This window comes from Leptopilina boulardi, unplaced genomic scaffold, assembly GCF_019393585.1.
Source record: "Leptopilina boulardi isolate dan_hultmark-lab unplaced genomic scaffold, ZJU_Lbou_2.1 LbouV2_281, whole genome shotgun sequence".
Classification (NCBI taxonomy): Eukaryota; Metazoa; Arthropoda; class Insecta; order Hymenoptera; family Figitidae; genus Leptopilina; species Leptopilina boulardi.
In genome coordinates, this window is record NW_026137842.1 from 998,779 (window position 1) to 1,070,867 (window position 72,089).

Consider the following 72,089-nt stretch of genomic DNA (forward strand, 5'->3'; position numbering starts at 1 on the left):
TGGACTCATCAGTAAGGCTGCATGGTGGGAAACCTGCCTTATACGACCATGGGGAAGTGAGACTTGGATCGTGTATATATGCTACACGCCAAGCAACATCTACACTTGTGAGAGAGCACATGGGTATTGACCAATGGCAGAGACATCCATTGGCCAACCCCCACAATGTGTTTGTTCATTTGTGATAATTATTATCCAAATATACATTCACAACTCGACTGTCAATAAACCGGCTGTGTTCGGGAGAAGTTTTCTGCAGTTTTCCTCTCCCCTGGCCAAAAGTCCAGGCAAATGCGAGTGCTTCTAATAAAAGTCGGTCTACAGCCGCAATTTTAAGAGTTTGTTGAGTTCAAAGAGTTAAATAAAAGTTGTGAGCAAATTGTAAAGACCCCTAAGGGGTATACAATGAAATCAATTTTAACTTTAATTATTAATAATTGCGAAAATCTTTATTAAGTTATTTTTATGTATAAAGTTAAAAATCATTAATTAAATTATAAAATACATATACGGCATATAATACGCATCATGAGACAAACATGACCTACTTAGTTGAAGCTACGTGATCGAGCATAATCAAAATAGTGCGCGCATATTTAAATATAATTTGCGCTTTCGGTGAAACCACGGATCCCGATCTGGATAACTAAGTGGTGCTCATTCAGTTTATATTAAATATGATTTTTAAAGTTTCTATAGACTCTTGCAAGAATTGTAATAATACATCGAATATATAACAAAAAAGCGCTGTTAAGTTGAACTGTTGTATAAATTTGGAGTGAGTAACTCTTTGTGTTCATTATGAACACATTGCTTCCTCCTAGAGATTACGTAATTTCTATTTTCACTTTTTTCAGAAAATTTAATTTGGAATAAGGCAATAAATTCTGCATTTTATATCTTATCGAATTTTCAAATATATAATTAATCGATGCACTTTTAAATGCTCTACAAGCCAGTAATAATAACTTAGAAGTTATATGAAGATTTTTCAATAAAAAAGTCAAAAAAGTCATGTTTTTTCAAATTTCTTATTTTTGAAACATCAATAACTTTGTTATATTTTATGGAAAGAAGTTCAAAAATAGGTCAAATTTCATTATTTGTCCGCCAATGAGATCTCCAATTATTTAAAAAAATTCATTTCGATAGCTCTTAAGGGCTTTGAGATATTTATGAAAATGTAATGTTAACACACACACACGCGCGCGCGGACGTTTTCTAAAAACATCATTTTTGAACTCCTGGTGTCAAATTGTATCGAAATATGTGAAAAATATTATCCTCTACGGAGGAAGCAAAATATCGAAAAAATAAATAAATAAATTAGTTCAATTGTTCAAACACTAAATATTCAAAGCTTTAAGGGGTTGCTGATTATGATTATGAAGTTAAAATAAAAAAATTCAAAATGTCGGATCCAATATGACCAACGATTATTTTTAAATTCATGGAATTCACTTGAAACTTTTAACTCGGGGGTTTTCGGGGTCGCTGATTATTACGAATCCAAAGTTAGTTTTTCAATATTCAATATAGTGGATCCAATATGGCGGACAATTTTTTAAAACTCATGGAATTCACTCTTAACTTTTTACTTGGTAATTTTTAGGGTCGCTGATTACAAAACCAGAATCAGTTTTTCTGAAAACACGGAAAAACTTTGTGAATCATTTTTTGTTAAATTCGCTACTAAATTTTAATAAACTTGTGACTAAATTTAGAAAAATGTGAAAACTATTAATTAATACAAGTGTTTTTAATAAAAGATGATACACAAAGTCTTTCCGTGTATAAAATATTGGACCTAACATTGTTACCAAAATTATCAAAAATTGACCAGGCTCTCTTGAAAGTTGTGACTTAGGGGTTTTCGGGGACTCTGATTATGAATTATAACTGAAGTTTAAAAATTCAAAATATCAGGTCTAAGAAAACGCAAAAAAATTTAAAAAATTAATAGATTTTTATTAATCTTTTCATCTCGTTGTTTTTGTGTGGCCGATTACGAAACTGACATCAAATTTGTAATCAGTAACCTCAAAAATACCCGAGTCATAAGTGTCAATCAAATCTGTTAAATTGTTATAAAATTGGTTTGCATAATTTTAGAATCCGCCATTTGAAATTCTTAAATTCATTTTCGTAATCAGCGACTCCATAAATCTCAAAGTAAAAAGTTTCGTGATAAATCTGACAATTTTTAATTTTTGCATAAGCTATATTAGACCTGCCATTTTGTGTTTCGAAAAACCGTCCTCGAATTTGTGATCAGCAACCCTAAAAACCCACGAGTAAGGGGCCGTCCATATACCACGTGGACAGTTTTGGGGGAGGGGGGTTCGTCAAAAGTCCACGATTGTCCACGAGGGGGGGAGGGGGGGTCAAAGCAAATGTCCACGTGGACCCAGTAAAAATGAAATTTTATTTATTGTTTTTTATCCCGCTTTTAAATTTCGCGCCAGTGTATTATGCAGCGCTGCGCAAGTCATTCGATATTTTTATCGATTTCGTTCGAGTTTTATCGAATCAATATACGCCGGCTGGTGTGCTACACGTAAAAAATCATAACAAACCCGCCTAAACCCGAATTCTCATAAATTACAATTTCATTTTTAATGAATTTAAGACCTACTGTGAATGATTTACCTCAAAATTTTCTTTATGATTTGTACTGCCCTTCAGTACTACCTGTACTGCAAGGTAAGTGACCCCTTAAAAAGATTCCACAGATAGGACTCCGATAAAAATTTTGATACTCAGCGTAACAAATTTTGATTTGAAATGCATCTTGAATTTTGAAACTACTATTGACTCAAAATACTTCAATCAACTAACAGACTGTTTTTAAAATTTTAAAACGCATATGCAGTGAATGTGGCCTTTATTTTGCCGCAAAGTCGCACTTAACTACTCACGTTAAAATATTACATAAAAATCAACGTAAAAGAAATACAGAGGATTGGGATGAAGAAACGGAACTTGTTGAAGTGTCTTGTGTAGAGATGGAAAATAAAGTAACTTCAGAGAGCTCAATTGATTTTTTCACAACTGATAATCTTGCCGAATGGTTAACACAACCATGAATCAGCAATGATAATATAGATGACGATTAGTAGATTTGTGGTTTTTTCGATATTATTTTAAGATTTGTTACCATAAAAATTTACCTACTTTTATTTTATACGATAATTTTCAGATATTCCTGGCATAAATATTTTAATTCTACCATACATTGTAATTTTAGCTATAGTGATCGATAATTAAGATTTGTTGCCAAAAAGATTTATGTATTTTTAGTTTGTAGAGTAATTTGAAATATTTTTGCCAAAAATATCTTCACGATACCAAAAAATAATGGTATTTAGTTGGTAAACGTTATTCTAAGATGTGTTACGAAGGTGATTGTTATGTGATTCAACCAAAAATGTTATTTTGCTTAGCAAAATTTTAAGTTTACTAAACTTAAAACTTGAAAATTATTTTTATAATTAAAAGAAACAGTGACTAAATGTTTTCTAATAACTATTAAATATCTATTTATTTACCATTTTAAAATAAGAAACATACAAACAAAAAATTTCAACCAAAAAAAGTCCACGTGGACATTTAGGGGGGGGTGGGGGGGGGGGTTCGTCAAAAGTCCATAATTGTCCACGAGGGGGGGTCAAAAAGTGATGAAAAATTGTCCACGTGGTATCTGGACGGCCCCTAATAAATTTTAAGCGAATTAAGTAAGAGGGAATAATAATAATAATAATAATTTTTGAGTGAAAGTGAAAGTTGTAGTGAAAAATTTTTGAATGAGTGAGGGTGAGAGTGAGAGAGAAAATTTTTTGAGTGAGAGAGAAAAATTTTTGAGTGAGAGTGAGAGAGAAAAATTTTTGATTGAGAGTGAGAGCGAGAGTGAGAGTGAGAGAAAAATTTTTGAGTGAGAGTGAGGATGTGATTGAGGGTGAGATTGAGGGTGAGAGTTACGTGAACGCACCCCTGTGGACCTTTGTCACGAGATAGTTGCTATTTGCAACGAATGTTCAGTTGATTGAGGTATTCCTTGAACCATCTGTTCCAGAAGTATTACTTCACCCGTTGAATATTTTGCCAGTTTGACAGCCTATTTTCTGGGATTTCAGTCAGATCATGTTCAGGTACACTCATTAATGAATCACCAATTAGGAAATGGGATGGACATAATGATCGAAGGTCATTTGGATCTGATGATAAAGGAGTTATTGATCGGGAATTAAGGATTGCTTTAATTTCGGATGTTAATGTACTTAATTCTTCGTATGTAAATAATTTTTCGCCAATTCCTCGAATAAAAAGATATTTAAACGACTTAACAGCAGCCTCCCACAAACCACCAAAGTGTGGAGAATTTGGAGGTGAAAATGTCCAATTAATACCCTGATTTTCGAGAAATGTTGATACTTGTGTCTTGTGTTCATCGGAAATTAAAAGTTCATGCAAAGTTTTTGTTAATTCATTATTCGTACCAACGAAATTTGTGCCGTTATCAGAAAAAATGGTTGAACTTTTTCCTCAAGCCTTTGTTGCAAAACACACGAATATTGAAACATATGCCTTGACCTTGGTTCGATTTCTATTTTTCTTTTCTTTAATGTAAAAAGGACCACAATAATCCACGCCTGTAATTACAAAGGGTCGAGATTGCGTAACTCGTTCCTTTGGTAAATTGCCCATTAAATATGTTTCATTCGTGGGTTTTGCACGAAAGCATGTCATACACTTTTTTATAACAGTCTTTACCGTACTCATCCCGTTGATTGGCCAATAATTAGATCTGACTGCATTCAGTGTTGCTTGAGCACCACTGTGATAATTCGTTTCATGTTCAAATCTAATTATTAGAATCGCAATGTGATGGGATTTGGGCTAAATAATTGGGAATCGTTTATTATAGGATAGAGTTGAATTTTTTATCGTCCTCCGACGCGTAATAAACCATCTTTGTCTAGAAATGGATTTAAAGAAAACAAATTGCTTGAACGACGTAAATCTACTTTGCTTGTCAATGCCTTTATTTCGCGTTAAAAAAATTGATTTTGCACTATATTGGTAATTTTGTTCATTGCAATTTGTCTCTCTTTTATTGACAAATGTAGGTTTTTAACCGCCGAATTTAAATTTGATTTGACTGATGGAATTCCTTGTTTAATTTTATTGTAATTTATTTCTGACGTTTTCAATGAATTTAATGCAAAATGCCATAACACGTATGCTTGTTTTGATAGACGAAAACTTGTTTAAAATGACAAATGTATTACGTTCTTTAATTTCATTACTAGCAAGTAAAGATATGTTACCTTTTAACTCTAAATTAGTTATTCTATCGAAATGTTTACAGGGCCAGTATTTCTTATTTTCGCTGAGCCAGCCCGGTCCTACAATCCATATGGAATTTTGAACGAATTCGCTAGGCATCTGACCTCTAGATAAGAAATCCGCAGGATTTTGATTTGTTGGAACATGTTTCCAATTAACCGGTTCTGTAATATCGCGAATTTGAGAAACACAGTTCGCGACAAATGTTTTTAATAAATGTGGTTCTGTATTTATCCACTGTAATGTTATTGTTGAATCGGACCACAAATGTACTTTATCGATTTTTGAAAACAAAATTAATTTTACAGCTTTCAATAGTGTTGCTAATAAAAATGCTGCGCATAATTCTAATCGTGGTATTGTGGTTGATTTTAAAGGAGCAACTCGTGTTTTTGAACATAATAAATTTACATATGAGAGATTCTTTTTCAATCGCCCCAGCCCAAAAAGTCAATGTTCTGGGATTGGCTTCATACTTTGGTAAATTGTTCTCCTATATGATAGTAATAAATCCCTAAAATATAAACTCATTAAAAAAATATTTGTAGAAAGTAAAGGGGGTTGAAGTTTTGACGTTAAGGGTAACATTGTCATTTTCAAATCCGTATAACTATGACAAAAGTTAATTTTGTGAGAGTTAATTTTGTGAGAAACATAATATTAAATTAGGCGGTGCCTATCTAAATCCTCAAAGATGATCTCCAGGTACACCCCTTATCGGCACCGCCTACTTTAATATTCTGTTACTCACAAAATTATTGTTGTCCCATTTTCATATTTACATAGCTCATGGGAAAAAACCTCAGCTTTCCAATGAAAATAAAAAAAAAAAAAAATACCCGAAGGGGTGAAAATCGAAAAATAAGGGTTGATTTTGAAAAAAAAGGGGTTAAAAATTTTTTTTTTAAATTTCGTATACATTTTTGAAAAGTACGTGAAAAATGCAATAAAATTCACTATAGATAAATTAAAATCCATTAACTTTTGTCAAAGTTATACAGATTTGAAAATTACAATGTTACCCTTAACGGCACCCTTATCGGCACCGCCTACTTTAATATTCCGTTACTCACAAAATTATTGTTGTCCCATTTTCATATTTACATAGCTCATGGGAAAAAACCTCAGCTTTCCAATGAAAATAAAAAAAAAAAAAAATACCCGAAGGGGTGAAAATCGAAAAATAAGGGTTGATTTTGAAAAAAATGGGGTTAAAAATTTTTTTTTTAAATTTCGTAAACATTTTTGAAAAGTACGTGAAAAATGCAATAAAATTCATTATAGATAAATTAAAATCCATTAACTTTTGTCATAGTTATACGGATTTGAAAATGACAATGTTACCCTTAACGTCAAAACTTCAACCCCCTCTACTTTCTACAAATATTTTTTTAATGAGTTTATATTTTATGGATTTATTACTATCATATAGGAGAACAATTTACCAAAGTATGAAGCCAATCCCAGAACATTGACTTTTTGGGCTGGGGCGATTGAAAAAGAATCTCTCATATATTTCATTGTCTGAATTTTGTGATCTTACGTATATGCAAGCGCCGTAAGCAACTTCGCTTGCATCGCAAAACCCGTACAATTGAACATTTATGGCCTCACCAATCACGACTCGTCGTGGAAAGCAAAGTTCATTTATGTATTTTAAATCTTGTCTGTAATTTTGCCAATCAATGTGAATGTCGGGAGGAACTGTTTCGTCCCAATCACATTTGATTTGCCATAAACGTTGCATAAAAATTTTTGCTTTTATTATTATAGGACCTGACAAACCGATCAAATCATATAATAATTGTGCTGTTTGAGATAACATGGTACGTTTAGTAATTCTTGTGTTAGTTAAAAAAATTTTCAATAGTATATATTATTATTTGATCAGTTTGAGGATTCCATTGAATGCCCAGAGTTTTAATTGATAACGAGGGGTCAGAAAGTAATTTAATATTTATTAAATTCTTTGGCAAAGATGATATTAGTTCCAAATCGTTGGAACACCATTGACGTAAATTGAAACCACCAACTTTCAACAAATCGATTAATTCGTCGCGTAAAGAAATAGCATCACTTTGATTTTTAGCTCCCGTAAATGCATCCCTACTGAAAATCCCTGTATAAGATCTTGTACAAGTTCTGACCAGTTCCTGTACAGGAAAATGCATACGAATTTGGACCAAGTTCATGTGTGAGATCTTGTACAAGATCTGGTCCAAGATCTTGTCAAAGAAAGATACTTGTACAAGAAAATGTGCATGATCTTGTACAATTTCATGTATAAGTACTTGTACCTGAACATATACATGTTCTTGCACATGTATAGTTGTAAAATTTTTTTTTTAATAAAATTTGAGATTTTGATAATTTTTAACCACTAAGATTCGTAACTCATGCATGCTAAAAACTATTGCGCAGCTGTAAAGGTTAAAGTAAACTATTGTGCAGCCTTTGAATTTTTTTAAATTTTTAGTAAAGAAAAACATGAATTAACATGTGCAAGAACATGGACGTGTTCATGTACAAGTACTTATACATGAAATTGTACAAGATCATGTACATTTTCTTGTACAAGTATCTTTCTTGTACAAGATCTTGCACCAGATCTTGTACAAGATCTCACACATAAACTTGTTCCAAATTCGTATGCATTTTCCTGTACAGGAACTGGTCAGAACTTGTACAAGTTCAGTTGCTGATCCTGTACAGGAAATTGTACAAGATCTTGTACAGGGATTTTCAGTAAGGATCATCCACAAAAAAGTCTCGTTTGACAATTACTGAAGCGTTTGGAAATTTTTCGTTTCATTATCGGCTAATTCTTGAAGAACGCGTGTTGCTAAATATGGAGCAGATGCGGTTCCATAAGTGACAGTGTTTAATTCGTAAATACCGAGTTGCTTTGATGGGTCATCACGCCAAATTATTCGTTAAAATTTCATATCTAGTTTATCAATATTTATCATTCGATACATCTTTTCAATATCAGCGGATAAAAGAATTTGGTGTGTTCCAGAACGAATTAAAATATCAAGTAATGTTTGTTGAAGGGTTGGCCCGACCTTTAAAGCATCGTTAAGCGATATTCCCGTACTTGATTTCGCGGAACCGTCGAATACAATTCTTACTTTTGTAGTGGAACTTTTTAATTTTATAACCGGGTCTAATGGCAACGCATTACAAATTCGAGGAATAACTAAAAATTCTAGTTTCGCCGCAAAATCAGTTTGCTTGAATTTTATTTGCGCTGTAACTGAATGTTTAATTCGAGTTTCTAATTGATTTAAACCTTCTACAGGCATGTTTATATCTTCACGATCAAGCTTTAATAATTCCGCGAATTTTTCTGTTATAAAGTTACTTTGTGAACCGGAATCTAGAACAACGCGTGCTCGATACTGCAGGTCATTTTTTCAGTGAATATATATTATTGCAGTTGACAATAAAACTTGTGACCGTACACAAACTTGTAAGTTTTGGGTTGGTTGCACAGTGTTTATTTCGCTTTGGGATTGTGAGCAAATTTGCAAATTTTGTGAAGGCTGGTTTGATTTAGAGGGAACAAAATCTTCTGTGTGTAGAAGGGTATTATGTCTCTTGTTACACTTTCTACAAAGTGATAATCTACAGTCAGCACTTTGATGACCTGTTACATCGTAACAAATGATTTTATATTTTGTTCTGTTTATATAACATCTCAAATTTTAACTGCATTTAAAAATGTGTTTTCAATCAATACGCTTTTATATTACCAAGAAAGAAAATAATAAACTTAAAATTGTAAACGAAAATACACCGACAAGTTTACCACACTACAATAAATTTTGAGATTATCCTTTGCTTAAAAATACACATTACTCAAAAACCTTCAAAATATTTCAGAGATTGTATTGGAATAGTTTTATGAAACCGTAATTTCACTATTCAAAATTTTCAGATAGTAATTTAGAAATAGCTCTCATAAATATGTTATCTGATCGAGTACGGATCATTTGAAAATTTTGGATTAGGACCAATGTTCGACAAGGATAATAACTCGGCGTTGTAATTGTTCTGAGAACCATCCCACTAATTTCAGTAACTCCACCTTTTTGGGTTTTTCCTACAACGAACCAATCCGAGACAACCTTATCCCACCTTTACCAATGTTTTTTTTGGAACATCCTCCAAGTTCTCACTATTTCCGAACTTAAAATTTGCTAAGATAAAATAAAAATTTAGTACATCATAGGCATTAGACAAAATCAAATTACTTTTGCATTACACATTTTACACGACGCGAAGTTACACTCTACACATTAACAATTGTATCAAACGGCATAGAAAAACATAGTTATAAATTAAATGACATTTTTTACAAATTGTGTTGTTTTACTTAACTCTTTTCTGATAATTAACGTCCAAGTTTAATTATTTCAGAACCGTATGTTAAAATAAATGTGCGGAATTAACATGGTCCTTCGAGCCGGATATCACTAAAGTAAAGTGAATCCAAAATTGTTGTCGAAATATAGATACGTGTTAAGTGAAGTGTTTCGCGTTCGAACTTTTTGACTGTCACAATAAGTGAAACCAAATAGTTAAAGAATTCTCTTAGAAAATTACAAACATTCTCGTGCTTATAATAGTTACATTTGTGTCGATAGAGTCAGAAAAATTAATCAACCTTGCAAATCTCGCAAATTGTTCAACTTCAGCATAAGTGAACATTTGAATTTATCGTGTTGTTTTCATTACCTTGTTCGAAGAGTAGTGATTTTGAGACTGTTTACGCATGTAGTGATAATAAATATCGTCAAATTATCACTGGTCGTCAACTCTAAGCTGTCTAGTGAGGATTATTAATTCAACAACCTACCAACCAACGGCTGAACATCGGCAAGCAACAGGGACATCATCAAGGTTAGCAAAGTTAAGCCACCAATATCCCTTTATCCTTAAATTACGTTCGTTCCATTTATTTGTCGTATCTCTCATATCCTAAGATCAATTGCTCATAGTTACAAAAAAAGTCTCTGTAAAAATGGAACAGAGTCCGGAGGAAATAAAGGTTAATGTCGCGAATTTCCAACGTAAAATCACTAATTTTGCTAATTTTATTCAGAATTATAATGAAGATCGTGATCTGCCCATCCTAGAGAAAAGGAAAAATGATGTTGATAACCCCTTTGCCGAATTTAAAAAATGGCATACATTGTTAGAATTGTCCGTGGCAGATGCTAACCACACTACTGTACGAACAGAATATGAAGAAAAATATTATTCTGCATACTCTCAAGCTTTAGTCTATTTAAGTGCTGCAACAGCCACGCGTCAAAATTCAAATAATCTTTTGGCAAATTCACCAGGTAACGAGCGTGTAAATCAATTAAATACCAATCAAATTTCAAAAGCAAATTTACCGCGGTTAAACCTTCCTTCATTTGATGGATCCTATGACACGTGGATAGGATTCCACGACTTATTTAAAACTCTCGTTGATGAAGATCAAAATATTTCTTGTATCGAAAAATTATATTATTTGAAGGGATGTTTAACGGGTGAAGCTGCTCAAATTCTAGCATCAATTGAATTATCGGCACAAAACTACACGGTCGCTTGGGGATTATTAAAAGAGCGTTATGACAATCGTAAATATATTTGTCAAACACATGTAAAAGCAATTCTAAATCTGCCAAATCTCTCGAAAGAGTTTCCTGTTCGATCGTTACTCGATCAAATTCAAAAACAAATTAGGGCACTCGAAGCTTTAAAAGAACCCATAGACAAATGGGATACGTTACTCGTAGAAATTATTAAGCAAAAATTAAATACAAGTATGTGCGAAAAATGGGAAGAATTTATTTCTGATTCAGTAAATCCTACGTTCAAAGAATTGACTACTTTCTTACAGCGTCGCGCTCAGTTTGAGGATACAGCACAGCATTTAAATTCGAATAAGATTCAAACGTCATCCGAGAAAAAGCATTCTAATTTGCGTCCAAATAATAAATCTCAGCATTCTTTTGCCACTGCCACAACAAAAAATGCGTGTGGTCACTGCCAAGGTGAACATGCAATTTATTCGTGCGAAACCTTTAAAGGTTTAACCCCGTCAAAGCGTTTTGAAGCAGTAAAAAAGGCCAAATTATGCATAAATTGTTTACGATCAAACCACCGGGTCGCGGATTGTACCGGATCTTCTTGTCGTAAGTGCAATCAAAAGCACAATACCCTCTTACATTTTGACAAACCAATTCAGGAGACAATTATTGCAACACCTGCGATTTCAAATGACACTATGTCACCTTTGCACCCGTATGTTTCTTCGGAATGTTTATTAGCTACGGCCATCGTAGATATAGTAAATGCCAGAGGAGAATCAAAGACATGTAGAGCATTTCTCGACGCAGGTTCACAAGCCAATTTTATAACAGAAGCAGTTGCATCTCATTTAAAACTGCCAAGAAAAATCGTTGATATCTCAGTATCGGGAGTAGATAATATTTCTACAGAAATAAGAAATTCTGTTTCCGCTACGGTAAAGTCTCGTTTCAGCAATTTCGCAAAAAACTTAGAATTTCTCGTTCTCGATAACATAACAAAAAGCATGCCGTCGGTTCCTATCAATCACAATAATTTAGAAATACCAAAAAACATAACTTTGGCGGACCTAGAATTCTACAAACCCTCCAAAATTGATATTCTTATCGGCGCTAAATTCTTTTTCAAATTGCTTTCAATAGGTCAAATTTCATTAAAAAATCAACCAGACGCTGTGTTACAAAAAACTCAGCTCGGTTGGATCGTCGCAGGAGAAATAAAAGAATCCTTTTCGAAAAATCAAATTCAATGTAACTTAACAATACATTTGACCCCCCTCGATGTTAATCTCACACGATTTTGGGAGATCGAGGAATTACCTTCTTCAAAATTGCTCTCAAAGGAAGAGCAAGCTTGTGAATATCATTTCAGAGAAAATACACGTCGAAGGCCAAATGGTCAGTACGAAGTGAGGTTACCTTTTAATGAAAATAAAGAAAAATTAGGAACTTCTCCCCCTGCCGCTCTTCGTCGTTTTCATTTTTTAGAGAAACGGTTTGAAAAGGATCCAAAATTAAAGCGTGATTATTGCGAATTTATCGATGAGTATAAAACTCTTAACCATATGTCCGTTATAGAAAATAAAACCACCTCTGAGTCGGGACTGTACCTTCCTCATCATGCTGTGATAAAAGAAGACAGTACTACAACTAAAACGCGAGTCGTATTTGATGTACAAAAGCTGTACATTTAGAATTGGTGAGTGATCTCACCACGGAAGCATTTCTGGGATCATTAAAAAGACTTTTCTCTAGGAGAGGAATTTCAAAAACAATTAGTTCTGACAATGGGACAAATTTTGTAGGAGCTAGTCGCGAGTTAATCGAATTGTATAATTTATTTCAATCTAAAGAACATAACGAAACAGTGCAAGAATTTCTTGCTAATCAAAAAATTAAGTGGAATTTTAATCCTCCATGCTCTCCTCATTTTGGCGGCTTATGGGAGGCTGCAGTTAAATCTTGCAAGCACCACCTTGTTCGCACAGTAGGCGATACATTGTTAACTTATGAGCAATTAGAAACATGTCTTATTGAAATCGAAGCCATCCTCAACTCCCGCCCACTCACACCTGTGTCCTCAGATCCCACAGACTTGCAACCCTTAACTCCTGGACATTTTCTTATTGGTGGCCCACTAATTAGCTTTCCGCAAGAGGACTTCACCGATACACCTTCCAACCGTCTATCAGCTTGGCAGCATAGTCAAAAATTACGTCATCACTTCTGGAAAAGATGGCACCGCGAGTACCTACATCAACTTACGGTACGTAGCAAATGGCATTCTCTTGTGGGACATTCGGTGAAGGTTGGAACTATGGTTGTTATTAATGACGACAACCTCCCTCCCCTTCAATGGAAAATTGGTCGAATTATCAACGTTCATCCCGGGTCTGATGGTATCATCCGAGTAGCAACTGTGAAGACTAGTAACGGAGAATATAAACGTTGCTTAAAAAAGCTTTGTCCTCTTCCAATTGAGGACGATTTAGAAGATGATAAATAAGTGTATCATTCTTAAATTCACATTTGAAAAAAAAAAAAAATTTTCTTCTCTTTCTGCTAATAAGAATTATCATTTATGTATATTTAATGGATTATTTGTGAATTCTCTATGTTGAACTTGAGAGTTCAAGGCGGCCGGCATGTTACATCGTAACAAATGATTTTATATTTTGTTCTGTTTATATAACATCTCAAATTTTAACTGCATTTAAAAATGTGTTTTCAATCAATACGCTTTTATATTACCAAGAAAGAAAATAATAAACTTAAAATTGTAAACGAAAATACACCGACAAGTTTACCACACTACAATAAATTTTGAGATTATCCTTTGCTTAAAAATACACATTACTCAAAAACCTTCAAAATATTTCAGAGATTGTATTGGAATAGTTTTATGAAACCGTAATTTCACTATTCAAAATTTTCAGATAGTAATTTAGAAATAGCTCTCATAAATATGTTATCTGATCGAGTACGGATCATTTGAAAATTTTGGATTAGGACCAATGTTCGACAAGGATAATAACTCGGCGTTGTAATTGTTCTGAGAACCATCCCACTAATTTCAGTAACTCCACCTTTTTGGGTTTTTCCTACAACGAACCAATCCGAGACAACCTTATCCCACCTTTACCAATGTTTTTTTTGGAACATCCTCCAAGTTCTCACTATTTCCGAACTTAAAATTTGCTAAGATAAAATAAAAATTTAGTACATCATAGGCATTAGACAAAATCAAATTACTTTTGCATTACACATTTTACACGACGCGAAGTTACACTCTACACATTAACAATTGTATCAAACGGCATAGAAAAACATAGTTATAAATTAAATGACATTTTTTACAAATTGTGTTGTTTTACTTAACTCTTTTCTGATAATTAACGTCCAAGTTTAATTATTTCAGAACCGTATGTTAAAATAAATGTGCGGAATTAACATGACCCTTTCGCAGACAATTAAAACATAAACCTGCTGTTTGTACAGCATTTCGACGTTCAGAAACAGGCATTGCATGAAACTTTTTACATCCGTATACTTTGTGACCGCCTTTACAAATATTGCAAAAATTATTTGATTGTGTAACTGATAAACTCTGTTTTTTTGCTTATTCGCGGTTTGTGAGGGAGCCTGATTTTTTTGGGGTGTATCGAAGGTCGAAGTTTCGAGAATTTGATAACGATTTCGCAAGAATTCTAAAAGTGTTTCTAACTGCGGCATATTTTTCCCCCTTAAACTCTTTTCCCATTCCATGTGAGTGACTCTATCTATTTTAGACGTTAAAACATAAATTAGAATCGAATCCCAACTCGCGACCGTTTCGTTTAATGCTGCGAGAGCACGCAGATGCATTTGGAAATTGTCAACGAGTGTTCTAATATTTATCGCGGATTCCTTGTTAAAACTTGGTAATTCCATTAAGGTCTAATGTGATTTAGTATAATAATTCGATGGTTATCATATCTATCAGTCAGTAGTGTCCAAGCTACGTCATAATTTGCAAACGAAGTTTCTAACGAGCTTATAACCTTAGATGCCTCGTCGTTTAGACATGATCTTAAATATTGTAATTTTTGTACATCAATGATTTTAGTATTATCGTGAATTAAAGATTTAAAGGAGTCATAAAAATTTAACCAATCCTGATAAGAACCACTGAATGATGGCAAATCTAACTTCAGCAACCTTATTGAATCATGACCTTGAATTTGGGCGTAATTTAATTGACTAATTTGACCACCAGGCTGTGTAGTGGATGTTGCAGTTGCATTGGCTAATTCATTTGTATTTAACATTTCTCGAACTTTACTTATGGCAGGATAATAAACATTTTCAAATTCGACTTCAATATTATCTTCGTTGATAGACATGATTCAACATTATCATGCTAGTTGGATTGATAAACAGTCAAATTTGATCGAGTGTAAGTCCGCATAACAATAAGGTGAATATTACTAAATTAAAATTAAAAAGAAACATTTTTTAGTATTTAATTAAATCAAAATATCGCTGTAAAGTTTTGTTGCACTGTTCATTTAGAGTAACATTTTGTGTTCATTAGGAACATGAACACTTTCTACCGTCTAGAGATTGCTCATTTTCAAAATTTAGAATTTTCAATTTAATACGTTTTTAAATTCGCAAATAGATGCCGTTTAAAGACATCTAAAACTTTGTTAGAATATTCTATAATAATTCTGTTCTATTTGATAGAAAAAAGATCCAAAATAGGTCAATCGGAAACTGAAATTTATTTGGATAATTTATGAAAAATTCCCATGAAATTCATAAAAGTTCTCACGAAAATATTTTAACGTGGGATGCTCAATGAAATTAACTAGAATTAACCAGAACATCTCGTAGGAACTTGGTTTACTTTAGAAAACTTTATTCTGCTCAATTCCCAGGAATTTCTCGGGAATCAACTCCCGGGAATATTTTCACGTGGGATCACGATTATAAAATTAAAAATAATGGCCAGGTTTAAGTAAATAAATTTTATACCAATTTAAGTTTATACATCTATTTAAACAAATTGAAAAAATCAAGGGATTCACATAAATGATGGAATGCAAAGCGAAAGTACATGTTACAAATTTTAAAGATGAATTTTGAATGAAAATGATGACAAAATAGAAAAAATGACAAGATACAATAATTTGATTAGTGGGAGACAAAATTACATAGTGAGGGAATGTTGGAAACGTCCATTGAAAATTGCCTTACAAACGCCCCATAAGTTAAAGGGACTTAAAATCATAAAATTGAGCTAAGATAGATTTTACCTACTTTAATGACTTAATTGCTTCTATAAATGGCTAAAGGCTCGTTCAGCCCATCCTTGATTGTTGACAATAGCAATGGTTTTATAGTTTTGTCCGGAACGTGGGATATCTTATTTTTGGTCTGAGAATGCCCATAGGTGCTAGACGTGATAGGTTCGAAAAACAAACTCTCATTAACGAATACCAGGCTATACGGGAATGAAAGAAAATGAGAGAAAGGATGCAGAGTTCAGATCAGGGACCTAGACGGCAATGATAGGCCTACAACCGAATAGGATAGGAAGACAGGCGAAGGTTCATTTGCGACTAAAGCTCAATAAGTGCTTCGAAAATGATCTCCTTAAACTCTAAAGATAAATAATAAATATAAAATAACAAAAACAAATAAACCATATAAACATGAGAAAAAGTAATGTAAACAAGGTAATTCATAAACTATATAATATTTCAGAATAAAAGTATAATATTTCAGTGCTACAAATAATAAAGTAAACAATCTTTGGTTACAAAGAATGCATGATTCACTGATAAGTGGGTTCTTCTGCAAACCATAAATAGTCTATTCTAACATAAATAGTTTTTCTTTGTTTAACAATATTGTTTAAAAGCATATTTTTAAAATAAAAATGTTTTACCTAATTGGTGTAATGACTAAAGAAAGTTATCTTTAATTGGCAAAGAATACGAGATCAACTGAAATGGGTTCTTCTAATCGGTACTTATAAAGTATTGCTTTAATCAATTCAATAGTTTCTAAATAAGCAATAAAAATAAATAAAAAACCAAAAACAAATAAACCATATAAACATGAGAAAAAGTAATGTAAACAAGGTAATTCATAAACAATATAATATTTCAGAATAAAAGTATAATATTTCAGTGCTACAAATAGTAAAGTAAACAATTTTTGGTTACAAAGAATGCATGATTCACTGATAAGTAGGTTCTTCTGCAGACCATAAATAGTCTATTCTAACATAAATAGTTTTTCTTTGTTTAACAATATTGTTTAAAAGCCGAAGCACGTGTTACGTATTGAAATTAATATTTATTTTCAGTAACAGTAAAGTCTACAACATAGAAAGTTTATATTTGAAAAATAATCCCTTTTTTGTGTTATCGTAATCGTCTTGTTTTCAAGTTTGTCACGTTTTTTAAATCTGTAGTCATAAAATTTATTACTAAATATGAAAATAGTAAGCTTTAAGAATTTATGTTGAAGGTAACAATTATAGTAAAAGCAAATTGCTTTTGGAAAAAGTATTTATAAAACTTTATGGCAAAATGTCTAAGCACTAAATTGACCATTGTTAATCTTTACCGATGAGTTACCTGAACCTTTGGGACCCTTAATTAGTCTCCATCCCTACCAGAATTTCATCAACCTCCCACCCAAAAATTTGTACCTACCTATTTTTCTAATTATAACCAATTAACACCTGAATTTTCCCTCCTTTTTCAATTTTCCACCACTCTTTTCTCGACACCCTTGTCGCGTTCTTTTTGAAATTTACAAACTAGCAGAAATCCACGAACTCTTGATCTGGAATGTTCGATTCCTTAAACAAGTCATATTGTTCACGGTCGTGATTCATTTTTTTGTATCTAAATTGTTAATAAACACTTAATATTGTGTTAAATAAAATTTACAGTCCACAAATTATTTTAAACTCCTTCCTTGGTAATGCTCAATTATTATTATCAAAGGAACCTCATGTTAAATCAAACTTGAGGAATTAACATGGTCCTTCGAGCCGGATACAAAAGAAAATTGAACTATCACAAAACAAGTTGAGTGCGCGAACCGTGAAAAGAACAAATTAAAGTGTCGAATTGTATTATCGTATATTGTTTCGAATCATTGTGTCGTGTGACAACATCTCTTGTGTCTTGACAAGAAAGTGTCGAATAATATTATCATATATTGTTTCGAATCATTGTGTCGTGTGACAACATCTCTTGTGTCTTGACAAGAAAGTGTCGAATAATATTATCATATATTGTTTCGAATCGTTTTGTCGTGTGACAATATATATCGTGTCATTCAGACAATTTATCGTGTCTTTGTGACATTTCTCGTGTCTTCACAAAAATTCTCGTCTCGTATCGACAAAGTTTAGTGTTCTTGTGACAATTTATCAACAACGAAAATTGTTTTTATGAAAATTTAACGTGGTATTTCCAATAATTCTCGTTTCGTGTAATACGTAACTATACTAGCTTGACATTTTATTGTGTTAGTTGATGATTAAAATATATGTGTCACGTCAGATACAATATCAAGTTTAAATAATTTGAAGAAGTAAAGTGTACTTGGCTAGTTATTGGTCAATTTCGAATTACGTGGTTTGTTGAAAATCAAAAACAACAAAACATAACATCGCGGAAGAGGAGTAAGCTGAAACAAACAATACATAACCTAACCATTGGGACGCTAGATTATCAAACATCACGGAGGAAATTAAGGTAAACTTGTTATCTGTATCACCAATTATTCCTTAATTAAATACCTTTAATTTGATAGTATTCGTTAATTTCACATTTTAATTTAATGGTTTCAAAATTTCGTGAGTTAAAATTGTGAGAAATAATAAAAAATATTTCTAACAAAAATGTCGGAAGAAATAGCTAAATTAAAATATAAAGTCGCAAATGCGAAAAGAAAGATAAAAAACTTTGCAAATTTTATTGAAAATTATAATGCGGAACGTGATTTTCTAAGTCTGGAAAAAAGAAAACAGGATGCAGACAATGCATTCTCAGAATTTGAACTTGGTTTTTCGGAATTAGAATTACTTGCGGAAGATCCCTCATATTCAGATATTCGCACTGAATATGAGGAGAAATATTATGCTGCCTATGGTAAGGCAGTTTCATTATTAAATGAAACTACTCCTTCAATTAGAAATTCTCAGGAATCTTTCTCCTGTATGTCAATGCAAGGCACTATTCGCGAAACTCACCCAAATCAAATAATAAATATTAAACAGAATTTACCTCGAGTTAATTTACCATCTTTTAACGGTGCATATCAGTCATGGTTAAATTTTCACGATATTTTCAAATCACTCGTTCATGATAATGATAGCATACCGAATATTGAAAAATTGTATCATTTAAAAGGTTGCTTAAAGGATGAAGCTTTAGATGTTCTCACTTCAATTGAATTGTCCGCTGATAATTACAAGGTTGCGTGGGCTTTATTAAAAGAGCGTTACGATAATCGAAAATTAATTCGTCAAACTCATGCTAGAGCATTAGTAAATATAAAAAGCATGTCTCGGGAATTTCCTGTTCGATCGGTCCTCGATCATTTACAAAAACATTTAAGAGCCCTTGAAGCCTTGAAAGAGCCAGTCGAAAAATGGGATACGTTATTAATTGAAATAATTAGCCAAATGTTAAATTCTTATACTCTAGAAAGGTGGGAAGATCATAGTTGTGAAATTGACAATCCAACCACAAAGGATTTGATTACCTTTTTACAACGCCGAGCACATTTTGAAGACAATAAAACGTCTCAACCAAATTCAAAGTCTCAAAATTCTTCTGAGAAAAAATCTAAATCAAATTTTCGTTCCCAACAATCCTTTGCTACAGCTGTCTCAAAAAACAATTGTTCACACTGCCAAGGTGAACACCGAATTTACCATTGCGAAATATTCAAAAAATTATTGCCTCCTGATCGTTTTGAAGCTGTTAAAAAAGCTAATCTTTGCATAAATTGTTTACGCCCAAATCATCGTGTCGCTGATTGTAAAGGGTCACCATGTCGTCGATGTAATCAAAAACATAATTCGTTGTTACATTTCGAAAAACAAGTACCCGCAGAGACATCAGGTAAATCGGAAAATGGTTTCGATTCGAAAACTGTAGTGAGCGCTCACGTATTAAGTTCAAATGAAGGGTTAATTGCTACAGCTATTGTCGAATTGATTAATTCTCGGGGCGAATCCAAACCTTGTCGCGTATTTCTTGATGCCGGATCGCAAGTAAATTTTATTACAGAAAATGCTGCGTCGTTTCTAAAATTACCTCGAAAGTTTATTGATATTTCAATCTCGGGAGTCGAAAATATTTCGACAAAAATAAGGCACTCCGTATCGGCTACAATTAAATCCCGAGTTAGTGAATATTCAAAGAAACTTGAATTTCTCGTTTTTAAGGAAATTACGCAACCAATGCCTTCAATTTCAATTAATCGTACAAATTTAGAAATTCCAAACAATATAGCGTTAGCAGACCCCGAATTTCATAAATCATCGGGTGTCGATATACTTATTGGTATTCAATTATTTTTCAAATTAATGTGTGTTGGTCAAATCGCTTTAAAAAATCATCCTAATGCAGTATTACAAAAAACACAACTAGGTTGGATAGTAGCGGGGGAATTAAAAGGTAATTCTTCAAGCAATCATTTTCAATCACATTTGGTAAGACACACAACTCCCGTTGATTCAAATGTCACAAAATTTTTGGAGATTGAGGAAATATCACAGAAAAAATTTATTTCTAAAGAAGAGCAGGCTTGTGAGATGCATTATCAAAATAACACCCGACGTACTTCAAGCGGTACATATATGGTTAGATTACCTTTTAAAGAGAACAAAGAAAACTTAGGTGAATCGTATGACATAGCACTTCGTCGTTTTTATTTTCTAGAGAAGCGTTTTGAGAAAAATCCAGAATTAAAATTAAGTTATTGTAACTTTTTAAAAGAATACGAAAATTTGGCACATCTATCGTTGTTAAAAAATAAAAATCTTGCATCTTCTAGTTTGTTTCTCCCACATCATCCGGTCCTGAAAAAGGATAGTCTTACTACCAAATTGCGAGTTGTTTTCGACGGATCCGCAAGGACCTCGACCGGTATCTCTCTGAATGATACATTGATGGTAGGGCCTACAATTCAAGATGATTTGTTTACCCTTCTTGTCCGGTTTCGATCTCATTTATATTCAATTAGAAAATCAAAAATGTGATCATATGTCGCTCAATCCAAATGCCACGATCAAAACGTTAGGTATACACTGGAATTCTCAAAAAGATACAATTTTTTACAAAATCGATATTTCAAGCTTTTCCAACTCTCTGACAAAAAGATCTATTCTGTCGATGATAGCAAAATTATTTGATCCTCTCGGTATATTAGGGCCGGTTATAGTGAAGGCCAAATTACTAATTCAGTTATTATGGAAAGCTGGTATTTCTTGGGACGAATCCGTGCCACAAAACATACACACTCTTTGGACTGAATTTAAGGGTCAATTACCTCTTTTAAATAACATGGAGTTTGAAAGACCCATAGTTACCTTCAATTCTATTGAATTGCAACTTCACGGCTTTTTGCGATGCAAGTGAAAAGGCATATGGCGCGTGTGTTTATTTGCGTTCTTCTGATGCTCATGGAAAGCATCATGTCTCGTTAATTTGTGCAAAATCTCGAGTGGCTCCCGTAAATCCATTAACGTTACCTCGCTTAAAATTGTGTGCAGCTCTGTTGCTGTGTCGTTTATACACAACAACCAAACAAGCATTTCGATTAAATATTAGAAAAACAGTTTTATGGTCTGACTCAACCATAACGTTCCATTGGATTAAAACAGAACCTCATTTGCTCAAAACGTTTGTTTCCAATCGAGTGGCAGAAATTCAAAATCTTTCAGAAAACTGTGAGTGGAGGCATGTGCCGACGCACGACAATCCAGCAGATTATATTTCTCGAGGTCAAACCCCCAAGGAATTTTTGAATAATACCATATGGAGGCACGGACCTGAATGGCTCTCTCGAACTGAGCAATGTTGGCCTACAGAATAGCCTCACCTTTGTGATATTCCCGAAAAGAAAATCTCTGCGATTTCATCTGCATGTATAAGAGAAACTCATTTCGAAAATCAAATTTTTGAAAAGCACAGTTCTCTCGCGAAAATTAAAAGGATCATCGCTTATTTATTACGATTCATTAATAACGTAAAACATAAAGCATCTAAACAAATTGGCCCTATTGACGCCACCGAAATTGAACTTGCTACACAGACAATGATTTTATTAATCCAAAAATCAGTATTTTCAAAGGAAATTATCTCTTTGTGCGAAGGAAAATTTATCGATTACAAAACTAGTTTAATTCCATTAAAACCATTTTTAGATAAAAACGGAATTCTCCGAGTAGGCGGTAGATTAGCAAATTCAGACTTGACATATGACAAAAAACACCAAATTATATTGCCACCCAAACATCATATTACTACGCTTATTATTCGCGAGGAACACGAAAGACTCAAGCATGCAGGTACACAAGCAACCTTGTATTCTGTCAGGGAACAATTTTGGCCGATCGACGGCAGAAATCGCACGCGACTAATAATTCATAAATGCGTACGGTGCTTTCGCGCTAAACCACGAGGTGTTGAATATGTCATGGGGAATCTTCCGCAAGAGCGTGTATCTTTCTCTCGACCTTTTAGTGAAGTAGGAGTTGACTACTGCGGTCCATTGTTTATAAAAGGAAAACGTTTTCGTAATCGAAATAAACTGAAGGTTTATATTGCAGTATTTATTTGTATGAGTACAAAGGCAGTGCATCTTGAATTGGTTAGCGATCTAACCTCAGAAGCATTTATAGCTTGCTTAAAACGATTTTTTTCTAGACGAGGAATATCACAAACCATTCACTCAGACAACGCAACAAATTTTGTTGGTGCCAGTCGTGAACTTGTAGAATTATATAATTTCTTGCAATCTTCCGAATACCAACACGGAAAAAAAGAAAAAGTAACTTTTACTACTTTAAAAGTAAAATTGGACCTGTCCGAAGTTTCTGCGCATCTCTGGCAACTTTTACTCCAAAAATAGTAAAATTTACTTCAGAAATAGTAAAAATTACTACGGAAACAGTAAAATTTACTACAGAAATAGTCAATTTTACTATTTTTCGAGTAAAAGTTGCCAGAGATGCGCAGACACTTCGGACAGGTCCAATTTTACTTTTAAAGTAGTAAAAGTTACTTTATTCGTTTTTCCATTTTTCTCCGTGAAGAAAATATAAATAATTTTCTCACTCAGCAAAGAGTGACTTGGAATTTTATCCCTCCCAGAGCGCCTCATTTTGGAGGGCTGTGGGAGGCCGCGGTAAAATCACTTAAACACCACCTGACTCGCAGGGTGGGGAACACATTATTAACTCATGAACAATTGGAAACATTTGTTATCGAAATTGAAGCTATCTTGAATTCCAGACCTATTTCACCTATGTCTTACCAATCGACTATCTTGCTTGGCAGCACGCGCAACAACTTCGTCAACATTTTTGGAACAGGTGGTATAAGGAATACCTGCACCAGCTTACCATACGTCACAAATGGCAATCCAAAGGCAACCAAGAAATTGAAATTGGAACAATGGTTATCATCAAGGAAGACAATCTTCCCCCCTTGCAGTGGAAATTAGGGCGTATCATCGCCACACATTGTGGTTCTGACAATGTTATCAGAGTAGTGACTCTAAAAACCGATACGGGCGAATATAAACGCTGTGTCAAAAAACTTTGCCCTTTACCTATCGATAATTGTGCTAGTGCAGAAAAAATCAAAAATTAAAGACAATAAGTTTTTTACGTCACTTTTGATCATATGTTTAAATATATTTGAATAAGCATATAATTATGTAGATATAATTTAAGAACGGCTATTTCATTAATGTTGTTGAACATGTTCGTTCAAGGGGGCCGGCATGTTACGTATTGAAATTAATATTTATTTTCAGTAACAGTAAAGTCTACAACATAGAAAGTTTATATTTGAAAAATAATCCCTTTTTTGTGTTATCGTAATCTTCTTGTTTTCAAGTTTGTCACGTTTTTTAAATCTGTAGTCATAAAATTTATTACTAAATATGAAAATAGTAAGCTTTAAGAATTTATGTTGAAGGTAACAATTATAGTAAAAGCAAATTGCTTTTGGAAAAAGTATTTATAAAACTTTATGGCAAAATGTCTAAGCACTAAATTGACCATTGTTAATCTTTACCGATGAGTTACCTGAACCTTTGGGACCCTTAATTAGTCTCCATCCCTACCAGAATTTCATCAACCTCCCACCCAAAAATTTGTACCTACCTATTTTTCTAATTATAACCAATTAGCACTTGAATTTTCCCTCCTTATTCAATTTTCCACCACTCTTTTCTCGACACCCTTGTAGCGTTCTTTTTGAAATTTACAAACTAGCAGAAATCCACGACTCTTGATCTGGAATGTTCGATTCCTTAAACAAGTCATATTGTTCACGGTCGTGATTCATTTTTTTGTATCTAAATTGTTAATAAACACTTAATATTGTGTTAAATAAAATTTACAGTCCACAAATTATTTTAAACTCCTTCCTTGGTAATGCTCAATTATTATTATCAAAGGAACCTCATGTTAAATCAAACTTGAGGAATTAACAGCACGCTTTAAAATAAAAATGTTTTACCTAATTGGTGTAATGACTAAAGAAAGTTATCTTTAATTGGCAAAGAATACGAGATCAACTGGAATGGGTTTTATTTAAATCTTTTGTTTAAAAATAAAACTGGTTTGATTGGATCAGAGCTACTAGTTTTTAGACTGGTCTGTTGTGTGCATCATTAACCGTTTCAAGTAGTCTTGATGATGGATATCGAACATTATCGAAGTGTCTTGCGTGTCCAAGGTACCAAAGAACACTTGCAATGTGTGCACATGTGCCAATGGTACGTGCTTTGCTTCTACATGTACAATAATACCCCTCAATTGGATTGTAGTCATCATTATCAGCATTATCTCTAATTTTTTCTGCTCCTACTTCCGCTGCTGCTCCTACATCTGCTTCGGCTTCAGCTGCATCATCGACTGCGGCCTCGACCTCTGCTTCTGATTCTTCTTCTGTTTCCATCTCTTCGTCTCTTTCCACAATTGGTCGATAACGAACCCACAGTTGGTACCTTGTGCGGTTTCTAAACCTCGAATATACTCGAACTCTTATTAAATCAGGAGTGGGAATTCGCTGCTCGTTTCGCAACATTTCAACTTCTAATTCTTCTTCATTGTTTAGAGACAGCGTGTGTTGAATGTATGAAGGAGACAGTTTGATCTGGTACGTGCTAATTGTGAGATCTCTCAAATAATCAAGGGTGAGACGAGGAAAATCATCCAATTGTGCTGCATCGAAGTGAACCCACCGTTGAGCATTTCGAGTGTGCAGATTTTCTTCTTCTACGAGTGCTTGAAGAACATTTAAATCATTCACTCGTGCACGCATTTGTCGAGCAAGACCGACAAAATATTGTTTGTAAGGAACACGCTTGCTCTGCAATCTGTGGATAATCGTTGCAAATGTACTACGGCATTACAAATGAGACATGAACCATTCCAGGTCTGTCTTAAAACATTAAATCTTGCACTATCAGGATCTTCTTCAATAGCTCTTATTTCCTCAAGTATTAAACGATTGCAATTAATACATAATCGTGATTGATCGTCAGCTTCTAAAGGTGGTAAATTCAAATTATTTCGACGATTAATTGCTATTTCCATTTCTCCAGCATTCTCATCTCTATCAATACGTGCCATCGTCCGAGTGCGGAATCTGCCGTTACATGAGTAACATCTTAAATAATTCCTATTTTCCATTTTGTGTTTAAAGTTAAAAAAAACGCGTAATATCTTTGTTAAGTATAAGTAACGACGAAGAATATACATATAATCAAAGAATCTAATAAGACTGATTGACAATGTAATTAAAAGCATTGGGTACATACCTTGATAAACAGTCTGACAATCTAAAAATGAGAAAATAAAAAAAATCTGAAGCAAAACATAGACTTATTAAGAATTCCGAATGGATGCTTAAAAAGTGTATTCTACATTCTTTTAGTCAAAAATGGAAAATGTAAGATAAAATAAAGATTAAAATGTATGCCGTTAGAAATAATAGTGAAATAAACGTCAGTCTCGGTCAATGTTGGAATAAGAAGTGAAGAGGCCAAAACACTTCCTCCAGACAGTCTGACCTCCACGGTGCGGTATGGCGGGGGAATGTTGCGCAAGAAACACGTTATTTTACTCTTCTGACTACTGCGTTTCTCCATGCCTCACCCGTTCCATATACAGACGAAATAGTAGAGTACTTGCGAGGGCTAGTCATTTCTCAGTTATATAAGTTTTATTATATATGAGGATAGCCGGAAGAATGAATTAAAAGATAGTTAGGTAGACAGATAAATCAGATCTGGAGCTAGAGAGATCAGATAGGCCATTAGACAAATAGGCAATAGAGTGATAGATAAGTAGTTTATCAGACAAAATAGAAACCAAAGCATATAGCCAAATGGATAAATAGATTCGCAGGCAGGAAGATAATCAGTTAAAAAATAAACAGAAAAACCGATTATCCATCCATCCTTCCATCTATTCATTCCGTGATTCACTCATTAATTAAATGAATAATTTATTCATTCATTTATTCATCCATCCATCTTTTCATTCATTCCGTGATTCACTCATTAATTAAGTGAATAATTAATTGATTAATTCATTCATTCATTTATTCATTCATTTATTCATTTATTCATTTATTCATTTATTTATTCATTTATTCATTTATTCATTCATTTATTCATTCATTTATTCATTCATTTATTCATTTATTCATTTATTCATTTATTCATTTATTCATTCATTCATTCATCCATCCATCCAACGATAATAACAAAAAGAACTTGTATCTGTTTTTTTCGTTCTTGTTGTATATTTTTATATGAACCATACAGCACGAGTTTTCAACCTTTTATGGCTGATAACATTAAAAGTTATGATTTTTTTGTATTTTTATAGAGGAAACATTTATTCAGAATGACTAAAACTACAACATATCCAAAAACCAGCCATTTTGACCGAGAACCAAAATCAATGCATTTTGTGCGTGGTCCTTTAACTACTCATTCTTGAAATATGTCCATGATATTTTAAAACTAGTTGATCCGTAATTTTTAGCGAATTTTTTTCATATCCACCGTTCTTGATCGAATTCAGGGATATTTCCTGAATAAATTTTTTCCGTGTATGGAACGAATTCAATTTTTCTTCTTTCATTTTACTTTTGAAGAGTGATACTATCATGTACATAACAAAAATAATAGGATTTTTATTATTTAATTGCATAATTATCGATAAATAAATAAATAAAAAAGGATACTTTTTTAGTTATAAACAATTGCAATTACTCGGCAAAAGTAAAATTGTCCGTTCAAATTTACAAAAGTTGTTGGAAATCGGTTAATTATTAACCTCCTGTTTTTAAAAATGACCTTAAATTTTTAATAAAATTTTTTTTAACCATATTTAAACTATTTTTTTTTTAATAACAAAATATGTTCATTAATTTAAACATTTACACTGCCGAGTTCCCCCACCCCGACGTCGGGTGCAAGGAAAAATAAACTCCCTTTGTCACTTTGTATAAATAAGAAAAAAATTTCCTACAATGTTTACAATTTTTTATCTTATAGTACGTAAATTAAGCTTGAAGTACTGTAAAATTTTTTGAATTTTTTGAAAATATAAAATTATCTCCTCCTCCCTTTTAAGCTACATCGTTTTTTTTTTGAAAGTTTTGTGAAGAAAAAAGAAATTCAATGGCGTTTATTACAACTCGACAGAGTAAAAAATGGCCGAGTAATTGCAATTGTTTATAACTAAAAAAGTACCCTTTTTTCTTTATCGATAATTATGAAATTAAATAATGAAATTCGATTATTTTTTTTATGTACATGATAGTATCACTCTTCAAGAGTAAAATGAAAAAAGAAAAATTGAATTCGCTCCATATCGTTCTGTAAAAATTAAGTTGAAAAACAACATGTTTTTAACTAACAAATGGAATAATTTATAAACTATTCATCCGTTTGGTTTCGAAGTTTTTTCATTTTGTTCAGTATCGCGAGGGACACATTTTCAGAAAGTTTCACTTCAATCGGATTATTATTAACAAAGTTATTAAACAATTAAAAGAGAGCCATTTTTTATGGTTTAAATTCAATAACTATTAAACAAATAATTCGATTTTAACTTTCGACCCACCATTTTGTAGGTATTTTTTATACCTTACTTTTTTAATAACTTTTTTTTCTAAAATGTAGAGAAAAGTAACGAGCATCAAAAAACCACCTTACGCCAACTTTGATGTTTATTTATAACATTTTCCGCAACCGGATATCGAAAGCAAACTATGGGGCCTTCATACTATCCCCCCAAACTACCAAAATCCGTTTTTGTATACATTTAAGAAGGGTGGTTGTTGTCTTTTAGGGGCAGGCGGTAAATGGGGGGACTATATATGCTTTAATATGGGCATATTCATTCCCTAAAACTGAAATATTTAACGTCTCAGACAAAAAAAAATTATTTTTTGTCATCCCTAGTTTATTTTTCCGATAAATATGTTTAGAAATAATTATTTAATTGTCTAAAAAATATTTTTGAAAAATTTATTTGTGAGCATGGAGATCGTGGCAACAGCGCATACTTCTTGAGTAATGTTGGTGACACTGCAGTTATTTGTGCGATGTTCATTCTGTTTGATACTGTTATGACAGCTGTTATAAGTTCAATTCAAATATGTTAAAAAATCAAACAGAATTTAGATGGAAGGGAAAACTAATGGCAGTAATCAGTACAAAAGACGTTTGAAGCAAGTTGAGTGTGGTAAAAAGCGCAGAAAAATCGAATAAGACGATAATTATCAGACGATAATGAATCAAAGTTCATTGTAGAAGGGCGTCGAATCGTTGAGTTGTAGGTTATGGCAAAGCATATGTATTGCACTAACTGCAAACAATTTTTGTCTCTCGACAACATTGAAAAGGAATTGTGACGTTGATGAGCCGTCTTGGATCCTGCCAAGGAGTCATCTTGGATCCTGTCAATGAGTTACTTCTTGTCTTTCCGAGCCATCATCAGCCGAGTAGAGTCAATTTAAATCGAGGAAGTTTCCCAGTTCCCATAGTAATGCCAAAAGCGCGTTAGAGCGCCTGTGCTACCCCGTCGCTTCCGTTCCCCTATTTGGAGGGAAAACCAATATGTTCGCCAAAATGATATAAGTCCCCCTTTTGAGAAATCTTTAGATTCTACCTTCGTAAGAGTTAACTTAAATAGGAGCTCCTTAATTGATAAAAATTTTGAATAAATTCTTATCCTCAGAAACCTTAAGGATACTTTTATTTTATAGATTAACAATTAAGGAAAAATTCCCTCGTCATTTCTCCAGATTAGTGGAGACATCTTTGCCCAGGCCCGAGTTCTACATCGCTAGAATCTCGGAAGTTGTCGTCGAGAAATTGAGAATCCAAAGGCGAATAAATAAGGAAGCATGAATCTGCGAATGGGGATTAGGGGGGGGGGAGGGCCGAAGGAAAAGCCGGCAAGAACCCTGTGAAAACGACGCTCGATCTCTTCTCGATCAGCAATCATCGGCGACGGTAGTCTTTGAAAAATTGTTCGATAGTGACTCTTTTAAAATCTTACTCAAAAATCAAAAATTAAGTTATCCTGAATTAGATCCGATTCAATTCGACTAAAAGTAAGTGCTATCGTTAAGTTTCCCAATGTTGTGTCGCACACAATTTTATTATATTTCAATATTTTTCAAAATTGCTTGTAATAATAAAGTATACTTAAGCTACAGAATAAAAACATTTACAATCACCTAGACTAAAATAACCATTTCGAAAATTAAAACGAACACAACACCTCATTTACAATACTAAGATAAACTAGGATTATCCATTATTTTCTGATGGAGTAAGGATCGCCTTAATCCTCAGGATTAGGATCATTGTTTGAAAACAATGAGAGTCCGTCGATACTCGCTCTCATATTTATCACGGCAACGCTTACGTCACAGGCAAATGTAACAACTCCACCTTTTTGGGTTTTTCTTAATTTTAACCAATCCTAGATGTCTATCCCTTCTTAATAATTTTAGCCCATCCCTCTCCTTCTCAACGCAAAACTTCAAATTTGAAAATTCACCAGAAATCTGTCGAACGTCGAAACCGAAGCACGAAATTAAAAATTTATTGTTAGTTCTACATGAATCACAATATTACACCTAACGCTTGTACGTTTTTTAATATGAAATTATACATATATATTTAAAGTAAAATGTCAACTTGGTTTTTTACTAATTATACATTCTGTTAATTAAGAATAAACAATTAATTAATTCAGAACGGCGTGTTAAAATAAATGTGCGGACAAAACACCCAAATAAAATGTAATTTAAAATTTTGTGTAATGTGAGTGGTTCAGCCGGTCTCGTGGTCGAACAGGAATTAGATTTTTTTTATATAAGATTTTGGTGTATGATAGTAAAATAATCCTAGTGTTTTGTGTTTAAATTGTAGTGTTTCTTAATGATAAATTTTAATAAATTATCTCTTATTTCGTAAACTTTCTTTGATTAATTGAAGAAACGTTCGAAATTCCCCGTCCGACCACGCCGCCAGAAATTTCTCAATGAAAAGTTGTAAGTAAAATTTTATTAAAACCTTGTTCCTCATCTATTTCCTTCATGTTATTGTTTGGAAATTTATTCTCCTAACCTTGAGAGAAATATTACTATTACTCGATTCATGATTTGACCATGATGGGTTTCCCATAAAATTATAGAGGTTATCATGAGAATGTCCATGGTAACTTTCCCAATATTGGCAAAAATCACATTACCCTAATAAACAAATAAAAAACCTTTTCGCCCCAATAATGAAATATAATTCTATATATTCTCTTCCCAATACTGTTTGTCATTATTAATTTTGAAATAATAACATTTTTGTAGCGTTAATATTGTTACGAAATTATAATGTAGAATAATCCTGAAAATTCCCTTAGAGTACATCTAAAATCGTCGCTTATCTTTTATCAAACAAATTTTGTATATTTCTTTTGTGAAATTTCCTTCCTTTTTCTTTCTGAATAAATTATAAATTATTTCATTTTTAAATTTGTTAATGTGAATTTCTCGAAACCCGACCATTCTCCCTAAGCTGCCGGCAAAATATTAGAGAAATATTGTGATTATCTTTTCTTGTTTGATTTTCTTAAAAGAGATTTGATTAATTTTGAGATTTAGTCTCATTTTGTTAAGATTAGTATAATTTTGAATTGTTCTATCGCTTTGAGATTCAGTCTCGTTTGATTGGAAAATTGGATTATATCTAATTCTCATATGGATTTCTTTTACATTTTTTTATTTATATAATTTAGTTCTATTTTATTTTAGTCATCGTTCGAACTTGATTAATTTGGTTAATTTTGAGATTTAGTGACATTCCCTTTTTCGTTATTATAGAATTTAATTATTATTCATTTTAATCGTTCGAATCAGACTAATTTTTTTAGTATCTCTGTCCCAAGAAAGGACTGGCGCCCGGTTTTCTAGTATTTTATCTCTTTCTTAATTCATTCAAAAGCTGAGATATCACAACATTTCGTTTCCCTTAATTGTTCCGGACTATAAGACTTTGGCAAAATAATTATTAATTAGGAATTTTTGGATTGTTATTGTTTTTATTTTGACTTTATTTATAAGTTGTTTCTTGGTTTCCCATAAGTCTCATTTTGTTTATTGTTTTGATAATTTTTGTTTATTTATAAATTTTAATTTTCTTCTTATTTTTATTTTGATAATATTTGAATTTTTTTTTTAAAGTCCGTTACAGAATATAAAAAAGGATTAGGTTCAATTTTTAGTATTCATTGTCGAGATTGTATTTTGAATAATCTTGTTCCTTCTGGCAAACAACATCCTAGTTATTCAAAGGAAAATAAACTACTATTTGATGTAAATAGTAAAGCAGCTCTAGGTAAGTATAAATGTAATATTCATTATTATCAACACACATTCAACTTATCGACTTTTTAAAATCATTAATTTATATATTAATTTATTATATTTTAATAATAACAATAATATATAATACTTTAAGTTAATATATTACCAATTTTTATAATTTTTTCATTATTTTGTAGGTACTTTACATTCTGGATTAGGGTTTACATCTGTGAATAATCTGTTTCATACAATGAATATTCCAAATATGAACCCTGTGGGCAGAAAACCATGTGCGTTCTAAAAACGTTTTTAGAACGTTTCATGTCTACCAAATAATGTTCTGGAACATTATTTTAACATCCATGTTCTTAAAATGTTCCAGAACATTATTTGGCGGACATGAAACGTTCTAATAAAGTCCTTAAAACGTTTTTAGAATGAACATGGTTTTTTGCCCACAGGGAAAGCTGCAAAATTTAAAAGGTACGAGAGAGAAGTAGGGCCCGTTGTTGAGTTAATAGCAAATGAAAGCTGTCAGGCAGCTACTAAACTTGAACGATCTTTAACTTTTCAAAACTACAGAGAATTGGAGAAAAAATTGAAAGTCAATTGTTTAAATCCAACGAATTGTACATAACATGAAATTAAAATTAAGGTATAAAAATCTGTATTAATAAAATTAGACTTTTGTCTGTAAATTGCTTAGAACTTAAAAATTCATGTACAATTCTTTTTTTAGTATGTGCTTTTTAGATTTAAAATTTTTGACAATTTTAAAATTTAACAAATTTGTGAAATTATTAGTTCAGTTCCCCCACAGCAGCCAATCTTTACTAAAAATTTCGTAAAGATTTCCTTGAAATCTTGGGAATATTTAATTGCAAGGTTTAATGAAAATTGCATAAAGATTTAAATGTCCCTCCAAAATAAATATTTGGCGTAAAAGTTGACTAAAAATTTAAATGAAATTTTCAGGAAATGTTGGACGGAAATATCTGTAAAAAATACAAAAATAATATTTAAGAAGTATTAATATTATTATTATTATTAATAATAATATTAATAATAATAATAATAATAATAATAATAATAATAATAATAGATAGATAAATCTTTATTATTATTATTAATAAAAAAAATTTACTATCTGGGAATAAAAATAAAATAAATAATATACAAACATTGTTGCTCTGCTTTGATGCTTTGTTTCACATTGAATCAAGCACTGCATGCTTGTTGAGCAAGAACTTTTGAAAATAAATTGCGGGGTGCTAGGGATTGAACCTACGTTCGCCGCGCGCTAGCTAAAGACGTACCCTAACCACTACACTACAGATACACGGAGGAATAGTAAGGAGACCGATCTTGCTGTAGTAGCGCTTCTGAAAATGTCAGAAAAACATGTACGATAAATGCCAGTTTCACTGCATTTTACTCAACCACTAAAGTAGCTGAGCATGCGCATTATTGTGCTGTCTCTTTCTCTCGCAAAAACTGTGCGAGTGAGATCTGGCTGACGTATATTTCTCAAGTCTTCCATGCGTGTTGTGACGAAGGGGTTATGTGTTATTATTGTTATTATTTTAATAATTATTATTAATGTTTATTTTAAAATGTCGTGCTGTGTGCCAGGATGTAAGAAAAATCTTTTTCATGACATACACAATAAATAATATGTTTGTAATTACTATGGCTCCATTATTCTTTTAATAATTACATCAATTTATTGACACTTTAAATATTCCAATAGCATACATTATTATATACTTACACATGATTTTGGAGATACAATATCGCAATGGTATATAAAATTTCTGAAATAAATACTGAACACTAAGATTTTTTTTGTGACATATATGTATATCGCATAACCACACTTTTCATCTGTCAAAATTGAGGTCCAATGCGCATGCTCACCTACTTCGGCCAGTTGAGTACAATGCACTGAACCTGGCACTTATCGTACATGTTTTTCTGACATTTTCAAACGCAGAGATCGGTCTCCTTACTATTCCTCTGTGTACAGATATCTGGCTGAGAAAAAAAAAATCTTCCACAGGCTCTACAACTTGCTGATAGAAAAGTAATCTTACTTATCGACCTAAAAGGGCGGGCTCATTTAAAAAGGTTTTCACGGAGATATTTGAATATTCTGAATATTCACATTGCAGGTGAATATAAAAATTAAAAGTGAATCGAAATAATACTGTAAAATCATGACTGAAGGTCATGTGAAAAGGTTATTATAAAATTAATTATTTTTTTAAATATTATCTATTAATTAAAAATTCACAAATTTGCGAAAATTAATTTTAAAATTTTTTATTTATTAATAAACAATTATATTAGTATTGTTAAAGACAAGAAAAAGCGTTTTAAAAATAATTAAGAAAATAATTTCAATATATTAAAATAAGAAATGAAAGTGAACACAAAAATTCTATTTTTTAAACATTTAAATCAAAATTATTATTCAAAAATTATTTATTATAATTAAAAATGTATTAATTAATGAATTATTAATTTTTAAATATTTTATTTTTTGTAAAAGATTGTGGCCTTTACAAAATGGTTTTTAAAGTTGAAATAAAATTTTTTAAAAAATAATAATTCGATTCGAAATAAAATTGACTAAATAGGCAGAAAAAAATGCTTGTAATATATTTATTTGTGACAATTTGTAAAATTTAATTATTTTCAAAATGTTGAATTACATATCTTTAAAAATTCGTTTTTTTAAATTTTACTAAAATTAATTAAAAATTAATTATTTTTGAAAATTCAATTATTTTGAAAAAAATTGAATTAAAATATTTTTTAAAATCTAATTTTTTTAAATACCTACTTTAAATAAAAAAATTTTAAATACATAAAAAACATAAACATAAAACTTCTTAAATAATGTTTTTTTTAAGAAACAAAGAATCTAAAAATAAAAAAAGGTAATAGAATAATGATGCTGTTTGAAAAATTTGGTTCGAGAATTATCAAAACAAGGCTTAAACGAAATCAAATTTATCAGGGTAATCTGTTACAGATTCAAAACATTTGAAATCATTAATTACGAAGTTAATAAAGAAAAATAAAGGGTTAGTATATTTTTAGTATGTGTTTTTTAGATTTAAAATTTTAAACAATTTTAAAATTTAACAAATTTATGAAATTATTAGTTCAAGTTTTTAATAACAATCAACTATCTATACAAAAAATTATTTGCACGAAAATACTGTTGGGCGCATACCACTAGATTCCGCTCTCGCCGAAGGCGGGTATGAAAGCTAGTAGATTATAATAAATAAAGATGGTTAAACAGCGACAATTTTAAAATGACAAGTGATTTTAATGATATTTAAAATAACAGTTAAAAGTTTTTTCAAAAAGTTTTGAAAAATACTTAAAACAAGTTGTAAATTCAGATGTTCATTACATGTACATTTTGCTTCCTCTTTACGATCAGCAAAAAAATTTGCTTCCTCGTAGAGAAAGCAAAATTTTATTGCCAAAATGTGAATTTTTTATTTTTTAACTTTCATTAATTCTTTAAATTTACCTCAAATGTATACTTTATATATATCGATCGATTCGTCTTGATGTAAGGAATACAATTATTTCATATATAAATTTCAATTTAAAAAATCACAAAATTTTGTAGCCAAAATGTGAAAAGACGATAAAATTTTTTTTTTGTATTTTTTAAAATCCTTTGGTCAGATTTGAGATATTAATATGATAAATGAACCTACCAAATTTTGTCTAAATCCATTAAAACCTGTTAAAGTTATTTTTTAAACAAAAAAGTGATCCACACACACATACATACACACACATATGTATCCGGACAATTGATCAGGATCTCATATAACATGTTTCTATAAAGAAAAAAATTTGTTTCCGCCACTTTGAAAAGTTTCATAAACGAAAGGCCTACAAAGCTTCCTCCACGAGGAAGCAAAATATACATTTTACAATTTTAAGCGTGTTCGTAGATTTTTATTAATTATTTAAGTTTAACGCTAATTGACGAAAAAATATGTTACAATTTAGTAAGATGCATTACCGTTATATATTATGTGAAAATATATTTTAATTAATTGATTAAATTGTCTTTAATTTTAAAACAAATATTTCTTGAAATTTATTTTGAACTATCTATATTCTGAAAAAAATGACTACAGGATAATGCCTTTTCGTCATTTTTTAAAGCACATACTGTAAGACAAAATCGTAATATTATGTAAAACCTATAAATAATTATTACCTTAATTTTACTTTTTAATTTTATATTTTAATTCCATGTAGGCCTGAAGAATGACAAAAGGGATTTTTGATTCCTAAATTTCCATTGCAACCGGACAGTACTAAAATATTCTCGACAAATTCTCTCAATGCTGAAGTTCATCAGAATTTGGCAAAAACTGCGTCATTTTCAACTCCTGCAGCGATTGAAGTAAATTCTACGTTACGTGGAATCACAAATAATCAATCAATATCAGCTATTGAATGTGGAATTGAATCAGTATCACAAACAGCTGTAACAACTGAAACACCTAATATTGATAATAATAATAATATTGATACTGCAATTCTGACTGCAGATGAAACAAATGTAGAGTTTGATGATGTTGTTCGTCTGTTCATGTATTATGATATGGGATACAGCATGAGAGCCAATGGGCGAAATTACGACAGCTTAAATGGGTACGGAGCATCCATTGGATCTCAATCTGGACTTGTTCTCGATTACCGAACAAGTAATCGCAAATGTTAATTTTGCGGTTCAGGTCATCCAAAAAATGACCATGATTGCCGCTTGAACTTTCATGGAAGCGCAAAAGCCATGGAAGCTGATGCGGCTGCTGAGATGTGCAGTATCAGTTCAATATTCAAAGAAAATAATGTCGAGGTTGGTGTTTTAGATTTAGATAATGATGCTTCTACAATATGTGCCTTAAAGAAGAAGAATGACCATTTAATACTTAATCGAGCAGATAAAAATCAAATGACTAAAGGAGTAAAACATTTATTATACAAAACTGCTAATTCCCAAGGAACCAAAGGTCTAACTGGTGAAGCCATTCCATACCTCCATCGGTGTTTCACTTACGCGATTGCTCAAAATGAAGGTGATACTGAAAAAATGGCTGCTGCAATACGAAATATTCCTTACCACGCTTACGACGAACATGACAATTGTGCGGACTAGTGTGAATTCTCGAAAGATCCTGAAAAATATAAACACACAAGTGCTTTACCTAAAAAAATTTATAATGATAATCTCCATCAAGAATTAATCGAGATTTTTGGTAAATTGTCAGATAATGCACAAAAATTTTCAACGCTTGCTTCTACTCAGGGAAATGAAAGTTTAAATGGAATAATGTCCCGCAAAGCTCCGAAAGCAATATGTTACAGCCTTTCAGAATCCGCAGACTTTAGATTTAGTTGTGCAGTAACTCAAAAAAATACAAGACATCAATATGTGCAAAACACACTACAAAAATTGGAGCTTAGTCCTGGTGCTCACTTATCCACCCTGTGGGCAAAAAACCATGTTCGTTTTAAAAACGTTTTAAGGACGTTCTTAGAGCGTTTCATGTCCGCCAAATAATGTTTTGGAACATTTTAAGAACATGGATGTTCAAATAATGTTCCAGAACATTATTTAGTGGACATGAAACGTTCTAAAAACGTTCTTAAAACGTTTTTAGAACGAACATGGTTTTTTGCCCACAGGGCAAACATATTGAACGTACCAAAAGATCTCATTTACTTCGAACTAGGATAGCAAATCAACCAGAGTTCAAAAAGAGACGTCAGCAGCTAAAGAAACTTTGTTCGCAATTAAGAAAATCGAAAGAGCTTGTCGATGAAGATACATACGAAAGTAATGTAAGCTTGTTGACTATACCTACTGAAAAAAATTTTGATCTTAAAGTAACAGTAGACGTCAATGCTGAGAATTTGCCACAGTTATCAACGAATGTTAATTTTGATGTTTCTAAGGCGCTAGTTTTTTTGATTTAGAGACATCAAGATTGAAGGGAAACTGTGAAATATTACAAACTTCCGCGCGATATGATAGTCATTCATTCAATAAGTATATTCATCCAAAGTATCCAATACCTTCATCAGCATCGAATGTAAATGGTCTTACAAAAGATGGGCGAGATTTGTTGTTACACGGGAAGAAAGTCCCGTCGCATTCATTGCGAATTGTACTAGGAGAATTTCTCAAATTTCTGATTGACTGTGATAAGAAATGTATTTTATTAGCACATAATTGCAGCTTCGATGCTCCTCGTCTAGTCAAAGTAATTAATGAAGTATCTCTCCAAGAATGTTTTTCTTATACTAATTTTATGGGAAAAAGATATAGTCTTGACATAACTATAGATAAACGTGGTAAATTTGTCACGGAATGTTTTGAAGAGCTTGGTTTATTTGTATTAAATGGTAGATCGGTCGGAGATTACTTAAAGAATGTAAACATTCGGGTTTCAATGAGGATAATGCAGTTAAATATAGTGAAGCTAAAAAAACTTATAATAACATAATAGTAACAAAAAAGAAAAGTTATAATAAAACTCTGATTGATTCTCTTCATAGTGTGTGAAGCTCAAAACATTTTTGGTATATAGTTAATAGATGCGAGTTTCTAAAAAAACCTACCTGCCAATCTTCTTTTATATCTTAACTCACTTTTTAATAGAAAATTGAGAGATGAAAAAAATGCCAAATTGTTGGTCTGATACCTTGATAAAAATGTTGCATAAAAAAGAGGATCGAAATGATCCAGAAAATTATCGACCCATTTATTTGGTGAACAATATCACTAATGTATTTACTCAAATACTCGCAAACAGATTGACACTTTGGGCAGAGGAACCACAAATTATTCCAGAGTGGCAGGCGGGTTTTAGGAGAAAGAGGGGATGTATTGATCATATATTTACGTTAAATGCTTTAATTCAAAATAGAATAAACATGGGCGGCAGGAAATTATTTGTTCTTTTTATAGATTTTAAATCGGCTTTCCCATCATTAAATCATAATATGTTGTTAAATAAATTATATTCTTTGGGATGTGGATCAAAGTTCGTAAACATCATAAAAGATTTTTATAGCAAGGCTCTATTATCCTTTTGGCATATGCGGACGATATAGCTGTCCCTGCTGACTCCTTGGTGGACATGAGAAAAATCCTTTTATACTTGGAAGAATACTGCATTTTGAATAAACTTGAAGTTAACTCAAAAAAAAAAATAAAAATAGTAGTGTTTAGAAAAGAAGGTCACTGTCATAACAAAAAATTACCATCTTTTGAGTATGGAAAAAGCGAGATAGAAATTGTTAAAAATTATGAGTATTTGGGAGTGGTATTTTCACAATCCTCGCTTTTTTTAAATGCAAAAGATGAAATTGTGAAGAAATCAAATCTGGCGGTAAATTATACAGTATCATTAATTTCAAAAATGAAACTGGATTTTTTTGATCCAGTGTCACATCTTTATAAGAGTCTTGTTTCCAATGTTTCTTTGTATGCAGCACTAATTTGGAGCTTAAGATATCTTAATTCAATCGAGAAAATCTAGACTAATTTTTTTAAAAGAATTTTGAATGTTCCGTTTAATACGCCCGGCTATGCGGTTAGATTAGAGACCGGAAGTAATCATCTGTCATGTGAAGTATTTAGGTTAATTATAAACTGGATTAAAAATGTTTTGAGCATGACAGATGAAAGATACCCAAAAAAGTGTCTTGCCAGGCTGAGAAGCATGGACAGGTTAAGAGGGAGGGATGTAAAAATAAAAAAGTTTAATTGGGCACAGCAAGTCAGGGTTTCTTTGTGGAGATAGGAGAGGAAGAAGAATGGGAGTACCTTACAGTGCAGTCTATACAAAAAAAATAAAAAAATGGATAAATAATTATAAAATTAGAATGAGAGAAATTGATTTAAAAATGGCCCATGACTCTTCCTCACTCCCCCTTTATCCGCAATTGACTTCTGATCTTATAGAAGGACCCTAGAAATACCTCTCATTAAGGGACATTCCTCTCAGACATGGTAGACTGATTGCACAGCTATGATTATTTAATATATATCATCCCATAATTAAAATGGAAGGAAGCTCCTTTAACTTTAGTCATAATGATTACTGTGATTTTTGCTGCCAGAGATTATATGAGTTTGATAATTTACTATATCACGTTTTGGTAAAATGTTCAAGGTTTTTGTTGATTAGACAGAGTATAAGTGAAAAATCACAAACATGTGATATAAGAAATGACTGGATGGATGCATTGAATATCTTAGATAAAATCTTTGTGAAAAAGGTAGTGGTTTTCGTTAATGAAGTGTTAAGCACAGAGGTAACTCCTCGATAATGATTATAAGTTATGTAATATAATTCTATTCCTATTGTAATATACATAAAACGTAATGCTAAACTCCTTTGTATAAATCTGAAGATTTGAAACAAATATATAAATATTATTAACTCGACAGCTTTTTCAAAAGCTTTTCAAAATTCTAAGTTGATTATAATATTATGAGTGAAAAAAAATAAAAATAAATGTTTCGAACTTGAAGTTAAAAGGAAGATTGATTCCTGGGCAATCTTCATAATACGAATAGACATTCGCTGACGGAATTACAAATGATAGAATCTTGCGACGTTGCCACATCTCAGTGTTATGACACCAAAGAGGTTAGAACATCTATAATTTAACGTCAGTTTTTATTATATTCCTCAAAATTGAAACAGTCAACTTATTTAATTTTTCTTCCTAAAAATTCTAGAAATTTCAAACTTCACGACAGTAGGTTTCTTAAAAAAAGTTAAGCACTTTCTCTAAAGTTATAATCAAAATAGTGTGCTTTTTCAGTGTACTCCCCATAAGAGACCATGTAAAAATATGCAACTTTATTAATTAAATTCTTAAAAACGGGACTGTAAAAAATTTTGAAAAAAATTGTTTTTGAATCCAAAGATTCTCAAAAACGTATTTTATTATAGTTTAGAATAATCTTAACATTTTCAGATAGCTTGCGACTCTCCATAATGACACTTTCTGTCTTTATTGACTGGCCTAATATGAAATGCCTCATATACATTGAGAGATTATAGTTGACTTACTCATTGTACAATTGAACTTAATTTGATTACTTTAAATTATAATAAACTTTTACTTTTAAATATTTTTCATAACCACGTGTTTCTATATTTTTTTGTGTTGTTTTATTCAAATTGTATTAGAAATAAATGTTTGTTACATCATGATTTAAATTTTTTATTATTTATATTAAATTTCCTTTTTTGTATTTTTGGATACATACCACAGATGCAACACAAAAATACAAACAAATTATTATGTAAAAATTTATAAAAATAATAGAATTCTGAAAGAATTACAGTTAATTTACTTAATCAACGGAGAAAAATAAGACTGATAAAGAGATGTATAAATAATAATAAATCATGAAAGATATATAAAATAGTTAGGGTAAGTCCGGGGGAGTTGGCCATAGTTTTTTTAAAGGCCTGTAAAAATAAGAAGAAAGTGATTTATGTATTAACTTTTATTGCTACTTAAACATTGAACATTTAACTTACAAAAAATAATAGAAATGAGAAATTTTTTAAATGCAAACAATCTTAAAATTAATATTTTCTAAAAAACGCGTTTGGCCATATCTCCCGGAATGTACGGGGGAGATGGCCAATACTTTAAAATCATTCTTTGGCTTTCCGCTTTATCAGAATTCTTAATTTAAAGTGATTAATGTCTTCTTTTCTTCTTCTGACCACATTTCGAACATTTATCATTAAATTCAGTGCAATTTTCATGAAGTCAAAGGTGACAATCATTGCACTGAATTCAGTCTTCGATAAGCGCTCTCTGTTTGTCTGTCTCACCAACACAAGTCTACAAGGTATTTTTTTGAGATATCAGAGTGGTTTCCAATTTATTTTTGTGTCCTGAAAACTATCCCGGGTTACAAAATTGCGTATCACGTCAGGATTTTGAGTAAAGTGGGGGTAAAGACTCCAAAACCCGTGTTTTTGAGGGTTTTCAGTATTTTTTTTTTCTCCTTAACCTGACGTGATAGAGACTTCTATATAGGTTTAAATTAAAGCTTATATCTTACACTTTAAGACTCATATGCGCAAGGAAAAAAAATTTTAAATTTAAAAAAAAAAATTAGGTTGAAGTCACCTAAAAAGATTTTTGGGATATTTACCCCCATTTTTTTCAAAATTTCGAATTTTTTTTTAATCCTGCGTAAATGAGTCTTAAGGGGGGAACACCAGTTGTAACTTTCGACAAATCAATTTTTTTTGTGAATTTTCTTAAAGTATACATATTTAGAAATGTGTCTGTAAATTTCAAAGTTGATCCGGTGAAAAATAAATGAGATATACAGAACACTGCAGCGGTGAGTCCCGTGGCTTCATACAAGGTGGCCAGCCATACCTGACCCTAACGACAGATGGCAGCAGATTGGCATTTTAGAATCGGCAACCACTGCGAAAGAGTTATTATGTGGTCCAGGAATCGATGACTCTTTGTAACTTGGAAACAAAATTTCTTCTGAACAACAAAAAGTAAGTTGAAACTTTGAATGCGTTTTTCTCAAAATGACATTTTCCAAGTCGGTGACCACGATTACTCGAATACCATTAAACCGATTTATTTAAAATTTAGTGTTCTTCATTTACACATATAAGTCTAGTTCGTGATCGAAGGATTTTTTTTATGCAAAACTTTTTTTTATATAGCTGAAAATCGACCGTATTTTTTAACGAAAATCATACTCTTGACTTTGACAGGTCGCCATTTTGTCAAATTTTTTTTTTTAAATCCTTCGATCACGAACTAGATAATCTTATAATAAATGTAAATTAATTTCATTTTTGTATTTCAGACGAAGTATACTTGCAGAATGCTGGTCACCGCAATTCGCCTTTTTTCTTAAGGCGCCACTTCAATGGCTCATATCTCCAAAAGTTTTTGTTAAAAAAATTTTTTTTTCTTTTAAATTACAGCTTTTTACATGTACTTTTAACTAATAAATAGTATTCTTTAAAAAGATTCATTGTTCTTTTGGAAAATATTCTTGTAAAAATCATTATTTGTTGAGTTACAACTGGTGTTCCCCCTTTAAAGTGTACGATCTAAGCTTTAATTTAAGCATATATAGAAGTGTCTAGCACGTCTGGTTAAGGAATAAAAAAATAATGAAAACCCTCAAAAACACTGTTTTTGGAGACTTTACCTCCACTTTATTCAAAATCCTGATGTGATACGCAATTTTGGAACCCGGAATCCGGTTCAGCACACAAAAATACATTGAAAACCACTCCCCTGTATATAAAAAAGTCTTACTTTGTAGACCTGTCTTATGATTGTTTATAAACGTTTTTAAGATTTAATTACACAATAGTGATTATTTTATCTGATCATAGTTAAATTTGAAAATCTTTTTTGGAGTGTCTTGTTGTAATATATGTCATAAAAAATGTCATTTGCCACAGAATTAATGTTTTTTTAGCGAACACACGAATCTCAAGGGTGCCAATAACTTAAACAGTATGGCCATGTCACCTCGAAAAAACATGGCCATCTCTCCTAATGTCAGGAGACAAATTGATACAACTAAAATTTAAATAAATAAATAAATTTTTTGAATAAATATAAATTTATGACAAAGCTTGGGTCATGTACTTTACAAAAAAACATGAAATTCAAAATTATTCTATAAAATAACATAATACCAGTGGGAAACGTAAACTCATTACTTTTTTTCCGAACTAGTCAAAATAACAAATCAGATTTTTACATACTTTTTCAATATTTTTCGTGAAGTTTTTTCTTTTAATTGTGTTTTGCCACAAAACAAAGCGAACTAATCTTTAATAAGCGATACCTAGCATCAAATTCTATAAAATATTTGAATTGGCCATCTCTCCCGCATGGCCAACTCCCCCGGACTTACCCTATTTATGATACAAGTGCGTAAAGTGAGTGATTATACGAGTGTGACGTTTGCAGCACGAGGCGAAGCCGAGTGATGCAAATCACACGAGTATAATCAGATTTACGCACGTGTATCATACAACATTTTTTGCAACACCCACCTCTAAAGTTAAGTACCTATTATGAAGAATTCCAACTCTTTATTAGAATAATTTTGACTGTATAGAATTAAAAAAAGCAATCAAAAATCAGGAAAAATATCATTAAGCAGAAGTGTATAAATTTAAAAGTAAAGTTCGTTTTTTAATTTTGTGGTTTACTATGGTCTAAAACAATGCTTATATTATGTGAGAGAAATTTCGGTGCGTAAAGTAAAACACTTTACACACCGTTTAAAAAAGAGCTTCTTTACACACACTTTTCAGTGTGTAAAATTTAACTTCAGAGGTTAATGTTGCAAAAAAATTATTATTTATTAATGGTAATTTAATATTACTTATTTGTTTTAACGATAAAAATTTCATATACCAGTAATAGCTGGTGTAGGTAATACCAGCCCGATGATTGGTATATGGAATTTGAATAATTCCATATACCAATCATCGGGCTTAGTGATGCATATCAAACCAAGAAACGATTGATATCGCGTGAATATGCTCGATTATTGATCAAATTGTCAATCGATAGGTTTGAATTTTCAGTTATTTATCATTGGCTTGAATTAGTTGAACGTTCCAGCATTTCTTGTCAAACAAATTTAAACGTCAGTTTAGAATTGCATAATAATAAATTAAATTTACAACTAAAATGTCTGAAGAAAATCCCCTGGCGGATTGGGTAAACCGAGATGTAACCGAATTGGGTTACGTTTCGGTTCCTTGTAAAATATTGTCTTATTTATACAATAATAACAATAAATTAAGATATAATTACTCAATAATAAGTGTTTTAAGTGTACAATGCATACAGTTGTTGAGTTACCATATATGTATATTACCATCAGCGGGAGCTGTGATACGGGCTTTAAACAGTAGATGGCGTTGAAAATTACTTTGTGAATGAATTTCTAAAATTAAACTTTAGAGTGACAAATGTGTAAGTGAATATAAGTTTTAAAAAAATAGATCGATTAATTAAAACAACTTTTTTCATTTCTACAAATATAAAAAAAAATTTTCTCAATAAAAATTTTTTTTCTCAATGACATGAGAAAAATTAATTGTGACACAAAGAAATCTATTTTTCCATAAAAAAATTTGTTTTCTTAATAATAATTCTTTTTTCACTATTGAACACAGGAACTAAAAATGGCGGGAAAGGGGGGATAGTTGATAATTAGTTAGAATAAGTTTAAAATTTGTGTTTAGAAATTTCTACTTGTGTTATTATAGTTGTTGAAAAATGGTTAAAGTTAGTTCTTATCGCGTTTAATTATTGCTAGTTCGGTAGTGGGTTTGTGTTTTTATTGACTTTCAGACTGTTACCTGAGAAGAGGCTATCAAAGGAGACAGACAGTTTTCCTACCTGAACGGAGGGACGAGGCTTCCCTTCGGAAAAGGATACGGAAAATTCGGCTTTCCCAGCAAGGGACAACAACATAAAAAGGGGCCTGACGTGAAGAAGTGGGGTTCCCAGCTCGGGACGCTTCAAAGAAAACGTCATTTTAACGGCTTATTACTGATTTGGCAGTGCTGGAGTGGAGTTCTCGTTGTGAGACGCTCCTTCTAAAACACTACGAAGTTAATAATTTAATACCTTTGTAAAGTGATTGTGATTTTGTGTTGTAATTCCTTGATTAAAAACTCATTCTATTTGTTACTAATTGTGTGTTCTTTTTTAATTTACTTTTTTCCTGTCCGACATGGGGACCAGTCCCGGCTATTAATAACAAATGGTGGAGGCGCCGGGTAACACCAATGGTCTACCTATTCGCCAGACAAAAGTAAAATAAGTGCGTGTCGCGATAAATTGTTAAAGTGAAATAATAATACGTAAAATGGAGAAGAATCACGAGATGCCGAGACTTTCTAGTCAGGTGCTTGGGGACACAAGACATGTGCAACTTGGTAGCCGATCAAATGCAGAAGGTGAGAGAGAGATAATACCGAGCGTGGAAAATCGAGGTGAGTCTACTCCATTACCTAATACCAATTCTCGCGGAAGTTCTGGTACTGTCAGTATGCTTGGTGAGGGTTCGATAAACAACTTTGATGATGGGAGTTTGGTCATTCCTATCACTAGGGATTCTTTAAACAGAAAGCGAGATCTAAGATTAGAAGCTGCAAAAAAGAAATTTCTTTTTGAATCGAAGATTCTAGAAGAAAGGAGAAAATTAGAAATGCGATTAATTGAAGAAGAGTTTAACGCGAATCTCGATAGTCTAGAAGAGGAGGAAGGTTTGCGGGGGGGTTCTATAGATCGGCAATTCGATCATGAGACCGGTAGTGTGGGTGAATGGGTGGATCGCGGACGGCACGGAAATGCAGGTCCTTCGTATCGAGATGAAGACAATCGATCGGAATCGGGTCATTCAAGAATTCATGACAATACAATGCTTAGTAATAGCTTAAGAGAGTTTGCCCAAGAAATATCTCGTTCCATAAGAGAATCGCGTGGGGGGGGGATATGTTAGAAAAAACGAATCAAGGGATTATTAAAAAGATGTCAGTAGGAAAGGCCCTGCCCTCCTTCGATGTTGACGTCTTAGAATGGCCGATGTTTAAACGAGCATTTGAGGAGAGCACATCAAAGGTGGGTTACACTGAACAAGAAAATTTAATTCGACTAAATGAAAGTTTAAAAGGCGATGCAAAAGAAGCCGTAGCTTCGCTTATGGTAACAACTAACGATACTAAGCAAATTATGCAATTATTACAACTTCGTTTTGGCAACGCGAATGCGGTCGGAACTCGTATAATAAAGGATTTAAAAAATTTGCCAAAAATCCAAGGAATAAATGACAATTTTATAAACTTTGCTACTAAAGTCAAGAACAGCGTAGCAGCCTTAGAAGCGACCAAACACCTTGGATATTTGCATAGTCTAGAGTTGGTCCGTGAGATTATGGGCAAAATGCCATCTTCCATGGTTTCCAATTTTAATCGTTATCTGCACAGTAGTAATGAACCTGACATTCCCATGCTTGTATCTTTGTCAAACTTCCTTTTCTTTGAAGCCGAGATCGCGTGCAAAGTCGGCATATTTGAGACTGTAGAAAAATCTGAAACTTTTAAACGCCCTCATAACTCTGACAATAAAAATCATAACCCGAAACGATCGCGAGGAAATTTTTTTGAGTCGCAACAGTCTGGTAATCGTGCTACCGAGAGAGTACATACTACGGCTGAAGAAAAGAACAAAAAAGAAAATTGCGGCTACTGTCAAGGTAAAGATCATGCAGTCGTAGTATGTCCTGAATTTGATAAATTGTCCACCTCTAAACGATGGGACTGGGCCAGCAAAAAGAAAATTTGTTTTCGTTGTTTGTCGAGCACTGAGCATCGACAAAACAAATGTCGCGAAGGTAGTTGTACCGTCTTTGGTTGTAAGAGTACCCATCATACGTTACTTCATCGAATGGATAGATCTAACGATGATGAAGAAATTGCTATTATAAGAAACGAGGCTCTAAGATCCGTCAAAAATAAAGAAACAGAGAAATGACTAGCCCTCGATAGACGTATTCTATTAAAGATCATTCAAGTCAAACTATATGGACCTAAAGAAACAATTCTTACATTTGCCCTAATGGATGAAGGGTCGACAGTTACCCTTTTAGATGATACCTTAGCTAAAATCATTGGGGTGAGAGGACAACGAGATCCATTACAAATTACTGGCGTAGGGAATTCAGGGACTTCTGACCCCTCTAGCGAACGAGTCGATTTTGAAATCAGTGCCCTCGACAGTAATGTAAAACATTCAATACGAAACGCTCGCACCATACAAAGTTTAGTTCTACCTAGTCAATCGCTTTCGGCAAACGATATACAAAATTATTCCCATACGTCACACCTATCTGTCGAGCCTTATAACAATGTTGTACCGAAACTGTTAATCGGTCAGGACCATTGGGATCTCGTTACATCAATAAGAACAATGTCAGTTTCTCGATTTCAGCCAGTAGCTTCCTTGACCAAGTTGGGATGGGTTATTCACGGTCAAATACCTACGCGTTTAGAAACAAATAATTATGTAACAGTTTTATCAATAGATTGTTCACAAGAAAATTCCGAAGACTCTTCGGATCTACATAAATTAGTCAAGTCATATTTTAGCACAGAATGTATAGGTATCACTAATAATAGTCGAAGGAACAAATTGGAAAAAAGGGCTGAGAACATATTATCTAACACTGCGAAACGCTTAGGCTCACGTTGGCAGGTAGGTTTGTTGTGGAAGAGTGAAGGTTTCCAATTACCGAATAATTACCAAAATCCCCTTACACGCCTTTATTCACTTGAAAGAAAAATGGATAAAAATGCTACATTCGGTAAACGATACTGTCAACAGGTAGAATATTTAATTAAGTCTGGGTACGCAAAAAGAGCAGACTTACCTCCCCTTAAAAACCCTCGTGTTTGGTACCTACCTCATTTCGGGGTAATTAACCATAACAAACCAGACAAAATTCGTCTCGTTTTGGATGCGTCTTCAAAAACTAAAGGAGTTTCGTTAAATTCTAGCTTGCTAACAGGTCCGGATCTTGTTTGTTCACTGTATGGCGTCCTATTGCGTTTCAGACAAAAAAAGATAGCATTTATGGGGGATATTAAGGAAATGTTTCTTCAAATAAAAATTCGCGAAGAAGACCAAGGGGCACAACGGTTTTTGTGGCGCGGAATGAATCGAGAATGCGATCCTGAAGTATATGTAATGACATCGATGTTATTTGGAGCGACTTCCTCCCCTTGCACCGCACAATATATAATGAATAAAAATGCCAAAGATTTCGAAACAAAATATCCGCGAGCAACTAAAGCCATCAAAAACAAACACTATGTTGACGATTACCTAGATAGTACAGACTCGGAACCGGAAGCGCTAAGGATAATCAAAGAAGTTACGGAAGTTCATAAGCACGGAGGATTCGAGATTACCGGGTGGGTTAGTAATAATAAAATTTTACAAAGTAAACTTTCCGCAAATAAAGATAATGACATAGTTGACTTGACAAAAGATCATATAGAAAGAGCTTTAGGTTTAAATTGGAACTCGTCTAAGGACACCATTACCTTTAATTTCGATAGTAGAAAAATCCCCGATTCAATTGCCAACAAAAATGAAAATCCGACTAAACGCGAAATGCTAAGTGTTATAATGTCAGTTTATGATCCACTGGGTATTTTGCTACCACTTACAATTCGAAGTAAAATGTTGCTACAAGACGTCTGGCGAAGGAAGTGCGCCTGGGATGAAAAACTTACAGAAGAAGAATTTATTCGTTGGAAAGCATGGATATCGGAATTAAAAAACGCAAAAGATTATCAGATTCCCAGGGCCTATTTTAATCGAGAAGACATACCTCGCGACATAGAATTGCATATTTTTAGTGATGCTAGCGATAAAGCCTATTCCGCTGTTGCTTACTTACGAGGAATTTTTCGAGATGGGTCAATTAATGTTTCGTTTATCGCGGGAAAGGCGAGAGTAGCTCCACTGAAGTCCTTATCAATCCCGCGTATGGAACTCCAAGGAGCGTTAATAGCGAGTAGATTAGGCAAAACGATTATCGAGGAACTCGAAATAACTATCACGAGGCGCGTATATTGGACCGACTCGCTTACCGTCCTAGGATTGATCCAAGCAGACCCACGAAAGTACGAAGTATTTGTAGCTCACCGCCTAGGCGAAATCGACGAAATAACGGACATAGCGGAATGGAACTGGACTCCTAGCAAACTGAACCCCGCCGATTGTGCAACCAAGAATGTAGGAAATATACAGGTTCTTACAAATAGATGGCTCCAAGGACCGAAGTTCCTTTGTTCGCCCGAATCGATGTGGCCAAAACAGAATTCTATCGATAGGAAAATATCTTGCGAAACCGAAGCAAAACGCGAGTTTGTCACCGTTGTTAAAGAAAACATAACACAAGTTCTGCCAGAGATTTCGCACTTTTCTAAGTATTTATGTCTGATCAGAAGTACATCATGGGTATTGGTGTCCCCCCAACGTTGGCGTGGAAACAAAAATGCCACGCTCACCCCAGACCTTTTACAGAAAGCCGAACTCGCGTGGATAAAACAACTACAAAGAGAATGCTTCGGGTCCGAAATCCAAAAGTTGAAAGATTGTAAACAATTAGATAAAGATAGTAGGCTTAAAGATCTTTCACCCGTAATGGACGCGGACGGAGTCACACGAATTGATGGTCGAATAAAAGTAGCCACCGATGTTTCATACGACGTTAAGTTTCCAGTAATCCTAGACGGTAAGCACCCGTTCACTCGATTGCTTGTACAATACTATCATGAAAAATTCGGACATGCCTCACCTGAAACGATTGTTAACGAACTGAGACAGAAGTACTGGATAATAAAACTACGCCCCACGGTAAGATCTGTCTCTGCACAATGCCGATAGTGTCATGTCCAGAAAGCAAAACCGCAAATTCCCCGCATGGGTGACTTACCCATAGAGAGATTGGGTCATCATCAAAGACCTTTCACGTTTTGCGGGATAGATTACTTTGGTCCTATGTTGGTCACTGTATGAAGACGAAACGAGAAGAGGTGGGGTGTTCTTATAACGTGCTTAACGACCCGGGCTATTCACCTTGAACTTGCTTCTTCCCTGTCCACCAATTCCGCTATTATGGCACTCAGGCGTATGGTAGCTCGACGTGGTTGTCCTTCAGAAATATTTTCGGATAATGGTACAAATTTAAAGGGAATCGACCTGGAACTCCAAAGGTCGATTAAAGAAATCGATTATGACACAATTGAACAAGAAATGACGAGTCGTGGAATCAAATGGCGATATATTCACCCGTCTACTTTTCATATGGGCGGAAGCTGGGAGAGATTAGTACGTAGCGTTAAAGTAGCATTAGCAGTAACTCTGAAATCAAGGGCACCCAAAAAAGAGGTGTTGTCGACATTGCTGGTTGAAGCCGAAAACGTTGTAAATAGTCGACCATTAACCCACGTGTCGGTTGATCACCGTGAAAGCGAAAGTTTAACTCCTAATCACTTTCTAATCGGCTCATCGTCAGGAGCATCAATTCCCGGAAATTTCAACAATGATGATTTGTGTTCCCGAAAGACCTGGCGGAAGTCACAACGTCTAGCCGACATGTTTTGGGTTCGCTGGTTAAAAGAATACATGCCCAGTTTAGTAATTAGGAAATGTTGGACTCAAGAAGTGAGACCGCTGTCAGAAGGTGATGTGGTATTAATCGCAGATCCGACCCTTCCAAGAAATTTATGGCCGAAAGGAATGATTTTAGAGACTATTCCAGGTAAAGATAAACGCGTCCGTTCAGTTAACGTACGCGTTAGAAATCGAATCATGAAAAGATCAGCAGCAAATATTATTGTCTTAGTTCCTGTAGAAGAGAGTACGGGAGTTACTTACTCTCGTACTGGGGGTGAGGATATTGAACACAGGAACTAAAAATGGCGGGAAAGGGGGGATAGTTGATAATTAGTTAGAATAACTTTAAAATTTGTGTTTAGAAATTTCTACTTGTGTTATTATAGTTGTTGAAAAATTGTTAAAGTTAGTTCTTATCGCGTTTAATTATTGCTAGTTCGGTAGTGGGTTTGTGTTTTTATTGACTTTCAGACTGTTACCTGAGAAGAGGCTATCAAAGGAGACAGACAGTTTTCCTACCTGAACGGAGGGACGAGGCTTCCCTTCGGAAAATGATACGGAAAATTCGGCTTTCCCAGCAAGGGACAACAACATAAAAAGGGGCCTGACGTGAAGAAGTGGGGTTCCCAGCTCGGGACGCTTCAAAGAAAACGTCATTTTAACGGCTTATTACTGATTTGGCAGTGCTGGAGTGGAGTTCTCGTTGTGAGACGCTCCTTCTAAAACACTACGAAGTTAATAATTTAATACCTTTGTAAAGTGATTGTGATTTTGTGTTGTAATTCCTTGATTAAAAACTCATTCTATTTGTTACTAATTGTGTGTTCTTTTTTAATTTACTTTTTTCATGTCCGACATGGGGACAAGTCCCGGCTAATAATTAACACAATGCCTCCGTGGTGAAGTGGATGCTTTGGGTTATATGTCACAAAATAATCTAATTTAATTTGTGATTCTGGTTTTGGTCGTCTATTTAAGGGATGAAATTTATATTCTGATTTTACCGAAACTTGATTTTCCTTAACAATTTCGTTTTTAACGGGGGTAGTCTCTATTTTCGTATCTGAATTTTCCGATTTGTTTTGAATATTTTTATTGCGTGAATTAATTCGTTTTTTTGAGCGACCGCCACGGGGCCTAATTTTATGTGGCATAATTTGAATGATTCATAGCAAAAAAAGAAATGAAAAATCAATAGTTTTCAATTACTTCTTTAACAGAGTAAAGTGGCCCTTAAACAGAAAAGTTGAAATAAGATTCCTAATAATTCCGTAATTAGGGAGAGCGAAAAGGTGACGATAAGTAACACGAAAGTAAATAAAAGAAAAATTTCTATTAAAGACATGTTAAGTATAGAAGAAAAATAGGTTTCTTTCTTTTGCAATGAGAATTTTTTTCTTATTTCAAAAATGAAACAAATTTTTACGATTCGCTGTTATGAATTTTGATTAGTCATCATCAACGACATAGTCGGAGAGCCAGCATCAAAAATTGGGAATGAGTCATCATCAATGACCAAGGTCAGAGAGCCAAATTCACAATTTTTCGCAATTCAAACAGGTTGTCACTTAAATCTTTGAATACATTAGGAAATTGAAAATTTTCCTTTTGAAAATTTTCTCTTTTGAATTCTCAAAGTAAAGTATAAAGATGGAGGAAAATATTAGGCAGTTAAAGAAAATATCACTTCTTTCTGTTTTTCTCGATGAGAATTTTGTCTTTATTTCAAAAGATACAAATTTCCAGAGTTACTGTTATGAATTTCGATTAGTCATCATCAACGACATAGTCGGAGAGCCAAAATCAAAATTGTGAATGAGTCATCATCAACGACCAAGGTCGGAGAGCCAAAATCACAATTTTTCGCAATTCAAACAGGTCGTCATGTACTTTTTGAATGCACTAAGAAATTGAAAATTTTCCTTTCGAGAAATTTTCTCTTCTGAATTTTCAAAGTAAAGTATAAAGAATGGAGGAAAATATAAGACAGTCAAAGAAAATATTACTTCTTTTGTTTTTCTCGATGAGAATTTTGTCTTTATTTCAAAAGATACAAATTTCCAGAGTTACTGTTATGAATTTCGATTAGTCATCATCAACGACATAGTCGGAGAGCCAAAATCAAAATTGTGAATGAGTCATCATCAACGACCAAGGTCGGAGAGCCAAAATCACAATTTTTCGCAATTCAAACAGGTCGTCATGTACTTCTTGAATGCATTAGAAATTGAAAGGTTTTTCCTCGGAAAAATCCTCTCTTACACAATTCTCAAAAAGAAGTTTGAAATTAGTTGATTAAAGTCTTTAACTATTCTTTTCTTTTAATTGAAAGAATTTTCGGAACCAATGTCTCAGATAATGTCATCATCAACGACCAAGGTCGGAGAGCCAGAATCATAAATTAGGATTGCGTCATCATCAACAACATAAGTTGGAGAGCCATAATCCAGAATTTATTTTTAAGACAAAGTCATTATGTACTTTTCTTTCAATACAAGGAAAAGAAAATCAATCACTCAATAAATTAGAATGATTGATTTTTAGTTTTGAAATGTTAGTAAGGTATAAGTATAAGAATTTTAAATTAAAAGTAGACGTTAAAAAAAAAATTTTGTCAAAATTAAATTTTTTTTGAAAAACTCTAAAGTGACAATTGATGAAAATCAATTGTTCCGATAACGTAGCTGACAGCAACGTAAGGAAAAATCCCACCGCTGCCACCATCAGCTTGTTACGAACCGAAAAAAAATATTAATTATAAAAATTATTATTTTCTATGTCCTGGAGGCACCAAGCTGCCGAAATTAAAAATTCCGTTTAATTTTATGGGATCGTGTATCCTTTTTAAGAAGAAAACTGCCAAGTTACGTTATTCGGAATTGAATTTAAGGGATAAGACACAATAAAACAATTAAGACCCTTTTATACATTTATTATAAAAAGAAATCTTTGATTTTAAAATGTTGAAATAATACAATAAGATAAGAAGATGGAACGATACATGTTTAAAAACTTACTCTACTGCTTATTATACCGTCGCAAGCTAACGAGGGCGAGGCGTCGAGCTGCTTTCCGACGGGCGGAAAAATACACACACTTAGCAAAGCGCGAAAGCGTCTATTGGTAGCGCACGAAAAATGCTCTCACGGGTCCACCGAATCTAAACAGCGCAGGCACCACACGTGCGGACTGGCCGGTCAAAAAGACAAAAATTCAATAATTTGATTTTATTCGAATTACTGGATTTTTATTAAAGACGACTTCCGTTGGACTTCGTCGGCGTGAAGTATTTACTTTAACTTTTCGTCCGTCCAATTTTAATCACTATCTATGTAGTGGATTGCAAAAATTGAAAAACCGACTCACGGACGGGCTTAGTCCCGGCGTCTCAAAATCGTTTTTATGCCTCTGAAAAATTTCAGAGCTGACTCGCGAATGAGAGTTGTACTGCAATTAATTGACTTCCGCGATGCACTTTTATATGAACGTTTAGAGACTTCAGGTGGGAAAATTTTGTGGACTAAGGGTTTTTAACACGTGAACAAGGCGTGAGCTCTGGGCCTGTTACTATGCCAATAATGCTGAGTTTTTATTTTCTTTTAATGGTATAGCCAAATATAATAATATGCACTTGATAAAATCAAGCATTATTATTGAAAAGACTTGTTATCTTTTGGATTTGTTTTATGAATTTTCCTTGTTGGAAAATGATTTGATTTTTGGCATTTTTACCCTTTTTTTATTTGCAACAATTACAACGTTGATGTTGTGTTGTTATGAGCATGTAGGATTGTTAGGTCCAGAATACGTAATAAAAAGAGTGGGGGGGGTAGAGTAAGAAAAGGATGGAAGCTGAAGAATTACGTTCAAGAAAAAGCTCATCGCGTAGATTTATTTTAACTATTATCATTATTATATCCCTTTTTTTTCGCGAGAAGTCCAATTTCTAGTGTGGCTCCTGTACACATCCATACTCATTTTTTTTTTTTTAGACCCGCAAGTGATAATATCGTGCCTCACAAAACAAAGTATCCATTATTATCTTTTGCAATCAATAATTCCGTTAAATTTTAAATTATGAACATTGCCGCAGCGTTCGATGCATTCAGGGTGCTGCCGCAATGTTCGTTAACGCACTCGCAACATTCGCAACATTACCGTTCGCTACTTTCTTCAATTTTAAGTGGGGAACATTGCTGCAACGTTTAATGCGCTCATAACGCTGCCGCAATGTTCACTAACACATTCGCAACATTCCCATTTACTAACTTCTACAATTTTCATTTGGGAACATTGCCGCAACGTCCAACGCACTTAGGGCGCTGCCGCAATGTTCGATAACACATTCGCAACATTCCCATTTGCTAACTTTTACAATTGTGGTTTGGGAACATTGCCGCAACGTCCAACGCATTCGGGACGCTGCCGCAATGCTCATTAACGCACTCGCAACATTCGCAGCATTAAAATTAAAAATTTTATAATTTTCATTTTTCGATGTTATATTTAATTATGAATGTTCGTAGAATAATATTAGAATATATGTACATATTTTGTTGCTGATATTTATAACATTTTGTTTTAGATATTTGTAATAATAATAATATGTGCATATATGACATTTCAAGAACAAAGCCCGAGTCCGTTCCCATCGCATTATGCTGACGATTGAATTTTATTGTCAAAGTATTGTGTTAAAATTTACGATAAGTAAATTTCACCACAATACAAGAGAAAAAAAAGAATTAAATTTTTAGGTACCACCGTGACATTTGTTAAATTTTTTTTTTGCGTATAATGACTTGCATCAAAAAATTATTTTCTATGCCAAAAAAATTTTTTTTTTGGTGAAAAATGTTTATTTTGGCGAATTTTCATTCAAATTAGAAAAAAATTAATTTCAATCATAACTGAACATAATAAATTTTTTTAAACAATTGAAGATTGGGTATGAAGTTCCATTTAAATGATAATAAAAAAATTTTTTTAAATAAAAGAGTGTTGCTCTTGTACGCTCAACCTCAAAACAGGTTTACAATTTTTGTATTAAATGTTATGAAAATATATTTTATTTTGAAAGTTTTGTTTGAACATGTTGCGACATCCAAATTCTAATCTTTGCAGTGAGTAATTAAATTTATTTAAGTAACCTAATCTTTACTTCTTAGACTATTTCAAAAACTATTCATAAGTTCATTTTCTTTCATTTTTCGTGCATAAATGACACTAGTTTGCAGAGATTTTCATTCATGACATTTGACTCTCATTTCCCATGTAAAATGACCCGCTAAAACCAAAAATAAAGTTCAAAATTTTTAAAAGTAGATCATTTTTTTTTTTTTTTCTTTGTTAAAAAAGAAAAAAAAAATTTTTATGTTATCGTTGTTTTTTATATTTTTCATTGCGAAAAAAATATATTTCACTTAGACTCACACACATAGTGTAAATATATTCGGTTCCAGTGAAAAAATTTATATTTTTTTTTTTAATTAAATTTGAAATTAAATTTCCAATTTATCATCTATACTATATTTTTCAATAGTATTATTGCAAAACAATATTATTTAATTTATTAAAAATTTTGCTTCAAATTTATAAAAGTTTAGAATAAAGACTGGAACTTGGGTGAAGTGCACAACATTTTTTATCATCGAAAATTGAAAAAAAAATAAATTAACATATCATTTAAAAAAACGACACAAAAAGCCAAAAAAAGTCTAAAACAATATAAAATAACATTAAATTATAATTTAAACTTCTTCAAAATTTCAAATTACCAACAATTCACATTAATTATACTTAATTTAAATATCAAAATTCAAAAATAAATAGTTTTGGGAATGACCTCCTTTTTAACCCTTAAATAAGGAAAATGCATGCATTGCTGTGTTTGCGCCACTCGCGGCGCGATTTTAATAATTATAATACATTAATTGCTTAAAGATACATAAAATTGTTAAAAAAATTTTCGTGTGTAAAATTCAACTTTAGAAGTTAGTGTTGCAAAAATTTTTTTTTGTGAAATATTAGTTTTTTAGAGAATGAAAACTTTTGCATCAAAATAAGATTTTTAAAAAAAGTTTTTTTGGGAAAAATTTTTTCTTTGGTGAATAAAATTTTTTGCACCAAAAAAATATTTTCTTTTAAATAACCAAAAATTTAAACGATATAAATTTCTAATTCTTCAAATTACGATTAAATTCAAAGTAATTAATTAATTCGATACAAATTCAAAAAAATCTCCATATTAATTAATCAAAGCATTCATGGATAAAAGTTTAAATCGACTTTCAATTTAATTCAAAAATTTCATTAAGTAAAAAAACAATTAAATAAAATTTCTTCTGTAAGAAAATTTCATTCATTATGAATTTTACTTTATAAAATCTGGTTAAACAGAAATCTGATCTTGTTAACAGCAAAGCATGGAAAAATCTTTATTTTCAACTTGAATATTTTCATTTTTCTATTTATTGCAAGAAATTAATTTATCGAATATTTTGTTCTTAATATTTTATTTCTTATTTTAATTAGAATTTTTAAACTTTTTTGTTGTAACTAGACAAAAATTAATCAAAAAAGTTATTTATATTTGGGTTTCAAATTTCTTAAAAATAGTCTAAAAAATCTGGAAAAGTCATGGAATTCTAAAATCTGTCTTTCGTGGCAACCCTGAATAATAAAAGTTATTATTATTATATTTAATTTTAAAAAAAATGAGTAGTCGAGATAGGAACTGTAAACCTTTCATGACAATGATTGAATAACTCTTAAGGAATTATTATTATTTCCACATTTAATCATTTTATGTACATTGATTTATTTCCGTCAAGCATAATGTTCCTGCTTCGAGACATGCAAATTTTTAATGCAGAATAAAATTTTTAATAAAAAAAATTTTCAGTACAGCAAATTTTTAATGCAGAAGAAAATTTTTAATAAAAAAAATTTTCAGTACAAGAGCGAGGCCGTATCGTTGGGTTAATGCAAGCGGGATGGAGTACTACAGATGTTGCAATAGAGCTACATACTTCGGAGAAGACGGTTCGCCGATGGTGGAATAAATTCCTTAATGGAGAAGATTTCTCAGACCATCGAGTACATAATTCCCGTCCCATCAAAATACCCGATCAAGGCGAATTAGTTAGACAGTATTTTACAGAAGAACCCTTCAATACTGTCAATCAATTCTTAGCTGACACCGGTGTAAATGTTCATCGCAATACAATAAAAAAGGAGATTAAAGGGAATAGTAATGATTTCTGCTTGTGCTAATAAAAAGAAATATCTATCTAAGACAGCTCAAGAGGAAAGAGTTGGGTACGCCCTCCAATACTATGCTGAACCACAGGAATTTTGGGAAAACACGGTTTTCATGGATGAAAAAAAGTTCTGTACCACAGAGGATGGTCGACGAAAAGTTTGGCGACTGAAAGGGCAATATCTGTCACCAAAACATGTTATTGCAGTAAATCACAGTCGAAGAATATCAACATCATTTTGGGGATTCATAACGTCCAAAGGCTTAGGCCAAATTCGTCAAATCCCTGGAAGGATGAATGGCGAAATGTATGTCGACCTATTAGAGAACGAATTTTTGCCCTATCTTCGTCAGCAATTTTCTGAAGAAGAACATCCTGAAATCCAAGTAGTTCAGGATAATAGTAAAATCCATACATCTAATGTTGTAAAAACTTGGTTCGATGATCATCCAGAATTAATACTTCTTCCTCATCCGCCGTACTCCCCAGATTTAAATCCCATTGAAAATGTATGGAGTACAATGCAAAGTAAATTCAGAGCTGGGGAAGCAACAAGTCTTCAAGAGCTTGTCGACAAGGTTCATGCAGTTTGGAATGAACTTTCATTAGCACCTAACATTGCAGCCAATAACATCTACTCAATGCCAAGAAGACTTAGAGAAGTAATAGCTGCAAATGGTTTTTGGAGTAAATATTAATTTGAACTTTTTTTAATAAAATTAAATATTAATTTAACGAATTTAGTCATTTATGCTTTTTTTTAATCGTCTGAAAGTTAAGGGACTTCATGAGGCTCCAGATGCCATAAAACGATAACACAGGCACACAAAAAAAAAAAAGTTGTCTGTTTCTTGAACTACACATATATTTCCTATAGTATTTTGGCCCGCTGAAACCGAATCTGAGGTCAGAATTGCTCCATCACCCTCAGTTTTTTTTTAAATCGACCAAAACCACCCTTAAACGGACAAATTCACACTTCGGAGATAAAAAATAAATCAACTTATTTTTTAGAAAAACCAAATTTTACATCTACGAAACTTTGCTCCACTAACTCAAAAACAAAGCCAGCATTGATCCAGCACCCCCTGAATTTTTTTAATCGAAAAAACTACCCCTAATCTGAAGAATCAAATTCAGGAGGTAAAACAATAAAATAACTGATTAAAAAATTTTATAACCAGGTATTTTTACTCCAGCAAGGCAGAAATAAATCCAGAAATGCTCCCTCACCCTCTAAATTTTTTTTAAATCAAAAAAACCACCCTTAAATAGAAAAATTCAAATTTAAGAAGTAAAAAAATAATAAATTACCGGCTTTTTTTAAAAACAGAACCTTACATGTTTGTAGTTTTGCTCTACTAACTCAAAAAAACAAAGCCAGCATTGATCCAGCACCCCCTGAATTTTTTTAATCGAAAAAACTACCCCTAATCTGAAGAATCAAATTCAAGAGGTAAAACAATAAAATAACTGATTAAAAAATTTTATAACCAGGTATTTTTACTCCAGCAAGGCAGAAACAAATCCAGAAATGCTCCCTCACCCTCTAAATTTTTTTTAAATCAAAAAAACCACCCTTAAATAGAAAAATTCAAATTTAAGAAGTAAAAAAATAATAAATTACCGGCTTTTTTTAAAAACAGAACCTTACATGTTTGTAGTTTTGCTCTACTAACTCAAAAAAACAAAGCCAGCATTGATCTAGCACCCCCTGAATTTTTTTAATCGAAAAAACTACCCCTAATCTAAATAATCAAATTCAGGAGGTAAAACAATAAAATAACTGATTAAAAAATTTTATAACCAGGTATTTTTACTCCAGCAAGGCAGAAATAAATCCAGAAATGCTCCCTCACCCTCTAAATTTTTTTTAAATCAAAAAAACCACCCTTAAATAGAAAAATTTAAATTTAAGAAGTAAAAAAATAATAAATTACCGGCTTTTTTTAAAAACAGAACCTTACATGTTTGTAGTTTTGCTCTACTAACTCAAAAAAACAAAGCCAGCATTGATCCAGCACCCCCTGAATTTTTTTAATCGAAAAAACTACCCCTAATCTGAAGAATCAAATTCAAGAGGTAAAACAATAAAATAACTGATTAAAAAATTTTATAATCAGGTATTTTTACTCCAGCAAGGCAGAAACAAATCCAGAAATGCTCCCTCACCCTCTAAATTTTTTTTAAATCAAAAAAACCACCCTTAAATAGAAAAATTCAAATTTAAGAAGTAAAAAAATAATAAATTACCGGCTTTTTTTAAAAACAGAACCTTACATGTTTGTAGTTTTGCTCTACTAACTCAAAAAAACAAAGCCAGCATTGATCCAGCACCCCCTGAATTTTTTTAATCGAAAAAACTACCCCTAATCTAAATAATCAAATTCAGGAGGTAAAACAATAAAATAACTGATTAAAAAATTTCATGACCAGATATTTTTACTCCAGCAATGCAGAAACAAAGCCAGGAATGCTCCCTCACCCTCTAAATTTTTTTTAAATCAAAAAAACCACCCTTAAATAGAAAAATTTAAATTTAAGAAGTAAAAAAATAATAAATTACCGTCTTTTTTTAAAAACAGAACCTTACATGTTTGTAGTTTTGCTCTACTAACTCAAAAAAACAAAGCCAGCATTGATCCAGCACCCCCTGAATTTTTTTAATCGAAAAAACTACCCCTAATCTGAAGAATCAAATTCAAGAGGTAAAACAATAAAATAACTGATTAAAAAATTTTATAACCAGGTATTTTTACTCCAGCAAGGCAGAAACAAATCCAGAAATGCTCCCTTACCCTCTAAATTTTTTTTAAATCAAAAAAACCACCCTTAAATAGAAAAATTCAAATTTAAGAAGTAAAAAAATAATAAATTACCGGCTTTTTTTAAAAACAGAACCTTACATGTTTGTAGTTTTGCTCTACTAACTCAAAAAAACAAAGCCAGAATTGATCCAGCACCCCCTGAATTTTTTTAATCAAAAAAACTACCCCTAATCTAAATAATCAAATTCAGGAGGTAAAACAATAAAATAACTGATTAAAAAATTTCATGACCAGATATTTTTACTCCAGCAATGCAGAAACAAAGCCAGGAATGCTCCCTCACTCTCTAAAATTTTTTTAAATCGAATAAACCACCCTTAAATAGAAAAATTCAAATTTAAGAAGTAAAAAAATATTAAATTACCGGCTTTTTTTAAAAACAGAACCTTACATGTATGTAGTTTTGCTCTACTAACTCAAAAAAACAAAGCCAGCATTGATCTAGCACCCCCTGAATTTTTTTAATCGAAAAAACTACCCCTAATCTAAATAATCAAATTCAGGAGGTAAAACAATAAAATAACTGATTAAAAAATTTTATAACCAGGTATTTTTACTCCAGCAAGGCAGAAACATACCTGGCTGTAAAATTTTTAATCAGTTATTATATTGTATTACCGCCTGAATTTGATTCTTCAGATTAGGGGTAGTTTTTTCGATTAAACAAATTCAGAGATTGATGAATCAATGGTGGCTTTGTTTTTGAGTTAGAGGAGCGAAAAAACATAGATGTAGTAAGGTTCTGTTTTAAAAAAGTCAGTTATTTAATTTTTAATCTCCTAAATTTGAATTTTTCTATTTAAGGGTGGTTTTTTCGATTTAAAAAAATTTTAGAGGGTGAGGGAGCATTTCTGGCTTTGTTTGTGCATTGCTGGAGTAAAAATATCTGGTTATAAAATTTTTTTAACAGTTATTTTATTGTTTTACCTCCTAAGTTTGATTCTTCAGATTAAGGGTAGTTTTTTTTATTTAAAAAAATTCAGAGGGTGATGGATCAATGCTGGCTTTATTTTTTTTAATTAGTAGAGCAAAACTGCATTCATGTAAGGTTCTGTCTTTAAAAAAAGCCGGTAATTTAATATTTTTTTACTTCTTAAATTTGAATTTTTCTATTTAAGGGTGGTTTTTTCGATTTAAAAAAATTTTAGAGGGTGAGGGAGCATTTCTGGCTTTGTTTCTGCCTTGCTGGAGTAAAAATACCTGGTTATAAAATTTTTTAATCAGTTATTTTATTGTTTTACCTCCTGAATTTGATTCTTCAGATTAGGGGTAGTTTTTTCGATTAAAAAAATTCAGGGGGTGCTGGATCAATGCTGGCTTTGTTTTTGAGTTAGTGGAGCAAAGTTTCGTAGATGTAAAATTTAGTTTTTCTAAAAAATAAGTTGATTTATTTTTTATCTCCGAAGTGTGAATTTGTCCGTTTAAGGGTGGTTTTGGTCGATTTAAAAAAAAACTGAGGGTGATGGAGCAATTCTGACCTCAGATTCGGTTTCAGCGGGCCAAAATACTATAGGAAATATATGTGTAGTTCAAGAAACAGACAACTTTTTTTTTTTTGTGTGCCTGTGTAATTAAAGTCTATATGCGTTCATGACTTATATCAACGCAATCGTTGATTGAAATATACAAATTATTCTCAATATCAGTCCTCGGATCGACTTTAAGGCTCGAAAAAAGTCGCTTTAGTCAATTAAAGATTTTTAAAAGGCGAAAAAGACTATTATTTTTTTCAGTATTGTCTCAAAAATTTCATATTGTATTTCTTTAATTTTCCCTTTTCAATGGTTTCAAAATTAAACTATTCAAAATTTCAATAATTTTTGTCAAATAAATATATTTATATTCTTATTCTTATTTATTTTTCCATAAGAATTAAAAATTTTTTAATTCCGATTTCATTCTGAAATATAATTATTTCTATAAGAATTAAAACTGCAATTCTTCAAAAATTAAATTATTTTTAATAATTTTTAATTAAACTTCATCTCTAAATCAATTATTATTTTTTAATAATTTTCTCAAAGTTTTTCGAGAAAGTATAATTATTGAAATGCAAAAGTTCAATTTTTTACAATAATTGTAAATTCATCACTTTTTTTCTAGTTATATAGGCGATCTATTGAAAATATATAACCAAAATTATTAAAAATATTTAAAAATAATTTATGAATAGTAGATTTTTATGATAACAGATTTTTAATTATATATAATTTAAAAATTTCTAAATAATTGAAATATAGCCAAATTTTTTCGATAAGAATTACATTTTTTAAAAGAATTTTTTGAATAATTATTAAAAATAATCAAGTTCAAAGAATTAATGTAAAAAATTTTATTGAAACAATTTTTTATTTTGATTTTTCATAAAAATTTTCCATAGTTTGATATTAAAAAATTCTAATAAACTTTGAGAAAATCAATTATTTTCAATATAATTTTACAATATTTGAATTATTTAAAAACTTTAAAATTATTATTTCGAAAATTTAACTTTCTTAATCACAAATGAATTTAGAAATATTTTATTATAATTGTTATTTTTTACACTACAAATTTTAAAATTTTTTGAAAATAAGCGGAAAAAAGTCGCCTTTTTTAAAAATAGTCGAAAAAAGTCGAAATATCCGAGGCTTGCAATCTCCATAAACGTTAATGTTGTATCGAATCGTACACATAACTAAAGCAGATATGTTGATACTTATTTTGAACTGAGGATGTTACTATTTATTTTTTTAAATACAAATCTATTGTGGATTTACAAACAGATCTCAGTATGTTTTACTATAACTTTGTTTATGTTTTTAAAAGCAAATCGTTGATGTAATATTCAAATAAAATGTTAACGTTGTATCGAATCCTGTAGCCCTTTTTACTCAAGAAATCCTGTAAAAAAATATATAGTTGGTTGAAAGAAATTTTTTTTAATTGTATCCAAATTATATAATATTTTATTTAAAAATTTTTCATTCTTCTTTTTGTTTAAATTTAAAATTTAAAAACAATAATTGAGAAATATTTAAAAACGCGTCTATTAACTTATTTGTAGACATTTTCTTTTAAAATAATACGAAGTTGTTGACATTTTAAAAATAGAAAATCTTGAAAACTACGCAAAAAAATCTCCATGAGAAAGCAAAGAATTCATGAAATGAACACAGAAAATTCATAATTGAGGGTCTTCATGCAATAAGAGAAAAAGCGAGATTTTCGTTGTGCTATCGTTTGCATGTCATCCGCGGGGACTTCCCCTTACGCGCTTGACTCCTTATTGCATAGAGGTCCTTAATTTAAATTGGCAGTATTTTTTTGCATATAATTTACCTTTTTTTAGCGCTTCATTAAAATCATCCAAATTTTTTTCTGACAAATATTTAATAATTTCTAAAACAGAATAATAATCAAGGCCAGAATACTCTTCTAAATTCGCAACTGCCTTCCTTATTTTATTCGCTAATTTCTTAGCCTTTGTAAAGTGACTAAGCACAAGACATCCAAAAATTTCTAAGTGTTGCAGTTTTGAATTCAAAGAATCTTCAAATTCTTCCTTTTGAAGAATTATCGCGAGCTTTTCAACGCTTAGTTTTAAAAGCGACAAGATGGTGTACTTATTTTCTTCGATAATTCTTTTTTCGCCATACATTTCCAACGTCTTAATGAGGTGTTCAAAAATTGGACTTTTTTCAATCAGATTTTTTATTGTTTCCCACAATTTATGTTGAACAATCATATCTTTATTTGAAAAATATATATAAGTTAGATAAGACAAATCTTGAATGCTGGGCTCATCTGATTCAATACATATAAGGTATTCGATGACGTCAAGAAAATTTTCTAAATTTTTCAAAGAATCATTTTGCATTTTCATCATTTGTTTACACGCAATTGTAATGACCTTATTATTTGTAATTTCTGAGTATCCGCTTCTGAACATTCCAGCTTCAACTGCAGTTTGAATTTCCTGTTTACTTTTATCACAAAGTACCATTGTCTGCAAAAGTGTGAAACCATTTACACATGTTCCCACATCAGCACAACATGTACGCAGTAATGTTACGATTTGAGCAATCGGAAAATTAAATTTTATTGCATAATAAATTGCTAAAGTAACAACATTATATTGGTCATTAATCTCGTCAACGTGCTCCATTAAGAAATCATCTATTATTCGATAATTATTTAAAGATGATAAATGCAACACTCTCCGCAGGTAATCATTATTTACGTCTTCAGGGCAATTGAGGTGATTCATCTTTGTTATCTTGAAAAGAACAAATAATATTATCAAAAACTAAATATTCTTTTAATTTTAAATAACATAAATCTAGATTGAACAAAATTTACTAGGTAGAAATAAATTTTTAAATGACGCATGAATACGTTCTAAAGTGTAATTATTATAGTTACTATTTGATAGCATTTAATTTTGCAGAATGATCTTAAGGCAAAATTGTCATTTTAAAATAAAAAATTTCAAATTAAAAGAATTTCGATTTAACCCCTTCGCAGTCCAGAGAAAATAAAGTTTTTGTGTCACTGATGTTCAAAAAAAAATTTTTTTTTTGAAAAATAATGACTTTATCATAAAATTCAAAATGGTGGATCCAATATCCTCAAGAAAGCATTTTTAGTCAGATTTGTTAACTTTTAATTTTTTAGTCGCCATATTGGATCCGCAATTTAAAATTTTTTATTTTCGACCACAGATTCGAATTCAGCGATCCCGAAAATCCCCGAGTAAGCATTTTCAGCCAGATCCTTCAACTTTTAATTTTTTGGTTGCCATATTAGATCCGCCATTTAAAATTTTTAAAAAGCGACATTGGATTCGTAATCAGCGACCCCGAAGACCCCTGAGTAATGATTTTCAAGTGAATCCGATGCGAATTTTTAACTTTAGAGTCCGCCATTTTGGGTCTGCCATTTAAAATTTTTTATTTTCGACCACAGATTCGAATTCAGCGATCCCGAAAATCCCCGAGTAAGCATTTTCAGCCAGATCCTTCAACTTTTAATTTTTTGGTTGCCATATTGGATCCGCCATTTAAAATTTTTAAAAAGCGACATTGGATTCGTAATCAGCGACCCCGAAGACCCCTGAGTAATGATGTTCAAGTGAATCCGATGCGAATTTTTAACTTTAGAGTCCGCCATTTTGGATCTGCCATTTAAAATTTTTTATTTTCGACTACAGATTCGAATTCAGCGATCCCGAAAACCCCCGAGTAAGCATTTTCAGCCAGATCCTTCAACTATTAATTTTTTTGGTCGCCATATTGGATCCGCCATCTTGAATTTTTTAAAAGTGACATCGGATTCGTAATCAGTGACTCTAAAGACCCCCGAGTAACGATTTTCAATTGAATCCGATGAATTTTTAACTTTAAAGTCCGCCATATTGGATCCGCCATTTTGCATTTTTTATTTTCAACCACAGATTCGAATTCAGCGACCCCGAAAACCCCCGAGGAAGCAATTTTAGCCAGATTCATTAACTTTTGAATGGTTTTTTTATGCCGCTATAGCGGTCAGAGACATACAGGGCACCACGACATTTTTGTGCCGCTATATAGAGGTCAGTGACAGTGAAGGGGTTAATAGAATTATAATTTGACAATAACTAAATATGTTCGGATTTCATTTTGACAGAAATTTTATTTGATTGAATTTAATTTTAAAGAATTTTTATTTCATACAATTTTAAATTATGAGGAATTCAATTTCTACGAATTCTAATTTGACAGAAACTCAATTTAATCGAATTTTAAATTTACAGAATTCTTATTTAATAGAATTTTAATTTTTCAGAATTTAAAGTTTGACGATTTCTAATTTAGCAGAAATTTAATTTGATCAAATTTTATTTGAGCAGGAATTCAATGTGTTCGAATTTTTATTTTACAGAAATTTTATTTATTGCAATTTTAATTTATCAGAAATTCAATTTGAACGAATTCTAATTTGGCCGAAATTTAATTTAATCCAATTTTTATTTATAGAGTTTTTATTTAAAACAATTTTAATTTAACAGAAGTTCAATTTAAACAAATTTTAAATTTTTAGTTTAATTTGATTGAATTTTCATTTAGCAGGAATTCAATGTGATCTAATTTTAATATAACAGAAATCGAAGTTGATTAAGTTTTAATTTTAAACAATTTTTATTTTATTAGAATTTCAATTTTTTAGATTTTTAATTTGATTGAATTTGGGTAGGAAAAATATTTTTAAAATTCCTTTTTAGAAAAATTTTCATTCTTCAGTCTTCATCTTTCATCTTCCCGTATAGAATTTTGATTTAACTGTTTGTCTTTATTGCAAAAATATTTACTTGGTTGAATTTTAATTTTTCAAAAATTTAATTTCTGTGTTTTCCATTGTTGTTTCTACTAAATTAATATTCGATCTAATTAAATTTCTGACAAATTAAAGTTCTATTAAATAATAATTCTGACAAATTCATTTCAAAGCTTACTCCTACATCGATTTCTTAACCCTGAAAAATAGTACTTAAAAATATTTATTTTGAAAAATTTATAATTTTTTAGGCAATCTTCATCTAGGATATTTTAACCAGAAAAATTTACCAACATCTAAAATGAATTTTGAAAAGAGCTTATCTATATGAAAACATTGACATGAAGTTGCTCATTCATTTGTTTAACATTTTTCTATAACCTACGAAATTAATATTATAAAATTTGACGATTAAAAAATAATTGTATACAATGCATTGTAGTGGCTCCAGAAAGAAAAATATTTTATTTTTCCATAATAAAATGTTTTAATAAAAATTCCGCTTTATCGTGAAAACGATTAAATTTGTTACACAACTTTTTAAGAGGGATAATATACTTCGAAAACTAAAATGTTAATTTTCCCCAACCCACTCTTATTAAATACAATATTTTGTCATATAACATTATAATTATTAATCAAGGAAAACAGATATTTCTATATTTATGAATTACTTACAGGCCTTTTATATGCTTTTATTCTTTAAAACAGGAAATTCCTAGCTGTCAAATCTTACGCGACTTTTCAATCTTCGTGTGCTCAACGTTTTTCATTTTTTTTACAACTAATACATTTAACTATAATTTAAACGTATTAACATGTATTTACAGGTATTTCGAGCTTAAATATTTTACATGGAGTTAAAAAATTTAATTTTATTAATAATTAACAATAAAATTTAAGGGGGGAACACCAGTTGTAACTTTCGAAAAATCGATTTTTTTTTGCATTTTCTTAAAGTATACATATTTAGAAATGTGTCTGTAAATTTTAAACTTGATCCGGTGAAAAATGAATGAGATATACAGAACACTGCAGCGGCGCGTCCCGTGGCTTCAGACAAGGTGGCCAGCCATACCTGACCCTAACGACAGATGGCCTTTTCCTATGATTTAGAAACGGCAACCACTGCGGAAGAGTTATTATATGGTCCAGGAATCGATGACTCTTTGTTAATTGGAAACAAAATTTCTTCTGAACAAAAAAAAGTAAGTTGAAACTTTGAATGCGTTTTTCTCAAAATGACATTTTCCAAGTCGGTGACCACGATTACTCGAATACCATTAAACCGATTTATTTAAAATTTAGTGTGCTTCATTTACACATATAAGTCTAGTTCGTGATCGAAGGATTTTTTTTTTTATGCAAAACTTTTTTTTATATAGCTGAAAATCGACCGTATTTTTTTAACGAAAATCATACTTTTGACTTTGACAGGTCGCCATTTTGTCAAATTTTTTTTTTTTTTAAATCCTTCGATCACGAACTAGATAATCTTATAATAAATGTAAATCAATTTCATTTTTGTATTTCAGACGAAGTATACTTGCAGAATGCTGGTCACCGCAATTCGCCTTTTTTCTTAAGGCGCCACTTCAATGGCTCATATCCCTAAAAGTTTTTGTTTAAAAAATTTTTTTTTTCTTTTAAATTACAGCTTTTAACATGTACTTTTAACTAATAAATAGTATTCTTTAAAAAGATTCATTGTTCTTTTGGAAAATATTCTTGTAAAAAGCATTATTTCTTGAGTTACAACTGGTGTTCCCCCCTTAATACCCGTATAATTATTAAGTTTATTTAAATTATTTCTATTAATTAAATTCTTATTTCATGTTATTATTAAATTAAGTTAAATTTAGTTTATTTAGATTCTTTCAAATTTTAATTTAATTTTATTTTAAAAAAATGTACATATAAGACCGCGTTTGAGAAAAGGGTGCTATCGACCAAAATCCACTTTTCGAGAAAAACGCGTTTAAAGTTTTACTACTAATTAAAATAGATTTCTTGAAACATTTTATCTTTCAAAGGACCTGGATAGTTCCTAGACCTAGTTCCTTATGTATTTTTTAATGCTGAACACAATTTTTATGGTTAAATAATTTTTTAAACATCACTGTTATTGTTATAAACAATTTGTTTTGCAAAAGTCAAAATGTGAAATTTAAAAACTTAATTTAAACGACTTGCTGATGTCCTAGATGTCTGGAATTTTTTATGCACCTTCAGAACTGACAACCGCACAGTTGCCAAACAACCATCTATAGTTATTTTTTACCTACAGAACCAGGTTGCCGATGATGTGTATACTTAAAGATCATCTTCGAGAATTTAGCTCGAATTTTTTGTTAATGGTTTTGGCATTGGTATTTGAGGTTTAAGAAAATATCCTCAACACTTGGAGAACCAGGTCGCCGATGACGGGTATACCTGAATATCATCTTCTAGGATTTGGGTCGAATTATTATTTTGACATTCATTTTGAAGGTTTTGAAAATTTTTTTTTTCACTTGGACAACCAGGTCGCCGATGACGGATATACCTGGGGGTCATCTTCCAGGATTTAAGACGATTTTTTCAGAAATGATTTTGACATTTATATTTCAGATTTTGAAAAATATTTTTTACACTCGGATAACCAGGTTATATCAAAAACTTGAGAACGAAAACTATTTTGTTTGTTTTGAATTTTTTTTTTGAATTTTTTTTTTTGAAATTTTGAAAAATTTATAAGTTTTTAATTTTTTATTTTAAGCAAACACACCAAAAGTGATTTTTGTCTTAGAATTACTTATATTTTCATTAAAAAATTTTCTCGAAAAAAAATTATTTTTTTTTAAATTTGTTTAAACAAATGAAAAAAAATTTTTTTAACATTTGGGACTTGTTGCATTGTATTTTTAAGACCTTAAACTATAAGAATCCGTCATAAAAAAAATCGATTTTTTGGTTGATAACACCCTTTTCTCAGACACGATCACTTATGTAAAGTTATTTTTATTTTTAAAAATATTTTTACATTAAATTAAAAATTGAATTTCAATTAATATTATTATTTAGCAGGAATTTAATGTGATCGAAATTTAATTTGAACGAATTCTAATTCAGCAGAAATTCAATTTAATCAAATTTTAATTTTACAGAACTTTTATTTAATACAATTTGAATTTAACAGAAATTCAATTTTAAGGCATTTTAATATAAAATATAAAATATAAAATAGTCATATAAAATTTGTTTTCAGGATTAAAAAATACTTGTACAGTTTACAAAAAATTCTCTCAAAATCAATGGCGAGATTAATTTTAAAGATTGATTCTATTAAAAATAATCACAAAACTCACATTAGAACAGAAAGATTAATAATATATAGCAAAATAATTGTTTTGAATTTGAAAAAACGCAAAATTTTGAAGAACCTATGTTTGATTGAAAAGTGGGTTCACTTGCTTCAAAAACCAACAGAATTGATTTCAAAGCCAAGAAAATCACTGATAACCTTCCCAGGTACATATTTTACAGGGCAATAATGAAATTTAATTTTAATTCCCTGACGTTTAAAGATTTATAAAAATGCGTGATTTTTTCTACAAAAATGTTTACTTTTCTCAGATTTTTTTCCTTTTCACATTGTTTAAGTTTTGGTTACCCTAAAGTATATAAAAAATTCGTGGATATGCAAAAATTCCATGATATTCAAAAAAATTCCCTGATATTTCTTACTTTTCCAGGGTATTTTTAATTTTCCTGATATTCTCAGGTTTTCGAGGTTTTCCAGGTAATGTAGACACACTGCTTCTAAATTTCGTCCAAAAATTAATAAAAATGCCTCCTGAATCGACTTACCCGTCACTAATTTGAATTAGTGACTCACTTATTTAATAATATTTATTAATATTTGACTTATTATTAGTAAAGTTTACTATTAATTAGTAACATCTTACTAATTGAACAGTAAAAACTGAGTCACTAATTCCAATTAGTAGAAATTCTTACTAATTCAGATTTAGAGAGCGATATTTCTACTTTAGCTTTTATATTGAACATATATATTATATTTCCGACGTTGAATATGATAATACGCACAGTGGAATTTTCAAATTAAAATATCAATATAGGTAAATATTGTTTGAAAAATCAAATTCAGATTCTGTAACAATACTGCTTACCATGCAGTCTGGAATTTTCTTTCTTCATTCATATCAAATGAGTATTCTCCAAAGTCTCCAAAAATTTACAGCCAGAAGATAATAATAATCAATCAAAAAAAGAGATCGACCCGTGAAAAAATCATTGAAAGAAAAATATATTTATTATAAGTGT

The 72,089-nt window shown here is 31.6% G+C and overlaps 2 protein-coding genes across 2 annotated transcripts; both read left to right on the forward strand.

Annotated features, from left to right (window-relative positions):
- Positions 1-37,460: 37,460 nt before the first annotated feature.
- Positions 37,461-41,146, forward strand: LOC127282147 (uncharacterized). The gene is made up of 4 exons (XM_051306248.1): positions 37,461-37,634; positions 37,817-38,065; positions 38,197-38,394; positions 41,126-41,146. Exons 1-4 carry the CDS (start codon positions 37,461-37,463, stop codon positions 41,144-41,146), a joined length of 642 nt encoding a protein of 213 aa, XP_051162205.1.
- Positions 41,147-47,809: 6,663 nt separating this feature from the next.
- On the forward strand, positions 47,810-50,779 carry LOC127282148 (uncharacterized). Its single transcript, XM_051306249.1, has 2 exons — positions 47,810-50,617; positions 50,660-50,779. Exons 1-2 carry the CDS (start codon positions 47,810-47,812, stop codon positions 50,777-50,779), a joined length of 2,928 nt encoding a protein of 975 aa, XP_051162206.1.
- The last annotated feature ends 21,310 nt before the right edge of the window (positions 50,780-72,089 follow it).

Bases quoted from the DNA above. Each gene is read 5' to 3' on its own strand.
- LOC127282147 (XM_051306248.1), top strand. From the start codon at position 37,461: ATGTCCCGCAAAGCTCCGAAAGCAATATGTTACAGCCTTTCAGAATCC. The intron at 37,635-37,816 runs GTTCGTTTTAAA...TTTTGCCCACAG, and splicing joins CCCTGTGGGCAAAAAACCAT to GGCAAACATATTGAACGTAC. The intron at 38,066-38,196 runs GTTAATTTTGAT...ATTCATCCAAAG, and splicing joins TGCCACAGTTATCAACGAAT to TATCCAATACCTTCATCAGC.
- LOC127282148 (XM_051306249.1), top strand. From the start codon at position 47,810: ATGGATGAAGGGTCGACAGTTACCCTTTTAGATGATACCTTAGCTAAA. The intron at 50,618-50,659 runs GTAAGATCTGTC...TGTCATGTCCAG, and splicing joins TAATAAAACTACGCCCCACG to AAAGCAAAACCGCAAATTCC.